A 72089-nucleotide genomic window follows, 5' to 3' on the forward strand; every position below is an offset into this window, starting at 1 on the left:
ACAACTTTATGAAGCTACTGCCAGGCTAAATAAAAATAATCAGCACATGGGCAAGTGAGTTAAAGTTCATTTTGTCTGGACAACAGCGCTTTACTTTTAAGAAACTGTAGTGTAAGTGATACCAATAAATCCTGATTTATTTCCCCTCCAGGCATAACAATATATGCATTTGCAAATTTATGAGGATATTAATGGTTTATTTGCATACTAAAATATTTAAAGTGTAGAGGGTTATTAAACTACACTTGCAGCAAACTTAACATTACCTAATCAAGTGTTCAGTTATTAAAACAGGATCTACTTGTGGAAAATACATTTCACAGTTTAAATGAAAAGGGAACAGACAAGTGTCTTGCTTCCTCCCTCTCCCCCAACAGTGATTTGTTGAAAATAATATTTCTCAAGATACTGATTCAATAAATATATATTTGATTTCAGAAGTGTTTGATGCCTGTCAGTTGGATCACTAAATGTGCCACCTGTTTGAAGAGTTTCTGCACTTTTATTTATTTTGTGGGTAGCCACAAGGGGGCATCATACTGTGAGTCTCCCCATTACGTACAGCAGACAATAAAACAGAGAAGCACAGCTTTTACTCTTATTTTGCATATTTTCAAATTGTCCCTCCATTATTTTAAATTCCTTGATTAAGAACTAAACTTTAAAAATTGAAAAATAAATGCTGGATTTCATTTTTATTATTTCAAGATATTTAAACGGAAAGTTTACATTGTTGCTTTTTAAATAATCCATTTTATGTTTAACCTTTTTTCCCTAAATTTGACAACTGCTACACCCTGATTTCCATATCACAGTTGAAAGATGAAGAGGTAGATATTGTACAAAACAGTGACAGTTGCTACTGTAACTGAAGTAGCAGATATGACTATTTTATAATAGTTCATTATTACTATTTTATTAAGATGGCATAGAGTGACTCTGCTATTTCACCCCATTTGGGATTATTATTTTTTTAAATTGTCTTTCTCTCCAACAGCACCAGTGTCTATTTTAGTGTTTCTCACAGTAGCACAATGAAGTTAATCTGCTGACTCTTACCTATTTTCTACAGCAAAATACAGGACTATGTAGCACTTTAAAGACTAACAAGATGGTTTATTAGATGATGAGCTTTCGTGGGCCACTTCCTCAGATCAAGTAGTGGAAGAAAATAGTCACAACCATATATACCAAAGGATACAATTTTAAAAAAATGAACACATATGAAAAGGACAAATCAAATTTCAGAACAGAAGGGGGTGGGAGGGGGGAAGGTGAATGTCTGTGGGCTAATCATTAGCCCACAGACATTCATCTCCCCCCCCATCCCTCTTCTGTTCTGAAATTTGATTTGTCCTTTTCATATGTGTTCATTTTTTTAAAATTGTATCCTTTGGTATATATGGTTGTGACTATTTTCTTCCACTACTTGATCTGAGGAAGTGGGTCTGGCCCACGAAAGCTCATCATCTAATAAACAATCTTGTTAGTCTTTAAAGTGCTACATAGTTCTGTATTTTGCTTCAGCTACACCAGACTAACACGGCTACATTTCTATTACTATTTTCTACAGGTTCTGAACAGCAGCAGAGCACACTAACATGCTTCTGATCAGTTTTCCTTTTGCTGAAACTAGGAAAACGTTATGAGTAAGCACTAATAATGGCAATGAAGTCATCTACTTACAGACACAAGGTGACATCACCGTACCTGTTACACTCAATTCACACTTCAATGGATATGTTCTAAACTATAAAAGTTGGAAATTAATTTTTTCAAATGAAAGTTTAATCTCTGCAGAAGGTGATATCTAGGAAATATTCCTGTTTGTTACAGGCAAGTGGGTGAGTGGATTTTCAAACCCTGTACATGTACACTTGCATGGGCAAATACTAACCCATGTACACATTATCCTAGTACCGTGCAAGGGACTAACTGGCAAAGCATCTAATCAAATGTTTGATTTGTATATGCACACAAAGAGTGAGTCACATACTAATTAGACTGGCACAACATAGATATGTTTAATAAAATTTAGTACTCTGAGATTAAGCATGACATACAATTAGGAGCCAAGAACTCAAGAGATATAATCCAGTCTCTGACACTGAATGCTTTCATTTGGCCTTGAGTAAATCATCTCAGTCTAAATTTCTTCATCTGTAAAATGGGGATAAATAATACTAATGTACCTACCTCACCAGAGTATTATGCTGATTAATTAGCTAATGACTGAAAAGCACTTTGAAAATGTAAAGCACTATATAAGAGGTAAGTAGCATTATTTACCACTTGAAAAGTAATCAGAATGTGATCAGATATGTAAGCAATTTGTGTACATGCTGTAATAAAATAATTTGTGACAGTTTAATCTTAAATTAGTTTGACTTGAAACATTTTCTTTCAATCATGTTATAAGGAAAACTGAGAGTATAGGACTCTTTTTGTGAAAGTGAAGGAAAGTAATGAGGTGTTAGTTGCAGTCTAATAAACCTAAAACCAATATTTTACCTTTAAGAAACTGGCCATTTGGGATTTTGCAAAGAACTCTGTCTTGACCTTGGTTCTGTGGTTCAGGTCCTCCCATGAGCAGATTACCATAATCTAGTTGTATAATGTTCTTTGCAACACAACTCAATGTAGAGTAGGGTCCAAGATACAAATCAAACTCATTTTTAATACTGATATACTTAGGATTATTCAGAGTTTAAATTGTTTGACTCTGTGTATGTGTATGTGAACATGGAAGTTAAATAAACTACATGCATGATAATTTTCAAGATCAAGACCCATTGGGCCAAGTAGATCATATGTGATTTTTTTGCCACACCACATAACAAAAAGACATAGCAAAACTGAATTAACTGATGAAATTGTAACAATTCAAAATATGACTAATAAATATTAAATATAATAAAACAGCTGGATGTCCAAATATTGAAGTAATTTCTTGGTAAAAATCAAGCAACAACAAGTCACAAGCAACATAAACATGTAAAATGAAATTTTAATTTTTCCTTAGGAAGCTATAATTTCTAATCTAAAATATAGCACGGGTGGAGAATGATATAAAGATTTCCCCTTGAGTCCATTTTCAATCATGTTTACCTTTTCAAAAATATTTCCAATTTTGATATTTCCAAAAACAAAATGGCACAACAAGAAATAAAATTATTAAAGCTCTTTACTCAGTGGTAAATGTTTTCATTTAATTGAAAGGCAAAAAGCACTGTTGAAATTTAATGTTCATTGCTTAAATCAAGTTATTGATTACAATACTGTATTTCAAAATTATTAATATAGTCTCAGTCCAAAGGTGTTTTTCTTGGCTCTGAGTTAAATGAGATGGGGCATAGCAGAGGAGAGATAATTGGAGGAAATTATGATTTTGGCAAGCATAAAAAACTCTAATAATAATTCTTAATTATGTCCAAAGCAAAAAAGTGAAAAACTAAACTTTCACATGTCAACTGTCCTGAAAGAATACAGGATTGGTTAAGTATCAGAAAATGCATTCAAAATTATTAATTACCAGGTAGATGAATGATTTCAGCAATTTCTAAATTTTTAGCAGAACCAATAAAAAGTCATGGAAGAGAAGGAATTATCTAGGGAGCAGGAGAAATCTCATACTCTCTGCTCAGTCTGACAGATATGAGGGGCTCCTTATTCTGAATTTTCTGGGCCAATTAATGTGAGTGAAAATATAACAATTTTTTAAAACTTAAAAAAACGTGACAAGTACCTTGTGCATGTGTATATGACCCGTGGTGCAGTCTGGATTTACACGGGGCTCAACACATGGCCCATAGGTGGGATCCTTTGAACATGGTTTCCACTGGGAACATGATCCACAATGGCAAGGCATTTCCCTGGCGGGGTGAGCACTGAAAGATGCAAGCAGATGGGCTGACTGGAACTGAGGGGTATAGAGTGTCAGTGTTTCTAGCCCCCAGGGAGAAGGTGCCAGGAGCACCAGGGCATTATGGGAAGTGCTGGCTGCTTAGCCTTGTGGGCAGAGCCTGAGAGGTGCTGACTGGCTTACACTGGCCACATTTGGGTCCGGCACCATGGGTTAAGGATTAATCTTTGTATTCATGCCCATCAATGTGAAAGAAGCTAGTTGCATATATTAGTATATGTATTTGCATGTACATGCAACCACACTTAAGCTGCAGCCATCGGCATGTGCTGGGAGTATCACTGTGGTTCCTGGGGCTTCCAAAGTTGAATAGCCCTGCTTTAACGAGAGTTCAACTAGTACTTTATTTTGGTTCGGGGCCGCCGACCTACAGAAAAATCAGTCGAGAAGCAAAGAACCCAAACAAATTCTCATTGATGTGGCCCCCAACTGAGAAGCGGAAAGACACACCAATATTCCCCTCGCACACCAGAGCCTAGGGGGACCCATGTTAGTAGATTTTGTGTGCACAAGCCCTGTGGGAGGGCTGAAGCACCAGCATGGGCTCTCCAGTGCTGAGGGGAGCCCTGAGGCTCGGGGGCCAGATCCAGGCAAGTCAGGGGCTGCATCTAGCCCCTAGGCCTTAGGTTCCCCAGCCCTGTCCTATAGGGCTAGGCTACCAAGACAATGGGAGAGTATTCCATGGAGGAGGCCTGAGATCCTCCATGGAGATACAGTGCCCAAAGAGTCGTCTGTCTGAATGGCTGATATTATGTAAGGAAAGGAAGGTCTGGGTTCATTAGTGGACTGGATGGACTACTTTTAAGAAACAGACCCTATACAGGCTCCCCCAATAAATAGCAGATAAAACAGCGGTATAATCTCTTTCCATCTGTGGCATGACACTCAGAAAGTACTGACTGCACACCTACAAGGTCCTGTGAGTGTGAGTCACTCTATGAACTGTTATCCAGATTTTCAGGGGGAATAACAACAGATGCTATGTTAATGGGGTCTTCAAAATCACATCGATACGAAATTTTATGTAACCTGAACAAATGTAACCTTTTCAACATATTAAAATAACATTAGCTTTATTGATAAAAAGTATGATACTATAACTCAGCAGAAGCAAACACTTAAATTACTGAAAGATCAGAAGTTACTACAGTGAAATTGGTAAGATTTTGATGAATGGCTCTGGCCATTCCATCTGTTGACATACTCTGAAAGTGAACCAAGTGCAATGATATTATGAGTCCTGTGGAAGCTTGAGTTTTTCCTACACTTCTAAAATTAAAGTGAAGCTGCTGTAATGCTTCAAAGTGCTCTATGTAAACCACCTCCACCAGGGGAGTAGCTAACATTAGTGGGAGCATGGCTCCCACCACTGGAAACTAGTTTAACTGGCCCTTTACAGCACTGCAACTAGTTGCAGGAGAGGGGGACATCATATTCTTGAGCCAGAGTTGCAGAACAGTAAATGGCAGTGTAGCCTTAATCTATCTACCATGGTGAACTGGTACACTGAAATACATAGGCAGAATACAGTCACAACCAGGATAAAGAAAAGCTGTTCACAAAACAGTTCAATTAGTTAACAGTTAATTAACAGTTTAATCAGTTACACAATTTAACCTGTGTTAAATTTACTTGTTTTCACAACTCTTTGATAGCACACTGCTAGCTTTCTGGAAACCCGTTTAGATGTGCTATATAGCACACAAAATTATGGGACATGTAGCAATCCCTTCTAACAGGTGCAGCTTTGGGCTGAAAGATTCCTTTCTCCATAGTATATTTTGCTATACATTTTTAAATGTTCACTTTCTCAAATAAGAGTGAGTATTAGTTAATCTTTTTAAACATCTGCTAGAATCAGAGCTAATATCTGATGCTATAAAATCAGCAGACGTTTAATTCCAGGATAAGGGAATACATTTCCCTGGGAATGTGAGAAAATCTCATGATTCATTCCAGTTATCAATTATTGATCAAAAGAAGATAAGACAGGTAACCAGTTGATCTAGAAGATCAAGAAAGCTTTGTACCTGATAGCCTCAGTCTTTTAGACAACTAGTGAATGTGGCCTTTTCTTCACAAACAGCACTTCAGAAAGCAAGAAGAGAATCACTATATACAGAAAAAGCGTCTGACAGGGTGCCTAGAGATTGAAGTGGTATTTGGACATATATATATTTTAAAAAAAGGATTCAATCACGTAATTCGTTGGAAGCTAAGCTAACCATAAAGGACATTCCTGAGAAAGTGATGCAGCAAAACAGATGCCAACAAAATTGGTCTGTCACTACTCAGCTTCATCTAGATACAAGTACCATTGGACAACAGGACTGAGAGTCCAGCATACTTAAAGATAATGCATTGTTCTTCCCACTGAGTAAATCTAATTGCTACAAAGATAATAAGCATATATATATTTAGACAATCAGTAAACACCTTCTCCCCTGAATTTATCAATATTCTGATTATGTAGATAGTTACTACCATTTAATGGGGCAACAAGGGAAGTGCCTCCCCTCTTTCAATGAAGCACAATAATGTACTTTCTAAGTACTTTACAATGGTAGTAGCTATTATTTTGGCATACTCTTTGTCATATATATTTTGGCTAATAAATATATATTTATGTATGTCATTACTTCCTAATATGAAAGTAGATATTTGTCATCAAAGCTTGTAAAATCTACATGCCCCTTATAAGAAAGAATCTTGCCCTCAACCGCAACAGGATCTAAAATCTGCTGAAATTGCTGATAGCCGTCTTCATTTTTAAAAAATATATTTCTAGAACTCATGGCTATAAAGATAAGCTTCCAACCATGAACTATGTATAAAGCAATACAGAGTCATTTTCTTGAATCTGCAGGCAGCTAGAGTGCCTCCACTGTATCAAAGGGCTAGTCTACACTAAAGCTAAAAACTGACCTAAGTTACTTAGCTGCACTTACAGCAGTTCTACACTGTGCTATGTCAACAAGAGACGTCGCTGAATTACCTCATGAGGAGGTGGAGTACAGAGCTTGCCTTCACCAGAATGACAGGAGTGCTGATTTAGCCTGAAGTACCAATAAGCTCAGAGTGAAAGGCAAAAGATTCTGATCATTATTATTGTTCCTGCAGTTCTGAAGAGTTCTGAAGCCATTACTAATTTTACAAATTTTGTACTGAGGATGTTGCCTGAAAAAAAACTGAAACAACAGAAGAGACAAAAACTGGAGTTACGCATAAAGGTAAAGGACAAACCAAAGGCAGAGGCTTCATCTTAGGCTATGTCTATACTGCAAGCCTCTTTCAAAAGAGGCTTTTTTGAAAGATACTTTTGAGAAAGAGAGTCTAGACTACAACCAGTACTTTCGAAAAAGCAAGCCGTTTCTTCAAAAGAGAGCACGCAGGCAGTCTTTTGAAAAAGCACTGTTTGCATTCAATAACGCCTTTTTTCAAAACAGCACTTTCGAAAAAAGGCCTTCTTCCTTGTAAAATGAGGTTTACCACAGTCGAAAGAACGTGGTGGCAGTCTAGATGCAGAGGAAGTTTTTTCGAAAAAAGGCCACATTTCTACTGTTTTCCTCAACTGTTGAAAAACTGTAAATGCATCTAAGGCCATTACTCATACCATTTGAAGTTAAAGATAACATCATCTCTTATCAATTAAATGCAGAAGAGTAATCTGTCAGAGACATGTAACGTACATTGACCAGTAAGTTACATTAACAGGTGCCATAAAACCTCATGATATTTAGATGTTATGGTGAGTTGCAGAAGAGTCATTTTCCACCTCTTCCTGAAACGTGAATATCTTAAAAATCTATTCTTACTAAAACCAATAGGTCCAGACCCTCAATGGAATTTGCTAGATTACCCAAGATTGCATTTGTGCTCAACATGTCCCTTGTGCATCTAATTGGTTCTGTAAACATCTCCTATTTTGTAACAAATACATTGTGCATTCTGTATGGCAAGTGCTTAAGAACTGAACAAATCAGTCCATTGCAAATTAACTGTCTGCAAAATTATGACAAACAGTACAGAACACTCATCTACCTCTTCTCTCTTAGTAATCCACAATCAGTCATTGGGAATCACATTTATATATAAACTGTTAAATTTAAAATCAGGCTATAGAGCATGAGATTTTGCCTCTTTAAATATCTGCACAGTACTTCCTACAAGCAGTGGGTTTAACATAATATTTCTAACCAACAGGTACTAGGAATGTTAAGAGGCAGATAACTAATCAAGTAGTTGATAGGAATTTTTATCAACTACTCAATTAGTCGATAGGCAGAATGGCTCACGTCAGGTATAGGACCAGGTGTGGGGGAATGCAAGTAGTCAAGTCAACTACCCCCTTACATCTCTAACAGGTACTTTCAATCAAGCAATGATACATATAAGGGATGTAAGAGTGTAAACAAATGATCATTTAACCAATAAGCAGTTGTGTAGCAGTTAATGGTGTCCGTTACACTCAGCCTCCCAGGGAGATGGCTACCAGCTCTGCTCCTGGAGAGTTAGCTTCGCTGCCACATTTAGCAACCAGCTCCACTCCCTGTGCTATGGGCTCTGCAGTATAAAGCTGAGCTTTATACTGCAGAGTCTGAAGAAGTGGGCTGCGCCCACGAAAGTTCATGATACCAGCTACAAGTTTTGTTATTCTATAAAGTGCTACCAGACCATTTGGGTTTTTTTTTTTTCTGTAACGGACTAACTCGGCTACCCCTTGAAGCTTCTATGTAACAACTGAAAGTTTCAGCAGTTACAGAGTTACTCTATTACACTATTTTTAACATCCCTAATATATATGTGGGGGGGGGGGGTTAATAAAAGCATTCAAAACTTTAAACAGAAGTGATGCTTTCAGTGACAGTCTTTATTATGAAAATGACTAGATATTGTTCTATAATATATCCCCAAGATACATATTCTAAGATATGGTTTTCTTCAAGGTATCTTTAGTAGATGTTTCGGAAATTGCTTTTAATGGTTTGGCCTTAACACTACAAAGTGACAAGATGAAAAGTGTCCAACAAGCAGTTGGCTATTCTAACCAAAAATTAAAATCATTCTGCAACAGAGTTACTATACTGGGATGTTGTCACCACAAACAGGTAACAGTGGGACAGAAACATCCTGCTCTTTCTACATTGATAAACAGAAGAGAGGTCCTGGGTAGATGAAAAGGGATTCCTGTTATTGAAAAGATTGTGAGGTATTCGCTACACTTTAAAAGCCCAAAGTCATGCCTAAAAGAGTAAAAGAATGCAACATGTAACCACTTTACCGAGCAGTATGCATTCTGAAAATCAATCATGGTTCAAATAAAAATATTTTTGGTCTGGAGGTAATTAATATGGTATCTCATTATTTCCAAGCCTAGAGAGGAAAGCAACACAATATGGTATAAGGTTCAACCTAGTTCCTTGTTTCAAGTAGGGATGTAATAGTGTCGTCGATTAACCAATTAACGGATAAGTAAAGCTTATCTGTTAATGCTATAGACTAGGGATGTTATGTAACGGTTAATTGAATAGTCAATTAACCGCATTAATTCTTATCAGATAGTCAACTATTCTGTAGTCCCTGGGCAGCCCCTGTCTGGGGAGGGGAGGGGGGGGGTCTGAGCTCTAAGAACAAGCACAAGCCAGAACTGAGCCAGGCTGCCTGCTCGCCTAGCTCTTAATACACTTTAAATGCAGAGCCACGGGCGGGGGGGGGGGGGGGGGGGGGGGGAGAGGTCCAAGACCCAGTGCAATCCTGGACTGAGCTGGGCTGCTGGCCAGCCTGCTAAAAAAATCTACTGGCAAGAGTGGGGGGGGGGGGGGGGGGGGAGAAATGCATGTAGTCTATAGCATTAACCTCTAAGTTTTTGCTTATCGGTTAAGCGGTAATCGACTATACTATTACATTTCTACTATAGACTACACACATCCTTGCCTCCTCCCTTCCTCCCCACAGGTTCAGTACCTACCCCTGCTGTGGCTCTGCATTTAAAGCAGGGTTACTTAATACGGGTCCTGCAGCCCATTTGTTTGTGGCCCGGGTTTGGGTTTACGCAGGGCTCAACATTTGGCCCGTGGATGGGATCCTTTGAACATGACCTCTGCTGGGAATACGCTCCACAATGGCGAGGCATCTCCCAGGCAGGGTGAACACTGAAAGACGCAAGCGGACGGGCTGGCTGGAACAGACAGGTACAGGGTGTCAGTGTTTCTAGTCCCTAGGGAGGAGGTATTGGGAGCCACGGGGCATCTGGCTGCTTAGTATTGTGGGCGGAGCCTGAGAGGTGATGATTGGCTCACAACGGCCACATTTGGCTCCGGTGCCCTGGCCGGGCAGCCCTGCCTCCATCCAACACAGAATGACAGACTTCCGGATGGGGACGTCAGCCCTGTGAGAATCCAGAACGTGGTTCCCAGTCACTTGACCTTTTTTACCTCTCCTGTTCGGCCTGACTCGCCCAGTTCCCTGCCTGCCGCAGGTTGAAGCGCTCTGGCTTGGAAACTTTTCTTTTTACTGTAAAATCTCTCCAAGAAACGCACAAGCTGAAGCTTCAAGATAAACACCCCAAATACAGATATATAATTTTATTTTTAATAAGAAACATTAAAAATGGCAACAAAGATGATATGCTTGTTGGATGAACATAAGGTTTTCAACCCTGTTCGGGAAATGGAATTTGCTTTTGCAGGGATAAATAGAAGTAAGTGTGAAAGAATCTATTTGCACATACATGCAACCACACTTCATTTGTGCCGTCACCATGTGCTGCGAGTATCACTGTGGCCCTTGGGCTTTCAAAGTTGAGTAGCCCTGATTTAAAGTGTATTAGAAGCTAGGCAGGTAGGCAGTCCAGCTCAGTCCCAGTTTGTGCCCGGTCTAGGAGCTTAGACCCCCACACAGACATGGGCAGAGGCAGCAGCAAAAGGCAACAGGCAGCCAGTCTGCGAAGAGAGCTGGTTTTTAAACTGGTTCCCCTCACAGACCAGCTCCTGCTTGGCATCATAAAGAGGCAGCAGCACAGTGTGTCAGGGGGCTCCTCAGGACTGGGGCTGGAGCACACTGGCTGCCAGCCCCACCCTTGGGGACTATAGAATAGTCAAGTAACTGATAAGACTTTATCTGAAGTTACTCGTCTATTCAATTAACCGATATTTAACATCCCTATCTCAAAGTGGCCCACGGACTCTGAGAAAGCTGCTAGCAAGCCACTCCGGGTTGTTTACTTACCAGCTCCAGAACCACGGTGCCTCACAGAGTTACTTTAAAGATGGATATACAATTTTAACTTTATGAAGAGACCGAAAGGACAAACAAAAAGGAATACAGATTACTGGCATGAAATACTCATGCTGATGGCGTTCTACATGTAGCTCTGATCATACAATGAGTTTGGCTGCAAATGGCAAACCGCAGTCAATGGGAGCCACGAGGCTCTGTGGCTACAGAGCCAATAAGTAAACAAACCGGAACAGCTTGTTAGCAGCTTTCTCAGAGTGGACCCATGGACCACTTTGAGAAACACTGAACTAATGGGAGTGAAGTTAAATGATTTTTTTATTCAACGTAAGTTCAGTCCTAAAAAAGGCATACTGAAACTACAGGCAGTCCCCGGGTTACGTACAAGATAGGGACTGTAGGTTTATTCTTAAGTTGAATCTGTATGTAAGTCGGAACTGGCATCCAGATTCAGCCGCTGAATCTGGACACCAGTTCTGACTTACATACAGATTCAACTTAAGAACCCCAGGCGTCCCCAAGTCAGCTGCTGCTGAAACTGATCAGCAGCTGATTCCAGGAAGCCTGGGGCAGAGCAACTCTGCCTCCGGCTTCCTGTAGTCAGCCGCTGGTCAGTTTCAGCAGCGGCTGACTTGGGGACGCCTGGGGTAGAGCAGCTCGGGTGCTACTGGGTTGGTTCAGTAGCACGGCCGCTCCTCGGCGCTACTGGACCAACCCAGCAGCACCCAGCTGCTCTACCCCAGGCGTCCTGATTCAGCCACTGCTGAAACTGATCAGCTGCGGCTGAATCAGGACTCCTGGGGCTGAGCAGCTGGGGTGCTGCCGGGTTGGTCCAGTAGTGCCAAGGAGCGGTGCTGCGGGACCAACCGGCAGCGCCTCACCTGCTCCACCACAGGCCCCGGGGCTTTGCTCCACATCTCCCTGGTCTGCTGGGGGAGGGGGCACTAGCTGCGTCCCCCCCCAGCAGACCAGGGAGACGCTGAGCAAAGCGGCACAGGACCCGGGGCCGGACCCGCGGCCGCTTCCAGATCAGCTGGAGTATCAGCTGAAGCGGCCGCGGGTCCGGCCCCGGGTCCTGCGCGGCTTTGCTCAGCGTCTCCCTGGTCTGCAGACCAGGGAGACGCTGAGCAAAGCCGCGCAGGACCCGGCCCGACCCGCGGCGCTTCCAGCTGATCTGGAAGCGGCCGCGGGTCCGGCCCCGGGTCATGAGCCGCTTTGCTCCCCGTCTCCCTGGTCTGCTGGCTCCCGCAGCAGACCAGGGAGACGGGGAGCAGCTTTTCTCGCCCCAGAGGAGGCAGGCGGCGGGACCAGGCGTCCCGCCGCTCGAGTCCTCTGGGGCGAGAAAATCCCCGTTCGTAACTGCGGATCCGACATAAGTCGGATCCGCGTAACTCAGGGACTACCTATACATAAAGATTGGTGTGGGTGTACATTTGTGTAAATCCAACAGTCAGAGTTGAGTGACAATGAAAATATATTAAATAATTTTTAAAGTATGAAATTTTCAAGTTATTTGACAAACATTATTTGACCACTTCTAATGAGAATATATTAAAAAATGTCGTAGGGCATTAGAACACACGTTGTGAAACATATGTGACTACTAGACTAGTAAAAGCACTATGCAAAATTTTATAGCAATAATATCTACTTTTAAGCTCGTCTCCAAGTAGAGTTTGCTCCAGTTTATGAAAACCATGAATATCTGAAAAGGAGGGTCATGATATAAATGAAATGTTCTCATCAACCTTAAAATTCATAACCAAAACCACTATTGTACTAGGATTATGTACAGCTTCCAATTCTTTATTCTACAGAGGCAGATCCCACTATATCTTCATCCTTACATTCCATTGTAACTAAGATATTAGCAGCTCGTGATAATTTTCTACTGAAGCTGAAGAGTTCAAATTTTTTTAGCCAATCTACAGAAATTATTTAAAGTTTCCTTATAATAAAATACAATTTTGGTACAGCAGCCTGAAGCTTAATTAATGGCCTCTTGGGTCTCTTTACCACTGAAGCAAATCTGCTTGCGAACAGTCTTAAACTTGCTTACTGAAGGGCCTTACCATGAACTGGGAATAATTCTACATGCTCCTGACAGGCATGCACTTACGCTCCATAACCAATTGACACTAAAGCACCACAGAAGCGTAATTCTCCATCACAGTCAACTACCCAGGAAAGTAATTGGACTGCAGAGAGGGTGAACAGTTTACTTTCATCTAATGCTTGTATAAGAAGAGACCATTCAAAGTATCCCACCATATTATCCTAATTTTAGGCCATGTTAACACCATATCAATTTAGGTAGATCTGTAAATAATTATGTGGGTTTTTTCCTTCAAAGCCAGACATCTTGTTTATTGGCAATATTCCAGAAGACAATCAGGATCTATATCGTGTCTATATTACTTAGGCTCACTACCTTCAGTTAAAGTGATATTGGTGGAAGCACCATACAGTAAAGGAACTAAGAGTTGTCTTTTATACCTAAATAGTTACTTTAAAGATGGATATACAATTTTAACCTTATGAAGAGACCAAAAGGACAAACAAAAAGGAATACAGATTACTGGCATGAAATACTCATGCTGATGGTGTGCTACATGTACCTCTGATCATGCAATGAGTTTCATGTATGCAGCTACCTGTACCTAATTATCTAAAAAGTAGTCTCAGGACAGGGGGCTATCAACCCCAAAATCACATAAATCACCTAGTAACTGGATAAAACTAATCTAATCTTAAGAAGCAGAGATCTCCAAGTTTGTTACCAACCCATCTACAGCATGGAGTAAGGGCAGGCATTCCATATTCTAAGACAGTAAACTTTTTTTTAAAAGACATTTGATAGTTCGTATGTTTTAAACACAAGTCTAAAGTAATCAGTCTTTAAAATCAGGTTAATGACTGATTAGTCCCTAATGCCCTACCTATGCAAGTTAGTGCACAGAGGCAGAGACCTTATGGCACATATGAAGCTACACTGATTCCAGTGGGGCTCTGTGTGGACCAATGTGCAGACCTAAGGACATAATCATTTCTCCTATTAACAAAGAAAAAGCATCTGAGAGAATAATAATTTGAAAATCTAGTACTTCTATGCACCTACAATTACACCCGGACATAAAACCTTAAGGATGTTTGTGGGGGGGGGAGGGAGTGGCAAGAATTTACATAACAGATTACAATGACCCCAGAGGAGCCCACATGGTGCATCAGTTAAACATATGGGAATCTTCCAATCTTTCTTTAACGGTATTCTTTGGATTGAAAAGAAACACAAAAATGGCATTTGAGTAACATGGCTGCAACACGGGGCCAGAAGCCTGGAGGACGCTCTGCTTCAGGGCTGATAGTTCTTCTTTCACTTGGTCTACTGAAGAGCTGGGCCATTTGACGTTGGTTGATTTCAGCGCCACTCCACAAGCTAGGACGGGGTCCGGTTAGGAAGCAGACCTGCGTTAAGGCACCCACAGGCCTCTACCTCCCCCGGGACAAAACCGGTCCCCTGCCCCCCCCCCCCCCCCACCCTGCTGTTAGGCGGGGAGGCGATGAGGTCCATGGCACTACGGGGGGAGGTGCGCACCCAGGCTCCAGCGCTGCCTGGCTGCGCTCCGGCCAGAGCCGACTCCAGAGGGTCAGGGGGCGCCCCGGGCCCGCCGGAGAGAGGCGCTCCCCGCACACTCTCTCTTGCCGGGGCGGAGGAAGCGACAGCAACCGTTAGCGGGCCAAGGCTGCCATGGGCCCGCGACCTGGGCCTCCCCGGGCGCCTCCCCCCGCCGGGCCCCACGCTCCGGGCACCCCTCGCTGCTGCTCGGCCTTTACCTTTCCCTGCTCCTCTCGCAGGCGGCCCACCTGCGCGGCGCTGAGCGGCTGGGCCGGGCCGGGGGCCTGCATGGCCCGGGCGGGGCCGGGCTGGGCCGCTCTCCTCAGCAGGGCGAATGAGTCCTATAGAAATGTTTGTGCAGCGTGAAGCGCCGGCTCCGGAGCCGCATCCACGCGGGGGCCGCCGCCGCCTGGGCCCGGGGAGCCGCTGCCGGGGGAAGCATCTCACACTCGCATTCTGGGCCGCGCCGCCGCCTGCGCCCGGGACCCGCTGCGCCGAGGGGAGCACGAGCAGCCGGAGCCCCGCTGCCGCGCCGCCTCCTCCCGCCTGCTGCACTCTGGGTAGCCAGCCCCAGCGCCCGCGGGCGGCGAGCGAGCGGGAAGGTCCCCACCCCCTGCGCTGCGCCGCAGGCACCAACCCGAGCGCCGCTCCCGAAGCGCCCGGCCCCTGCTGGATCCAGTCGCCCTGGGATCGCGTAGCACAGGGCGCAATGGAATCCTTAGCCCCCAGATCGCACAGCACAGAGCCACTGGAGCCAAGTTCCCAAAGCCGCTGGAGCCCATCGTCATGGGATCCCAAAGCGCTGAGCCACTGGAGCCAGACTCCCAAAGCATGTAGCCTATGGATTCCATTGCCCTCAGATCACAAAAGAGATCAGTGGGATCCCACAGCCATCGGATCACAACTCACAGACATTAGATCGTATAGACATTCATTGACATTGAATCCAGTTGCCCTCAGGACACAGTGTCACAATTTCCAGATCTACTGGCTTCCATGACCCCCAAATCCCACAGCAGAGACTCACTGGGTTCCAAAACCATCAGATCACAAAATACAAATCAATTGGAATCAGTACTCATCATATTCAGAACTAGCACATTTACCCAGCATTAGTGGGGTCCTTAAGGAGGGGGATTCAGGGCAGGGGATTAGGGATTGGGAAGTTGGGGCAAGGAGGAGGGGGGGCAAACTTCATCCACCCAACCTGCTGCTTGCTGTTTCCCTTCCTGACCCTGTGAAGGAGCAAGAGCAAATTGCACTGTTCATATGCCCTATGTGCTCCCCAGCCAGAGTGAGGAATCAACAAACTTGTCTCTTTTTTCCTGATGAAGGGGAACAGCCAGCAAATGAATCACAAGGTGTTGGGGGGAGATAATTTTGCCCCCACCCTCCTTAAATGGTGCTTGGGGCTGGGGCAATATGGGATGGGGGGAGGGATGCACCCCCAACTAGCCTCTTTCAACTGCCTGGTGATTCTCTCTCTTTTCTGTATGATTTTCTAAGAAGCAATCCCATTACAGGTACATCCCATTTTCCTGGCACAACCAAACCCTTATGACAAGTTATGATAAGAGGATGCTGTATGCCAATTTGGTGGTCCTAACTCTTACCATTTAAAAGGAGGTCCTGAACAGACAAGCTCTCTCAAATATATTGTAGATGTCTCACTGGATTTCAGGCCCACTTATTTTCAGAACCATGAGACTCTCCTGCCTCAAGAGAGCCATCAAAGTCTCAGAACCCAAAGCACAAAGTCACTATATTTCTATATCTGCTGCATCCCAAATTACAGATTCATCAAATACCAGAACAAAAGGGCTTCCAACAGCCCAAATAATGACAATACTGGGTCCCAGGCCTACTGGGTTGTACATCTGAAGCTTGATGTGTGGAGGTAGAAACATGGGGCTTGCAAGGGCTTTAACAATCCCTGTCTTCACCAAACAATTCAAGGATTTCCGTAATAAAAGAAACACTGTGTTGTGAACAAGAAATGGTCTGGTAGTACTTAGATTAACAAAACATGTAGATGGTATAAGCTTTTCATGTGAATAACAGTTCATTTATCTCACTTCGTTAAAAATGAATGAATATTGTCATGGTACAAAACTATTCACTGGAGTGATAGTCAACAGCTATTACTGTATTATTTTTTAATCTGTCTACCCCCATACCTAAAAAAAATTATCTACATCACTGCACTAGATTTATAATAGTAAAACCAGCAATGAGTGCTGTGGAGGCAGTGCTTGTGAGCACATAGAGACACACTGTGTCCCTCCCCCAAAGGGGCACACAGATATGCCAGCAGCAGCAGGCTGCTTCCGGGAGCAGCTTCTGGTCACAATTGGCAGGCATCCTACTTGAGCACCCTGCTGTGCTGCAGGCCAGAAGCCAACTCTGATAAACACCTCCCAGCTAAAGCCTGCACCTCACACTCCCTCTCACATCCCAATCCCCTGCCCCAGGTCAGAATCCCCTCCTGAACTCAGAGCCCCCACATCCCGCACCCACTCCTGGACTAGGGTTGCCAGGTGTCCGGTATTGTACCAGACAGTGTGGTATTTGCGCTCTCTGTCCGGTAAAAATAAAATCAGAAAATACCGGACATGTGCAGGGAGTCCCAGATGGGAGGCGGAGCTGCGATTGCCGCCGGTAGCCCTCAATTGGTTGAATTAGAGGAGGAGGAGAAGCCTCCTCCTTGCTCGTGCATCGCCGGGAGCCTGCACGGGACAGGCAGCAGGTGCCCGGATCAGTCCTGCTCCTCGCCGACCAATTTGCTCCCCCCCCCTTCCCGGCCAGCCGGTTCTCCCCCACTTCCCCTCCTGATCTTCCCCGGCCAGCCCCCCTGCACCCTCCCCAGCTCTGCTTCCCGCTGGCCCGTTCCTCTTCCTTGTCTCCCCCAGCCAGTGCCGCTGCACTCCCTCCCCCCCGCCGCCCCACGCCAGCTCTGCTTCCTGCTCCCCCTTCCTTCCAGCCACCCTTGTGGCCCCCAATTCCCCCCAGCTGTGCTTCCCGACCCCCTTACTCCCAGCCAGGCCCGCCCCCTTCCAACCGGTCCCTCCTCCCCCGATATCCCGTGGCCTACCCCGTTCCACCCGATAACCCCCACAATCAGCCCTGCTTCCCATTGCCCCCCCCATCTCTCCTGGCCAGCCCCGTTGCCACCCTCCCCCCTTCCTGACTAGCACTGCTGCCTTCCTGGCCGGCCCCCCCACCAATGAAGCATGTTTGGAGGGCTTTTTTTTAAAAATAATCGCTAGTAGTGATCCAGGTTCTCTGAGTTTTTTGTTGTTTTTTTTTTGCTCAACAACTTCGGTGTCCCCCTCCCCCGCCTTTTTTTTTCTTCAAAATTTTTTCCCAGTGTTTTTTTTTTTTTGTGGGAGGTGGGTGTTCGATATTTTTCTTTCAGCGATCTGGCAACCCTATCCTTGACCCAAATCCCTCCTGCACCCAAATGCTTTCCCAGATCTCCATTAAAATAATAGAAATGTGTGGCCTTACCAAAATTTATGGAATGCCCCTCACCCCCAGGAAAATAACTCCCACCCCTAGTCTAAAGAGACTTGAGTGATTTTGATACAATAATACTATCTTCCATGTATATATTGTAATGATATTTTATCCTGTCTGTGCACAGTGTTTTACATCAGGTATATCATACTCAATAACAATAAACATCAGAATTCCTGCCCTAAACAATTTACAATTTCAAGGCAAAATACTGGCTCCATTCAGGTAGTTTTCCATTGACATGAATGGGACCCAAAGTTTGCCCTCAATACATTTAAAAAAATGTGGTATGGCTATTGAGGAACACAACACATTTTACAAATTCACTGGGGCATTTAGTCCACCACTGAAACAAAGTCACCTACTGCTAATAGAATGGGGCAGCAGTTCAGCAACTCACAATAGCACTATACACAAAAGTTGAAGAATAGCAAAACCAAGCATCTGAAATGGGATTTGGCCAAAACACTGAGATTAATACCCCTCCATTTCTGTCAAAATCTCAGATTCTATGTCAGGGGTGGGCAATAAGCAGCCCATGGGCTGGACACGGTTCACCAGGGTTAATGCTTTATTTAGCAGCGCCTCCACAGATACGACCACTCACAGGTCCCTTTTGGAATACAGTTTGCCGTTCCCTCCCTTCTTAGGGCTGTGGGAAGTGGTGAGGGCCAGGCTACCATTTCCTGCAGCTCCCATGTCCTACAATGTTTAATTTGTCATTTATTTTTAATTGGAGAATTATTATGCAAGATTTTTAAAAATAGACACAGTCCATACTAGACCATGAACTAAAAGCTACAGTTTCATATGCAAGGAAAAAATCACAAGGGTTATCCTAAATTTTGCTCAGGGAAAAGTGGGTAAAATGGAGTGATAATCATTATTTTACAAACAGACGACAAAGAGCTTTCATCATAATCTTTCCCCAGTTAGAGTCAGTGCCTGACTCCCCCTTTGCCATTTCTTTTTTGTAGTGAGTGTCAATTTGCTCTAGCTTCTTGACCAACTTCTAATTCTGAACCACAGCCAACTACTTCCATATCCTCCCCTTTTCCTTGCCTTAAGTTTCTTTTTTCCTCTCCTTTGGTTCCTCTCAGCTAATGTCAGACAGCAAGGAAGTTTGGATGCACCACAAGAACATCACAATGAGTTCAGCTAACTTTGTACAGCCCATTAAGCAACAATTTTTAGGAATGTATTCCATTACTATAAAAATGAGGAGTCCTGTGGCACCTTTCAGACTAACAGATTTATTTGGGCATAAGCTTTTATGAGTAAAACCCACTTCATCAGCAGTATGAGCTGACAAAGTGGTTTTTACCCACAAAAGCTTATACCCAAATAACTTTGTTAGTCTTTAAGGTGCCAGAGGACTCATTATTTTGGCAAACACAGGCTAACAGGGTTACCCATTACTGTATTTGGTTGGTCGGTTTGGTTTTTATTTTTAGTGTGTTTACAATGAGGTTTTTATTGTTTTATTTAGATTGCTGAAACCCAGCATGTGCTAGGCCTAGGTTCTTAACCTAAGACTTTTTATGGCTAGATGGAAGGGTGTATCCTAAACTGAGATGTAGAAAAGGTTAACAACCAATGTTCTAGGAACATTCCAAACACAGATGAAGACACAGTTCCTGCCCAAAGAATATACAATTTCAAAACAACGTATTCGCAAGAATATGGATCAATCTTTTCCTATATAGGCTGAACCTCCCTGTTCTGACACCTGCGGGACCTGACAGGTCCCAAATGAGGGAGTTTGCCAAACCAAGAGACATCAATTCTGCTCTTCTCTCCCCTCCCCCCGCCCTCGTCCCTGCCCCTGCTCAGCCCAGCTGCCAGCCCCTAGCTGCCCCCACTCCTGCTATCGGCCCGACTGGCTCCTGGCAGCAGCAGGACTGCTGGTCCCCCTGGTTTCAGACCCGCCAGGCTCCCGGCCCCAGCAGGGCTGCAAGCTGGCAGCCCCCCCCCCACACACACACACACCACCGCCACCACCACCACCACTACAACTAGTGCAGCCATGCTTCAGGCTCCAGCAGGGCTCCCAGCTGCTGGCCCCTCCTGCCGCGAGCCTAGCCAGGCTTCCAGCCCTAATAGGATTCCCTGCCACAGGGCCTCTGGCCTGGAAACCTGGATGTTGCCAGACCAGATAGTCCGGGTTTAGAGAGGTTCAACCTGTACAGGTACTAGCTATATAGAATTTTAAACAATTATTCAGGAGGAAAACCTCAATTTTTAGCCAACATGGCCTGCAGTATTCCAAATGTAATCAGATTATTAGACTTCTAAAAGGGCTGAGCTCACAACATTAAGGCCACTTGAAATTTAGATGGGGACCTACATGTATTTTGGCAGCTATAGATGTGGGGAGATTGCTTGAAGAACTTTGAATGACCATGATGCTTCAGAAAGCAGCTCACTAGCTAAAGGATCCGTCCTTTCTAGTTTTAAATACTTTATGTAAATCTTGTAGCCTTTCTAAATGCTCATATTAAGTAGCTTCCTTTTAATCTGCTTAGTACCTCTCTTGAACATTATTAGAAATATTCCAATTAAGTAATCAACATTCTCATCAGAGGCTCACTGATACACAACACACAAAAAAATGGGTATGAACAATTTTTAAATTCCTTAGAAAGATCCCTTTTTATTTCACAACTTGACCTTCAGGCAAACCAGAGCATTAAAACGTTTTTTAAATTTTACATTCTAATCTTTCTTCAGTCATAATAGAGAACAAAAGCAGCATGAAGTAAGCAGAGGAGCCACAGAATGGGAAGTGTATGTCACCAAACACCATTTTACATCTGTTAAATACAGTGAAAAAGCATGCAAACAGCTCCATGTGTGCCAATTATGCAGACTTTATACTAGTAGGTGTGCCATTAATCCATTGTTTAGAGTTCTCAAAATGTATTGCATTGAATGGTTTTGGCAACTGGGCCAATTAAAAGGGCATGTCATTTATCAGAGTAGTAACTACATAGATTCTGTTGTATTAACTAAAATGTGGGATGGTTTGCTGGACCCTTTTGCCTTTTGCATTTTATATGCCAAGGAAAAATGTTTTAATAGTGACAAACAGATGGTATACATCATTTGCCAAAGAGGAACAAGAAACATGTCTCAGGGCTAAACACTGTGTGGATTTATAAGCTGTACAAAATCACTATCATCAGTGGGACTGTTTGGGGTATAATATAAACACTCTAATTGCAGAATCTCTGTTACTGATGAGATGGGTCAAGTCTCCTTAGGATTCCTTTTACTGCATTGTTAGCTCAAGCTCATGTTTTGCTTCTACCCTAACTCCTATCCACACGTAAAAATGTCTAGCTCGAGTGAAGTGGTGCTTTTACTCAATGTAGCTCGTCCATTTATGGGTAGACTGAAGTCTGAATGCTACTGATGCTCAAGCCAGTAATGTAGTCAGAATATAACAAGTTGCAATACTCATCATCTGCTAAACCAATTGCTCTGTGCTGCTAATCCAGCCATTGTGCCACAACAAATTGAAATGAAGATGTCTGAACATGCTGCTGCAAGATCTCAAACACAACATCTTACATGCTCACAATGGCTATCAAATTAAGCAAGAGATTTCTATATGCCTCTCTTCATGGAGGCTGTGTCTAGACTGCTCCCCTTTTGCAGAAAAGGGATGCAGATTAGACACAGCACAATTGCAAATGAAGCGGGGATTTAAATATTCCCCGCTTCATTTGCATGAACATGGCTGCCGCTTTTTTCCGGCTTGGGGCTTTGCCAGCAAAAAGCACCAGTCTAGACAGGGATCTTTCAGAACATTAAAGTCTTTATATACCTCAGTCGTGATCTAGTTCGGGTTCCTTCTCCTTCCCGGTTCCAGATCCATGTTCGTTCCTTGTGTTCTGTGAGACGGTTCCTGGTATGCATGTTGTATGTTATCCTGTTAGTTTGTGAGTGATTGAGAGTGATTGAATAGTGTGTCCATCATGGGTGTAGATAGTAGTTGTTCTGCCTTTGTGGGGTAGCTACATGTGGAGAAGTACCATGTTAGTAGTGCAGTGTTAAGTACTAAGGGTGTAGCTTTTCCAACGCTATATCAGATTACTAGTGGAGAGCAGAAGGTTCTTCGACACAGTGTCCAGACCACTACACCTGCCAGGCCGGAGGATCCTGACAGACCAGAGTTGAAGAGCCTTGGGATACTGTCATGGGATCACCTCACCGTTCCTCTGCCGAGGCTTTATATTAGCCAACACGTTTGAGGTTGTGAGCACTGAGACCTGTCTATTCAATTCAGTGAATGTAATGTATACACCTTTTGTATTGGGGATATACTGTCTTCTTTCTCTTCGGGGTTAGGGTGGGACTTATACTCAAGGTTGATATTTTACATGTTATCATTTCAAATTATTCAATATATGGTTTGGCCCCATATCTCGACTCTGACTGTTTTATTTCAAAACTAACTACCAGTGATAGATACGGCTTCGGGCATTCCCTTCTTCTTGGACTTGGGACAGTTAACATCTCCAAAAGTCAGGGCGTGCCTAATTAGAACACTAAATTAATTTTTACTGCGTCCCAGGGTAACATTGCTGACTGCAGTATGTAGATCCTAACTTTGTACTGATTTCAAATAGAATGAAGAACCAGCACCTGAAGGGTTACAGTTGTCTCATCAGACTTACTCTAACCCAGCATCTTAATCGTATTCTGGTGTTAGCTCTTTTAATAAGGTCTCTTTTTGACCCCTTAAGGAGCTTCTCTTGATGGTTTTACTACATAAAAACAATCTTCCTAGTTGCTGTTGCATGGTAGAAAGGTTAGTGAACAACGGGTAAACTTTGTAAAAATAACTCTGCCTTAGCTTTGCTAACAGATTTGGGATTTCTCCCCATTCTCTCAGTTTCATTTTGAAAAAGGTTATTATTCTCTCTCCTTTCTGCCATTCTGAAAATCCTCAGGGGCACAACTGGGATGTGAGATCAGTCTTAAAGAGCTACCATCAAGTTTGTTAATTCTAAAAAATTGACCTACCTTGGGAATGGCCATATAGTGCATTTTCCAGGTATGTGCTTTCTTTATTCTAAAAACAACAAGTAGTCCTGTGGCTCTTAAGTAAAGTAAGTTGTCATGTGATAAGAGGGCAGGTCCTCTCATTGATTGATAACTGGTTAAAAGACAGGAAACAAAGAGTAGAAATAAATTATCAGTTTTCAGAATGGAGAGAGGTAACAACTAGTGTCCCTAAAGGGTCTGTACTGGGACTAATCTTATTCAACCTTTTTATAAATGATCTGGAGAAAGGGGTAAACAGTGAAGTAGGTAAAATTTGCAGATGATACTAAGCTGCTCAAGATCATTAAGACCAAAGCAGGCTGTCAAAAAAGCTTCAAAAGAATCTCACCAAACTAAGTGATTGGGCAACAAAATGGCAAACAAAATTTAATGTTACTAAATGTAACGTAATTCACATTGGAAAAAATAATCGCAACTATACATACAATATGATGGGGACTAATTAGCTATATCTTCTCAAGAGAGATCTTGGAGTCCTTGTGGATAGTTCTCTGAAAACATCCACTCAATGTGCAGCAGCAGTCATAAAAGCAAACAGAATGTTAGGAATAATTTTAAAAGGGATAGAGAATAAGACAGAGAATATTTTGTTGCGTCTATATAAAACCATGGTACTCCCTCATCTTGAATACTGCATACATATGTGGTCACCACATCTCAAAAAAATATGTTGGCATTGGAAAAGGTTCATCAAAGGGCAACAAAAATGATTAGGGGTTTGGTGTAGGTCCCATATGAAGAGAGATTAAAAAGAGGAGACTAAGGGGAGATATGATAGAGGTCTATAAAATCATGACAGGTATGGAGAAAGTGAATAAGGAAACGTTATTTACTTGTTCCCATAACATAAGAACTAAGGGTCACTAAATTAAATTAATTGGTAGCAAGTTTAAAACAATAAAAAGGAAGTTTTTCTTCATGTAGCACTCAATCAACCTGTGGAAAAATCAAGCTGTGGAACTCCTTGCTAGAGGATGTTGTGAAGACCAGGAATTTAACAGTCTTCAAAAAAGAACAGATAAATTCATGGTGGTTAGGTCCATCAATGGCTATTAGCCAGGATAGGTAGGAATGGTGTCTCTAGCCTCTGTCAGAAGCTGGAAATGATGACATGATGATTACCTGTTTTGTTCACTCCCTCTGGGGCATCTGGTATTGGTCACAGGGCTAGATGGATATATATATAACCCACTTCCTCACATGGATAGAACAAGAGGCAATGGGCTTAAACTGCAGCAAGGCAGGTTTAGGTTGGACATTAGGAAAAAGTTCCTAACTGTCAGGGTAGTCAAACATGGAATAAATTACCCATGGAGGTTGTGGAATCTCCATCTGTGGAGATATTTAAGAGTAGGTTAGATAAATGTCTATCAGGGATGGTCTAGACAGTATTTGGTCCTGTCATGAGGGCAGGGGACTGGACTCGATGACCTCTCGAGGTCCCCTCCAGTCCTAGTATTCTATGATTCTATGAGTAAAGTGGAGAGAAAAATGGGGGACCCTCACAATTTATACCAGAAAAAGAAAGGAAAGGGGGAAAACTCAATTGGAGTGCCAGTGCTAATGAGGCTAACTGAGGGTGCATCTACATTGCACCATAGGTCAAAATAAAATATGCAATTTGAGCTATACCAATTGTGCATCTTATTTCGATGTCATTTTGAAATAGCTTATTTTGAAATTTGATACTGTCTACACAGCACTTATTTTGAAATAAACCGCTATTCTGAAATGTTCCTTATTCCTTTTAGAATGAGGTTTATAGGGATGTCTGAATAGTGAGCCCTTTATATTTTGAAAGAATGGGTGTGCTCAAAAGACAAGGAATAGCTATTTCAGAATTCCTCCGGTATCCCGAAATAGTGCTGTAGATTAGACATAGCCTGATTGATCTGGAATAGGAATGTAGATGACTAGTCAACTAGTCACTTCCCCCCTGCTTGCTACCTCTATCAGAGACAGATAGGTGGGAAGCAGGAGCTGGAACTGGGGGGAGCTGGCTTAAAAGCTGATTCCCCCCAGAACCATCTCCGTAGGGTGCAGGGGAGGCATGGGGTAGCAGGGACCGGGTGCAAGCTGGGAATCAGCTGATTTCCAGCTTGTACCCAGTCCCAGAAGCTGCGCATCCGAGTTTTCATCTGCATGACTGGAAACTGGAGTAGCTTCTGTGATTAGTGATTCTACATTATGAAACACTGTTTACAGTCTTTGCATAGTTTAGAGGTTTTGAAAGTTGTAATTAATTCTGTTCCTGTAAAGTGATTTTGCTTAATCTGAGGGTGAGTTTAACCTTTAAATTAGATGTTTATCTCTGAATAGGAGATTTTCATATTCCTTTTTTTTCTTAAGTGTCTTCATATAACCATATAGGGCTCAGCTGTAAGCTATCTGTTTGTCCAGTTTTAGATTAACCTTTAAAGGCTTTTTGTGATGATAAACTTTTAATTCTAGTTGTTTAATAAACTCTATATCTAATCTGGTCATCACCCCATATTCATATTCATAATAATGCACCAGTTATTAGAGGAATTTAATAATGGGAACATGTTAGTAGATTAAATTTTAAGACTTTAAAGTAAGATTATAAGGGCTGTAGTAAATAACAGACCAAATGATGAAAATCATGCTTTTTCCACTTGCCTGCTGACAAAAATTCTTCCAAATGGAGAGCTCTACTCAAGAGACTGCTGGAACATGGAAAAGCAGGCTCTGTACTGTGTACCCTGTTTCATTTTTAACAGTAACACTTCAAATGCATCAGTACTCTCTGATCCATCCCGTTGGAACATTTGCAGAGTTTAGAGGAAGTTGAAAGACCAAATACCTGCACATGATACTTCACTATCACATAAAGATGACTATGTTACATGGAAATGAGCTAATAGAGCAGCACTAGCTGACAGTTCATATGAAAACTTACTCCTGTGTGAAATAAACACAGAAACTGATAACAGGATAAAAGTCCATGAGCACATGCTGAATGTCATTCTTTTTGTTTCTGATCAGGGATTGGCTTTGTTTGATTCCAGTCAATGTATCGGTGACCCTAAAAATGGAAATTTCTTGGTATACTTGAGCTTCTTAACAAGTATGACCCACTTTTATCAGGCCATCTTAAGTGTGTTCATGAATCACAGAGAGCAGAAAATGCATGTAAGACCATTATCTATCTACCAGAATACAAAAAGAGTTTATTGAGTTGTGTGGGACATTTGAGCAAACAACAATTCTTGAAGAGATTCGACATGCAAAGTACTTTGCAATTATTATTGATTCAACTCCAGACTGTTCTCATAAAGAACAGATAACCTTGGTAGTTTGGTATGTCAAAACTGCAGGAAGGTCAAAGGTTTCAATTGAAGAACAATTCAGTTTGTTCAGTAATTTCATGAAAAAAACTGGAAAAGAAATCACTGCTCATGTATTAGAAATTCTGGAAGGCTTCAAATTCAATTTTCAAGTCTGCATTGACCAAGCCTATGACAATGAATCCAATATGGCTGGGAAGTACAATGGAGTACAAGCAGTCCTTCTTGAGCAATATCCAAATTATATTTTCTCTAGTTGTGGCAACCCCACACTAAATCTTGGTGTTGATTGTACTGAATCATGCAAGGAAGCAATCACATACTTTGGAACAATCCAGGAATTGTACAACCTCTTCAGTAGCAGTCCTCGAAAGTGGGAAATAATGAAGCAGCATCTGCCTGTTTCCCTTCATGGCATTGCAAAAAATGAGGTGACCATCTCGAATTGATGACATTAAACCAGTTGCACAACATTTGGATTCTGTGAGAAAGGCTTTAAGTGAGCTTGAATCTCTTACTCTCACAGCACAGGCTCACACTGAGCTTAAGTCAATTCAGAAGTATACATCCAAATTTGAATGCATTTTAATGTCCATGTGGATGAAGCTGCTAAAAATGATCCACAAAACTATTCTTATAACTGAAGCACTCAATGCTACATTTGATGTCAAGAGGTATAACACTGAATGACTTCTTAAAGTTATTCAAAAGATTCATGATCACTATGACAGCACCCTTTCTGAGTCCAAATCAGCAGCACAGGGTATTGACATTTTATCTGAGTTTTCCACCAATTGCAGCCTAGCATCTCAATCTGATGCAGAAAGGCACTATCAAGTCTCTTTTTTTGTTATTATTGACTCTATCAAATCTGGTCTAACACATTGATTTGAGTCACTGCAACTAATCTGTACCCTTTTTGGATTCCTTTGGGAGTTCGGAAAACTAAGTAATTAAGGTCTATACCAGAGGTCAGCAATCTATGGCATTAGTGCCATAAGTGGCACACACAGTCCGTGTCAGGAGCTTAGCCTCCTCCCTACAGCCTATGCAGCCGCAAGGCTTGGAGCATTAGCTCCAGCTTCCAAGCTCATGGGAGGAGGGGAGGTGAAGAAAGCCCTGACTTGTGTCTGCCCCTGGTGTCTCTGAGAGCCACCCTGGCTTCTCACCCACCTCCACTGGGTGGCACAGAGATCCTGTGCACAGCCGGGACAGCCCCCCGCTACAGGATTGAGGCCCCACTCCTGCATGCGCACTGCTGCTGTTCCACCCACCCTGGCCCCACTGGCATGCGGGGCATCTGGGGCAGAAGGAAGTAATGGGGAGGAGGAGTCCACCCCTGCTACTCCTGAGAGCTGCCCTGCTCTCCACCTACTTCCACTGGGCAGCACAGGGACCTCACGCAGAGCCGCAGTATTGAGGTCCCATCCCCGTACATGCGCTGCTGCTGCTCCACCCACTCCAGCCCTACTGGCATGTGGGAACCTGCAGGTGGGGGTGGGTGGGAACAGGCTACCCTGCCCCCTGGGTTTGGCCAGGACCAACTCTAAGAAGCCACAATCACGCAAGATGGGTAGGGGAGTCTGAGGTGTCAAGGGGTGGGGGGGGGGGGCAATGAGTCAGTAGAGGGGCTGGGTTAGAAGGAAGCAGTGTGGCAGGGGAGTCCACCTCTCGAGAGCCGCCCTGGCTCCCTGCCCACTTCCAGTGGGTGGCACAGGGATCGTGCACAGAGCAGGGACCCTCCCCTGTGGGAGGGTGGGGGCCAGGGCGGAGGAAATGGGGGCCAGGATGAGGAGGCAATGAGGGAATTGGGGACTGGGGTGTGATGGGGTCAGGCTCAGAGGGCTGGGGGTTTTGGGAGTAGTTTTTTTGCTTCTTACTTGTGTGGTCCCCAACTGATAGTTCCCCAAGCCTGCTATAAATAAAGAAAACATTGAACCCTTTTGTTGTTGGACATAAATTATTATTTTACTTTATTTAAAATGAAGTTTGATAAACTAACATGAGAAAGTTAAAATGCTTTATCTGTTTAATAATTTAAATTAAACCATTCTCCCCAGTTGCAGCACTAGCAAAATTGCTGGGGTGTAATTATGTAATTAACGGTGAGTTTCCATAGGCAACTGGTGGTCCACGGAAAGGTTTGCATTGAGCCACATGATCCAAGGACCAAAAAGTCTGAGAACTACAGCGCTAGAGGGTGAGACCTGCCCAGGCTAGGGCTCTGGGGCTGGGTGGGGGTGGCTGAGGGGAGAGAAAAATGCATGATGGGTCTTTCTGCCCCAAAGCTGCATTGACCCTTGGGTGCATGGGTCACTGGCAGGAAGGAGAAAGCACCCTGGACTAGGACCCCATGGAACCCCGCCCCCCAGCAGGGCTGAACACCCCCAGCAGGACTGTGAATGAGAAATTAGATACATTGGGAGCCTGAGGCTGGGCTGGGCTGGGGCCTCTAAATTCAAAGTTGCCTGGGCCTCTGTCATTCTCTAAAAGACCTGTAACCTTCTAGGGCACAAGAATCAAATCATCACCTTAAAAAAGTTGATTTTATTAACAAACAAAACAAAAGATATACTTGATAAAGCATACTTGGTTCATAGGTGTAACAGAGCAACTGAGAAAAGAGCAGATTAAAACACAGAGAAAAATAGTCTCTCTGGCACAGCTTGGCTACGTGTACACTGGCATGATTTTCCGGAAATGTTTTTAATGGAAAAGTTTTCCGTTAAAAGTATTTTCGGAAAAATGCATCTAGATTGGCAGGACGCTTTTCCGGAAAAGCACTTTTTGCGGAAAAGCGTCCATTGCCAATCTAGACGCACTTTTCCGCAAAAAAGCCCCGATCGCCATTTTCGCGATCGGGGCTTTTTTTTCGGAAAACAGTACTGTGCTGTCTACACTGGCCCTTTTGCACAAAAGTCTTTTGGAAGTGTAGACAGCTGTGTAGACAGTGTAGACAGCTGGCAAGTTTTTCCGGAAAAGCGGCTTATTTTCCAGAAATACTTGTCAGTCTAGACACAGCCCTTAGGTATATTGAATGGGGGATGGGAGGCACATAGATTTCACACAGAGAAGTTTAACCAAACAGCAAAATAAAGAAAAATATCCTGATCGCGACTAAACATACATTTCTCTATTAACTTACGATCCATACTGATCCGTAGTTCAAGGCCAAATTCATTTCCATGCCCAATATTTCGTATAGTCATGGTAAATCCATTTGATTACTTCATCTTGCTTCCTTCAGCTCCTAACTTAGAACTCCCAAAAAAAAGCAGGCAGCAGGTATATATATTTACAATTTAAGTTTCAGCACTTTCTCCCATTGGTTCTTCTGGCTCCCTGCCAACATCCTTAGCTACCTGAGTTTAACCCTTTAATCACTGAGTGCTGGCCAGCATTCCTCCTATCCATCACAGCTTGAGAAATTCCTTTGTAGAATGTCTCTCTGGTGTTGAGAGCTCCTTCTTGATTTTCTTCTGTTTGTTGTAAAGGATGCTGATCAGGTGGTTCCTCTCTCTATACATATATTTTTGTTTGTCTCTAAGGTTCCACAGGACTACTCATTTTTAGTTACAGATTAAGGGTACGGCTAGACTGTGGGGAGGGAGGGGGGTTTCGGGATACCTCTGGTATCCTGAAAAAACTGCCATGGCCAGGGAATGTGTTTGCTCTTCCACTTTTTTTTTTTTTGCAGAAGAGCAAATGCGCTCTGTTAGAAGCCCCTGCATTCCTTGTTCCACGAGGAAAAAGGGAGCTCTCAAAAGAGGGTTTGTTCCAAAATTTGGCCAAGTCTAGATGGGCCAAATTTCAGAAAAGCCTCTTCCGACAAAAATATTGGAAAAAGATATGCCAAATGCAGAGAGCATTTTGCGTATCTTTTTCCGATAGAGCCTCGCAGTCTAGACATACCCTAACACAGGTAGCCCTCTGAGATTACCTCTCGTTCCACTGGGACTATTTTCCCATGCTTGAGTATTTTCAGGCTTGGAGCCTAGCTTTGTATCTCCTTCAACCTTTTCTTATTGCAGCTGTCAATATTTTTACCATGTTTGTGGGATGACAGGTAGAACAGTAGAACTATTCTGCAAACAGTCCATTGATCAGGAGTTCTCTAGGCCATAAATGATCAAGTGGTCATCATACAGAAGAAGAAAAGGGAACTGAAGAATCAGCACAAACTGCTGTCATTGGCATGTTCAGTGCTGTCCTTTAATGCCCTTTGTGCTCCTTCTGTCTCATTTTCCTGTCACTAGAGGCAACACCAAAATGCTGATACTTCTCCAATTTAAACACTATAATTACTATTAAGTGCTCAGTTATAGTGGGTGACAAGATATTTGCTCAGTGTTACCATATTTATCTGTGCCATGTTTATACTACCATGATATCTAAGCACCATCACAATGATCAATCCTTGGATTCAGTATGAACAATTGCTAAGGTAAATCATTTTTTATTTGTTTCTCTAAGGCGGGGGAAACAATGGGCCTGATTCTCACTTATACTATGGCTCCTTTTTCACAGCTCTGGCAATGTAAAAGGGCCCCAAAGTGGATGTAAGTGTAATTTGTAGCCCATGTGCACCACCAGAATGGTGTAGCTTGAATGTGACTAAGAATCAGGCTCCCGCTCAGGCTATGAAAGAAAATAGAGACATAATCCATTCATTTTTTCACCTACTATTTAAAAAGAACTCGATAGAGTTCATGCTTTTTTAGAGAACGGCATCTCTAAGATTTCTATATTCTTTTCCGACAAGCATCTATAGAGGACTATCTGAAAGTGAAGCCAGCCCACTGTGGATGTGTATTATATTTTAATACTATTAGAATAAATAATAATAATAAATATTTATTGAATAATAATTTATTGGATAATAAATAATAAAAATAATATACAAATCCATAACATATATTTCATGGCACCTGTATGCAATAATACTCTAAGGACCTCACAAAACAAAGTTGCTTATATCTTAGGTCTTACACTATGTATGCTATCCTGGTTGCCTTAGTACATGAAATGTGGATGGTTTATTCGTATGCTTTGTAGGTTCTTCTGCCACCTTTGGTTTGTATTACCTGGAAATTCCAGATTTTTTTCATGTAGTCACACCCAAGAGGAAAGCCTGATTCAAAAAAGATTAGTTTAACTTTGCTTTTTTCCTTATCTTTTCTCTGTAAAGAAGGAGCACTTTCTGATCATGTCAGTAGATTAGCAAAGATAGCCCGGATAGCTGAATATCTTAAGGGCCTGAATCACGTTTCACTTCTTCCAACTTTAATGTTGATATATATGGTGACCGTATTTCCCTTTGTTAAATATGGGACACCTGGTGTAATTACTTGTATTCAAGTTAGCTCTACGTCAATCAATCAAAACTATCAGAACAAACATTCAAAATAACATCAAGTTGACTAGGCCCCTGTTAAAAAGAAATACTGCATCATTAGAGTCTTTTATTTACTTTTTTTTACCTTTAATGTTCTAGGATTTACATGGGGATTTAATGCTGTAGGGTTTACACACACTCTCCCATACACCTCTCTCACACCCGGACCAACCTGACCCAGCCCTCCCTGCCTGGCACTCTTTGCCTCCATGCCTCACCAGGCCCTGGAATGAACTCCCCTCTCCAGGTAACCTGATGCTGTGTCTTCCCAAAGCAACACATGGGGTGGGAGTATGCAGGGTTACACACTGCCCTGGTTTCTGACAGGGCCCTCACCAGAATGTGGCCAGCAGCCTTTCGTCCCTGAACAGGAGGGAAGTGATGGAAGCTGCTTGCAACCATGAGGGGTTGGGGAGGGATGACCTGATCTGTGTCTTTGCAGGGCTCTTCTCTCCTCCCCTCGCTCCCCTATGGCTGGTAGCACCTTGTCCCTTCCTGCCAAAGGCATCTAACACCAGAGAGGTGGCTCAGTAGGGGAGGGTGCTTCAGGGATGGAGCAGCCCTGCACTGGCTTGGGGCAGGACCTAGGGGGATGATGCCCAGGGTGGGAGGAGGGCTATGGTGGAGCTTACAACATTGGGGCATGAACAGGCTGGAAATTGCTCCTTAACCCTCCCCCCCCACCACCACCAACACGCACACACACAACCACTCCAGAGCTTAGCTGAGAGGTGGAGAGGCTCTCCTGTGCCAGCGCTCAGTGGAGCTTTGGCAAATGCAGGGCTGGTCTCCTTATCAGTGCCCTGGACTGAATGGTCTTGGGATTCTGGGGTGCCAGCCCACCCAGAGGGAGTGGGGGAAGGAGCCTGCCAGCCAGACTGTCAGTGAGTTGAGCGCTCTGACCAGGATGAGGGGGGAATATGGAGGAGTAACAGAGCTAGGGAAGGTGAAGGTGCAAATCAGACAGAGGCTGGCAAGAGGGAGAGTATGTAAAGGACTGATGGGTGGACAGTAGAGGCAAAATGTAACTGGCTACTGCCTACATTCATCAGTCAATGGAAATAGGATAGGGTGTGGGGCCTACTGGCTGAGAGATAGCACACAACGGGGACTGTGCTGATGGACCAGCAGGGGGAGTGGCTGACCCTGCATGCTGCAGCTTTGCCCTGCCACCAACCTTTCACACCCATCCCCATCATTGCCCATAGATCACCCCTAGTCAACACTAGTGGGCAAGTGGCAAGACCCACCAGTACTGATGAGGGGAGAGGCAACACAAAACGCAGGACAATTTGTCCATTGTTAAGGAAAAATCAGGATACCCAGAAGAAGGCTTAAATATGGGACTGTCCCTATAAAAATGAGACATCTGGTCACCCTACTGCTATAACTTCATTGACTTCAGTGATGATTTATACCTGTGTGAGTGAGAGGGAATCAGACCCCAAGACTTTTACTAGGGATAATACTATGTTTGTACTGCTTTTTAGTATGACCAGGCCATATAGAGTTAGTTTCATTCAGGAGTGTAAGTACTGTATTTGAATGGTGCCAAAGTCATCACTCTAGTATGTTTCCATTAAAGTCAAGAAAGTTACATCAGGGCAGGGTGAATTTGGCCCACACTTCTACAGTATTCATTTGCTGTGGTTATTACAAGGGTGCCTGTGATAGTGTTAATGGTGAAATTAGACAGACACATGATGCTAGATTTTTTAAGAGTCCTCTAAAACTTCTCTTGCAATTTTGCAAAGGAACATTTTAACATTAGCACACACAAAGTGCTTGCAATCTTGCTGCCTAAATAGATATTTAACCATGTAATTTAATCTAAACACAAAGGCAGTTTCCATATACAAATCAAAGTACTGGTGTATGTAAAACTTATGTGAAAAACTGCATTTTGAATTTTACAAGCCTAGTTGAGGCACTTTGGGAGTTCGGGATCATGTAGTTAGGGTATTATATTTTGTAGCTGTTCTTCAGTGAAGTTGAATTTTTCATTTTGCTGATGATAGACTTATAGCCAGATGTGCCCTGAGGCCAGGTCTACACTATGCATTAAATTCAATTTCAGGTAGACAACTCCAGTCTCGAGAATTACGTCGCTGGAGTCGATCTACCTTAAATCTAATTTATCTGGTATCCCCACAGTGGGAAGACAATGGATCAATTCTCCCATTGACTTCTCTTAGGCCAGGTCTAACCTATACCTGAAAGGTCATATCTTAAGTCAAGCTTGACACCATCTCCACAGCAGGAGGTCGACAGGAGCAAACATTTCTGTTCACTTCCCTTACTCCTTGTGAATCAAAGAGTACTGGTGTCAACCAGAGGCACTCTCAGCATTTGATTTAGCAGGTCCCTACTAGACCTGCTAAATCAAAAGCCAGAAGATCGATCTCTGGTGCAGTAAGTATAGACATGGCCTTACTCCTCACATGACCATGGAGTGCGGGGGTTGATGGGAATGCCATCAGAGTTTGATTTAATGGGTCCTTTCTAGATCCCCTAAATCAAACCCCAGAAGATTGATCTCTGGAGTATCAATCTTCCCATAAGTATAAATTAGACCTGAGCTGAGAGTAGAATTTTTTACTTTTTACTTGGTAAAAGTTTCAGCTAATTATTGATCAAGTGTATTTTATGCTTTCTGATATTTTTTGCTTTCTTTTGTTTGTCAGGCTTGTTCAAATCTCTTCCCTTTGTTTTTCATTTTAAATGCTCCTTTGCTTAATGACCATTAAGGAGGCGTGCTCACTAATTTGTATTTTACATACTCTTGTTTCAAAATTATAAAAGTGACATGTTTTGTTTAAGTAGTATCATTTTCTTCATACGTTTTTCCCGAGGCTACGTCTAGACTGCATGCTTCTTTCTGAAGAAGCTTTACTGGAAGAGATGCTCAGAAAAACTTATTTCAGAAGAGAGCATCTACACAGCAAAAGCTCAACAATAAAAGATCTGCTTTTCTGAAAGATAGCATCCACATTGATTGGACACTATCTCAAATATAAGGCCACCCAGAACCAGTTCAGGCAGTGCATTAGGTCAGCAGTTCCTTCCCAGTGCTGTTGCCTATCTGAGTTGCATGCTCAAAAGGACCTGTGGCGGGGTGGCCCCGCCCCTCCCGGAAACCGCCGGGACGCCGCAATCGCGGGGGAAGGACTCACCCCCCGGAGGGGAGCAGAGCCCCGCTGGCCGTCCCCAAACGGGAGCGCCGGCACACCGGCCGGGTAACGAGCCGGGGCCGGCAGGCAGGGCAGGGACGGGGGTGCCGGCATACCGGCCGGGTGACGAGCCGGGGCCGGCCGGCAGCGCTGAAAGGGGGCGGAGCCGAGCAGGCGCAGGGGAGCCGTCAGGGGGAGGACGGCCCTGGGAGGGGCCGGAGTCTGACGAGGGGGGTGACGTCATCTGCCTGCGTCCGGCGGGCAGCTTAAAAAGCCGCAGTGTAGCAGCCATAGGGGGGGACGCCGAGGAGACGCACCCCCCCCCCCGTGAGCCAGCGAGTGGGCGGCAATATTGGAGGCCCTGGGTAGGGTCAGAGGAAGGGCCGAGGTGAGCCCGTGAGACCCGGGGGGGAAGAAGCAGCCCAGGGCGGGGACGCGGACCCTGAGAGCAGGGGAGTTTAGGGGTCTCGACCCCCCCTGCTAGGTGGGGGAGTCTTTTTCCCCGACCTTAGGGCCCTGGGCTGGGGTCCGGAGAGAGGGCGGGCCCGGACCCCCTTCCCCCAACCGCCTAACCAAACCAAGCAGAGTCGGGCGTGTTAAGGCGTCGACATTCAGAGAACCGAGGGGGGGGCGGACGTAAGCCCCTCCGCACAGGGGGGAGAACCCCTACACGTGGTGGAGAATGTGGGCATAGTGGACCCCGAAACGGGGGTTCGGATAAGAGAAAAGGATTAACAAAGTCTTGATTGTCAGGAGACAATGGAAGCCAACAAAATTCTGGAATGGTGGACCGAGACCCAGAAGGTACAACAGCAGCAACAGATGCAGGTGCTGCAACAGCTCCTCAACCAGCTCCAGGAGCGTCAGGAGCAGATGGCGCGAGGCGCACCAGTGACGGTACCGGGGACAGTAGCAGGGTCTGGAGGAGGAGAGGGGGTCGGCACCCAATTGCCCATACGGCTAACGAAACTAGGGCCGAAAGATGACCCCGAGGCATTCCTGGTTACGTTCGAGAGGGTGGCCGCCGCCGCGAAGTGGCCACCCGAGCATTGGGCCACCCTCCTCGCACCTTACCTATCAGGGCCGGCCCAGCTAGCATACCGAGGGATGTCCGCCAGCGATGCCTTATGTTACTATAAGGTTAAAGAGGCTATTCTGGACCAATTAGGGGTGACTCCCGAGACCCACCGCCGGCGGTTTAGAGAGGCCAGGTATGACTCCCGCGAGCGACCACGGGCGGTGGCACAACGGGTTAAGGAAGCGGGGATGAGATGGCTGGAACCAGAGACGAAGACGGGGGCTCAGGTGGCGGACCTCGTGATACTTGAACAATATGTCAGCATCCTCCCCGTGGAAGGGCAGCGGTGGGTACGGCGGCACCTTCCGGAGACCTTGGATGAAGCGGTGACCCTCATGGAACACTACTTAGCCGCAGAGGGGCCAGAGGGGAAAGGAACCGCTGGGGCACCGAGAGAACCCCGAAGGAGCGAGACGGGGATGGGTAAGCCCACGGGAGCCCAACGGGCCGCGGAAAGCGCCGGGGGTTCCCTGGGCCCCCTCCCGACGAGGAGATTGGCACCCCGGTGGAACCGGCCGACCGGTGAGGCCAGGGGAGACCGGGCGACCGAAATAGGGCCGGGCACCCCGCCACCCGAGGGAGCTCCGAAGGTGGTCTGCTACCAGTGCGGCCAAGAGGGCCATTATAAGCGGGACTGCACCCTGATGGACTGCACCTTCGGGCAGAGGCGTGCTGGGAGCACGGACGGGAAGGCGGCCGGCGCAGCGCAGGTAATTAAACGACTGTGGGTTAATGGGAACCCGGTGGAGGCCATCCTCGACTCGGGATGCGGGCAAACCATCGTCCGAAGGGACGTAATACTCCCAGGGTGGGCCCGGGGTGCCCCCATAGCCCTCCGGTGCGTCCACGGAGATATTCATTACTACCCTACGACCCGGGTACGGATAGGGGACGGGGAGTTGGAAGGAGACTGTGTAGTCGCCGTCGGCCCTAAGTTAGCGTACCCCCTCCTGCTGGGGCGGGATTGGCCCGGCCTGAAGCGACTCCTAGGACAGTGGGACAGAGGAACCCAGCCTAAAAGGGAGCCAGAAACAGGGCAGGGGACCTTGGTAGCCCAAGGAGAGCAAGATGAGGGGGGGGCCGAGCCAGCACGGACTCCGGACGCCGAGACACCGCCCACCGGCCGTCTTGACGTAGAAGAAGGGGACTTCCTCACTCAACAACGCGAGGACCCCACACTACGGGCGGCCTGGGAGCAGGTGTGCACTACAAGCGAGCCACAGGAGGGGGACCCGCCTAACCAGCCGGACGGGCCGCGATTCGAGGTAAAAGACAACCGCCTGTACCGGGTGGCCCCGGGGGAACTCCCTGGGGAAGAAAGGTGGCAGCTGTTGGTCCCAAGACCGTACCGGTGGAAGGTCCTGGAATTGGCCCACGAACACCCGTGGGCCGGGCACCTGGGCAGGGAAAAAACCCAACAGAAAATACTCCAGAGATTCTATTGGCCGGGGGTGTACCAGGAGGTTAAGAATTTCTGTAACTCCTGCCCCCAGTGTCAAAGAACAGCCGGGGGCCGGGTCCCGCCAGCTCCCCTGGTGCCCCTGCCGGTGGTAGGGACCCCCTTTGAGAGGGTAGCATTAGACCTGGTAGGTCCGCTCGAGAAATCTGGGCGTGGACATAATTACATCCTGGTCATCGTAGATTACGCCACCCGGTGCCCCGAGGCAGTGCCCCTGAAAAGAGCCACCGCCCCCGCCATAGCGGAGGCATTAGTTAAGCTATTCTCATGGGTCGGGCTGCCCAGGGAGTTATTGACAGACCAGGGGACGAATTTAACGTCGAAGGTTATGACGGAACTGTGTAAGGTCTTGCAGATCAGGAAGCTCCGGACGTCGGTATATCACCCCCAAACCGATGGGCTGGTGGAACGATTCAACCGCACATTGAAGGGGATGCTGCGGAAGTTCGCACAGGATGAACCCCGGGAATGGGATAAGCTGCTGCCTGCACTGATGTTCGCCGCCAGAGAGGTACCGCAGGCATCGCTCGGGTACTCCCCCTTCGAGCTGTTATACGGGCGGCGACCGCGGGGGATCCTGGACCTCGTAAAGGAGGGATGGGAAACGTCAGTGTCACCTGCCTTGGGGGCCGCCCAGTACGTACAGAAACTGAGGGGAACCCTCCACGACCTAGCGGGCCGGGCCCGAGTGAACCTAGAGAAGGCTCAAGAAGGGCAGAAGGCCTACTATGATAGAAAGGCGCAGGTGAGGGAGTTCGAACCAGGCGAACAGGTTCTACTATTGCTGCCCAGCGGGGAGTCTAAGCTCCTGGCCCACTGGCAGGGACCCTTCCGGGTAATCAGGAAACTTGGCCCGGTTGACTACGAGGTTCGGGTAGACGGGAACCGCCGGGCAACCCAAATTTATCATGTCAACCTCTTAAAGAAGTGGCATCCACGGGAGGCCCTCCTGATCGACCCTCGGGACACTGACATTGAACTGGGGCCGTGGGGGGAGCCGGAGGTGAGGATCGAGGGCATACGGGTCGGAGAAGAGCTCCCGGGCCCAAAGCGAGAACAGTTGCACCACCTTCTCGACCAGTTCAGGACGGTACTAACCAGCCGACCCGGACAGACCTCGTTGGTACAACACAAGATCGAGACTGAACCCGGCAGAGTGGTAAGAGACAATATGCGCCCCCTTCCCCGGAAGTTATGGGGCACGGTGAAGGAAAAACTCCAAGCCATGTTGGAGTGGGGGGTCATACAGGAATCGCGTAGTGAATGGCGAAGCCCCATTGTTTTGGTACCCAAAACAGATGGATCAACGAGGTTCTGCATTGACTTCCGCAAAGTCAACGCGATCTCGCGATTTGATGCATACCCCATGCCGCGGATAGATGAGCTACTGGGACGCCTGGGGAGGGCCGCCTATTTGTCGACCCTCGACTTAACGAAGGGGTATTGGCAGATCCCCCTCTCCCCCGAAGCCCAGGCGAAAACGGCGTTCGCCACCCCCTTTGGGTTGTACCAATTCAAAAACATGCCGTTCGGACTGCACGGGGCCGCGGCGACCTTTCAAAGACTCATGAACCAGGTCTTAAGGGACCATCAGGACTACGCCGCGGCTTACATTGATGATATCGTGATATTCAGTGAGTCCTGGGAGAAACACTTAGAGCACATTACGAGCGTATTAAGGGCACTGAGGGAAGCGGGACTCACGGCCAACCCAAAGAAATGTCAATTTGGGAGGGCCGAAGTTTCGTATCTGGGGTACACGGTAGGGAGAGGGAAGCTGAAGCCTCTAGTGGATAAGGTCCAGGCGGTACGGGAACACCCCACCCCAACGACAAAAAGGAAAGTACGGCAGTTCCTGGGATTGGCGGGTTATTATAGACGGTTTATCCCGAATTTTTCCTCCGTGGCCGCCCCACTGACAGACCTCACAAGGAAAGGACAACCCGAGAGGGTGAAGTGGACCGTGGCGTGCGACGACGCGTTTCAGGAGCTGAAAGACCGGTTGATCCGGGCCCCGGTGCTGGCCCAGCCCGACTTTAACAAACCTTTTACCTTGCAGACTGACGCGTCAGAAGTGGGGTTAGGGGCGGTACTGACGCAAGAGGAGGAGGGACAGGAGCACCCCATCCTCTATCTGAGTCGTAAACTGTTCCCTCGGGAGAAGGGATATGCGACGATCGAAAAGGAGGCATTGGCCCTCAAGTGGGCTGTCGATTCACTAAGATACTTTCTTCTAGGCGATGAATTTACCGTGGTGACGGACCACGCCCCGCTGCAATGGATGCAGCAGATGAAGGACACGAATCCACGGATCTTGAGATGGTACCTCAGCTTACAGCCATACAAATTCCGAGTCGTGCACCGCCCGGGGTCCGCCAACGGGAACGCGGACTGGCTGTCCCGGTCAGCGGGAAACACAGAGACCAGAACTGCGAGTATGGCACCAGACTTAAGGGGGAAGGTGTGTGGCGGGGTGGCCCCGCCCCTCCCGGAAACCGCCGGGACGCCGCAATCGCGGGGGAAGGACTCACCCCCCGGAGGGGAGCAGAGCCCCGCTGGCCGTCCCCAAACGGGAGCGCCGGCACACCGGCCGGGTAACGAGCCGGGGCCGGCAGGCAGGGCAGGGACGGGGGTGCCGGCATACCGGCCGGGTGACGAGCCGGGGCCGGCCGGCAGCGCTGAAAGGGGGCGGAGCCGAGCAGGCGCAGGGGAGCCGTCAGGGGGAGGACGGCCCTGGGAGGGGCCGGAGTCTGACGAGGGGGGTGACGTCATCTGCCTGCGTCCGGCGGGCAACTTAAAAAGCCGCAGTGTAGCAGCCATAGGGGGGGACGCCGAGGAGACGCACCCCCCCCCCGTGAGCCAGCGAGTGGGCGGCAATATTGGAGGCCCTGGGTAGGGTCAGAGGAAGGGCCGAGGTGAGCCCGTGAGACCCGGGGGGGAAGAAGCAGCCCAGGGCGGGGACGCGGACCCTGAGAGCAGGGGAGTTTAGGGGTCTCGACCCCCCCTGCTAGGTGGGGGAGTCTTTTTCCCCGACCTTAGGGCCCTGGGCTGGGGTCCGGAGAGAGGGCGGGCCCGGACCCCCTTCCCCCAACCGCCTAACCAAACCAAGCAGAGTCGGGCGCGTTAAGGCGTCGACATTCAGAGAACCGAGGGGGGGGCGGACGTAAGCCCCTCCGCACAGGGGGGAGAACCCCTACAGGACCCCTTTGGACAGATGTTTCTCAGCTACTGCTGCTTGCTTGCCTACCTCTCCAAGGGACAGAAAAGCTTTAGCAGTGCGTGCTCTGGTGGCCCAGCTTTTGGACGCCACAGCACACTCCTAGCCATGGAGCCAGAGCTGCCTCTGGGCATGCAATGGCCCCACACTAACATGCTGCAGCTTCTGCCGCACTTTGTGCAGACTGTCTTGATGGTCCTGCCCCAGCTTGACTCTGAGCTCATCAGAGAGTCTCTCTGCCTGGATGTGGGAGCAAGGCCCTTGGAACCACACCCCACAGTGGAGAGACATTTCTAGAGGCTGGACACCAGTTTTGACTGGTGGAACCGGTTGATCATGGAGCAGTGGGACAACCAGCAGTGGCTCCGAAACTTCTGCATGTGGAAGGCCAACTTCATGGAGCTGTGTGCCTGGCTCACCCCTGCCCTCTGATGATGCGACACACACCTGCGGCCCACCATCCCCCTGGAGAAGCGGGTCACAATCACTGTTTGGAAGCTCGCCACCCCAGACAGCTATTGGTTGGTGGGCAACCAGTTCAGCATGGGAAAGTCCACCGATGGGGCCCTCCTCATGGAGGCAAGGCACAGTCGGGCTTCAGTCCTGGAAAGGGGGACCCTAGAGACAGGGATGGTGGGGGTGTGGGGATAGGCTGGGGGCGTGGGGGAAGCCCTGTCCCTGGGAGGTTGTGCCATCCTGCCCTTACACAGTTCTGATGGGGGAGTGGCCTCATGGGTGGTGGCTCCTAGGGTGGTTGAGGAGAGGAGAGGAGGGTGGGCACCTTCCAAGGGCTCAAACACTTCCTCTTATTCTCTGTTTTCTGTATTTCTTCTTCTCTTTCTGTAGGTTGTGAGGGCCATCAACTCTGTCCTGGCTTACAGGGTCATCTGCCTAGGAGACCTGGACTCAATCGTCACAGGATTTGCCACCCTGGGGTTCCCCAACTATGGGGAAGCCATTGATGAAACCCACATCCCAATCCATGCACTGCATCATCAAGATGCCCAGTACATCAATCAAAAGGGCTATTTCTCCATGGTGCTGCAGGCCCTGGTTGACCACTGTGGACAGTTCACAGACATTTTCATCGGGTGGTCGGGCAGGGTGCACAATATCCGCATTTTCTGAAAATCCAGCCTCTGCCAGAGGCTGGAGGCTGGCACATTCTTCCCCCAGTGTGACTTGGCCTACCCTCCTACCTTCAGAGGATCCCTTGTCCTCTGTTGGCTATCTGGTTGCTCTCATGGTGGGCGGAGGAGGGGCAGGACTTGGGCTGCTGAGGGGGGGTAGATCTGGAACCCACCACCCTGTGCTCCCTAGGTGAATGCCCTAAGTCCCTCCAGAATCCACCCCACTACCCTGCCTTCAGGGTGTCCTTTATCCTGCCTTCCTAATGCAGGAGCCAGCTCCATCCCTGGGGCAGCAGGCATTAGCTGCCCAGATGCTGCCTGAGTGGGCAGGGGGATCAACCCCACTACCCCGCGCTCCAGAGGCTGATGCCCTATCTCAGAGTTCACTGGAGATTTCATCCCACCTCTGGGACATGGCCTACCACCTAATGCCATGGATCATGAAGCCCTACTTTGGCCACCCGGACACCAGCAGGGAACAATTCAATGCACACCTCAGCCAGGCCTGAATGCCTCATGACCCAGCTCGTTGTGGGGCAGCACAACATCCCTGAGGTGGTATCGGCCTGCTGTGTTCTCCATAACATCATGGAGAGGAAGGGGGAGGCCTTCCTACCGGGTGGGGGGTCAGAAGCCAGCCAGGAAAGAAGGGCCTTTGAGCAGCCATGGACAGCTGCAATCCACCAGGCCCATTAGGTGGGGGTGCACATCCGGGAGCCCCTGAGGGAGAGTTTCTCTCAAGGACCCCAGTAACTCTCTCCAGAGCCTCCCCACTAGGGGCCTGTGCCTTGCCCCCCTATGCTTTCCCAGCCTCCCTTCCCCCCTTCTCTGTACTCTCAATAAACACATCAGTTTTGGGTTGAAAAACAAAACCTTTGTATTTTTTTCTCAGAAAAGTAACTGGAGAAGGAGGAGGGGGGCTCAGGCATGTGGTGCGGCTGGAAGTGCCACCTCAGATCTGGAGACCTTGGCGACCTCAGTGGTGGGTGGGGCCTGGGACAACAGGGGTGGGTGGGGGGGTGGCTGAAGCAGGAGCAGGTATGCCAGGGGGTAGGTCATATTGGCGGGGTAAGCAGAGGGGGAATAGGCATAGAGGGGGGGTGGAGCACGGGGCACAGGAGCAGGGACAGGAGCCGGGTGTGCCATCATTTCCCGGATGGTGGCATACATGTTTTCGCCCTGCCACACAAGCTGGTCTGTGATGAGGTGGCGGCGAGATCCGCCACCTCACCTGCTTGTAACTCGATTCCGCTCAATACACTGCTCAGTTCCGAATCTCCCGGGTGGAGTGGGGGGTCCGGGCCCACCCTCACTCCAGACCCCGACCCAGGGCCCTAACACCAAGAGTGTGCCTCTCGGTGGTAGCAGGGGGGGCTAGTACCCCAAACACACCTGCTCCCGGGTTCCACTGCCCGCCCTGGGTCCTTCTCCACTCCGCCGGCCCTTGGCCGCGCCGGTCACCCGCTGACTCCCGCGGGCTGCCTGCCTCCTCCGCTTCCCCCTTGCTCGGGCCTCTCGGTCGCCTCCTCTCCCTCCTGACCTCCTGATTCCCCTGGCTCCGACCGCCCTTCCCCGGTCGCTGCCACTCCCTTTATGCTCCCCCTCTCCTCCGGGTTCCCCGGCGTCGCGCCCGTGACGTCATCACCGGTGCGCCCAGGCGCCGCGTGATGACGCGTCCCTCCCTCGCGCGGGCCGGCCGCGCTTGTTATCTCCCTCTCGGCTGCCCCAGTCGGCGTTAGCGAGTGACGGGGTTGCTCCACCCCGTCACATGGTCCCACATGCAGTTCTGCCACTTGGCATCATCCCAGACCTTCTGGGCAAGGGTTTGCTGCATGTCGTGCAGGATGGCCACATGCTCCCTCATGAGATCCTCATGGACCCTCTTCCACTTGTGGTCCTCCGGGTGCCTCCGATGGCGTGGATCATCCTTCAGCAATGGCTGGTCTGACTGTGGAGAACAAAGAGGGAGAGGTGCTCAGTCATCCATGCAGACACTGTCCCTGAGGACGTGTCCTCCTCTGTGAGCAGCGACCAACAGCCCTTGGGCCAGAGGGCAGGGAGATCCTGGGAACAAGTCCATGTGTAGCCTGCACAGTGGGCCCTACCTCACAAGGGCCCTGAAGTGCCCAGGAGACCATGCTTCCTGCTTCGCCCTAGCCAGGGGCAGCCCTTGCCTATAGGCAAACTCAGCAGCCGCCTAGGGCGCCAAGTTAAATGGGGAGCCAAATTCCCTGCCATTTCCCCTTCCCTTAATGCCTGGCGTTGGCCCTGGAAGAGGAGCGCGGCGGCTTCCCTGCGCCACAAGAGGCGTGAGTCAGCCCCAGAGGAGGTGGTGCGCGGGAGGAGGGGGTCAACCCTGGGAGATGCACGCACCGACTTCCCCACCGACTGCGGGAGGAGGGGTTGGCCCTGGGAGAGGTGCGTGCCGGCTTCCCTCGGGGGGGGGGGGGAATCCTGGGAGGAGGCGGGTGCAGGGGACTCTCTCCCCACACTGGCTCCCTGTTCCCTCTTCCCACTCCCCTCTCTCCAGCCACTGAACTTCATCCCCAGCCCCCCTCTCCCCAGCGATGTGGTGGTAATGGCAGTTAAAGCAGGATAGCATAACAGACTATTTTGGATTTGTAATAATAAAAATTATAATTAACATCTGTAATGCATTTTTATTTGAAACCGTACTGAAATATCATCTAGCTGTCGTGTACAAATCTATTCTGAAAATTTTGTGTCTCTATTTTAATCTGATCTGAGAAACATTGGTTGAACCGACGGACAAACTGAATAATTATGCCCGTTGAAATAAATATGCTTAAAAAACATTAAATGGAAAATAGGGGCAAAATGTTTCCCAGTTTACCAAAAACCTCAGCCTATATCTGCCCTTAGTGTTTGGGGGGGGCACCGATTGCATGGTTCGCTTAGGGCACCAGTTGCTGGCACCTAGTCTAGGGCCGCCCCTGACCCCAGCCATCCCACAGACAAGCAGGCAAGGGAAGTGTCTGGCCACACTGGAATCCCATGAGTGAGAGAGGCCTGGAGCAGCCTGGCCTTCCATGGGGCCGACACACAGATCTGTGTCTGGAAGCGCTGTTGGTGGGAGTGGGTGTGACCGTGCTGGCCTTGTCCTCCTCCTCCTGCAGCTGCTCCTCCTCCTCCTCCTCCTCCTCCTCCTCCTCTTTGGCAGAGAGCTCTGGGTGGGTGACGATGGGCATCTCTAGCCCCAAGTCCACCACCATGGTGGGGAAAGGGCTTCACCACCCCCCAGGATTTGGTGACACTCCTGGTAGTAGGGGCAGTAGTGGGGTCCTGCCACAGAGCGAGAGCTGCACTCCCTGGCCCTGAGCTCCTTGACCTTGCTCCTGACTTGGTCCAAGGTCTGGGGGTTGTGGCCTCACAGCCAGAGCCTCGACCATCCAGCAATAAATATTGGTGTTTTGTTGCCGGGAGCGGAGATCCTGCAGCGTCTCCTCTTCATCCCATAGGTCAAGGAGGGACAGGATCTCTGCCCCGGACCAAGACTGCACACACTGTTTGCTGCTCTTGGCTGGGTCCTGGGACCTCTGGTGGTGTTCCCTGTGAGGGCCATGGAGGCCTCCAGGGGAGTGTGGATGGACCATGGGTCCAAATCTGGGTGGCAGGGAGAGCCAAGCTCTCTGGGACATCTTCCTGCCACTAGGCGTGTCCAGGGTGCCTTCAGCTTTAAGAGCTGGCAGGAGACAGGAACTATAGAGTTCTGATTAGTCTGGACAGTGTGGTCACCAGGGCACCTGTGGTTTTTCCTGGAGGCCTCTTCTTTTGAAAGAACTCCCTCTTCTGCATCTACACACACCTTTTTCCAAAAAAGCTTTTTTGGAAAAAGGCTTCTACCTCGTAGAAAGAGGGTTACTGCCATTGGAAAAACCCCTCTGTGTTCAATGCCCCAAGATTGGTGGGCTTTTAGCAATTTAATATTAAATTCAAAAACTCTTCCTAGCCTTTTACTTACAGTTTTTCCATGTCTTCAAACACTTATGTGAATCTTTTGTATATACCTTTATTGTTTCACTTTAATACATTAATCTGAAAACTGCATTTTTTTTCCTGCTAAAATTTTTCACATTTCCCTACTATCTACCATTTCTTTTCGTTTATTCAACTTTCTTTGTTTCTTAGAACATAAGAACAGCCGTACTGGGTCAGACCAAAGGTCCATCTAGCCCAGTATCCTGTCTACCAACAGTGGCCAGCCCCAGGTGCCCCAGAGAGGGTGGACCAAAGACAATGATCAAGCGATTTGCCTCCTGCCATCCCTCTCCAGCCTCTGACAAAGAGAGGCCAAAGACACCATTTTATCCCCTGGCTAATAGCCTTTTATGGACCCAACCTCCATGAAATTATCTAGCTTCTCTTTAAACTTTATTATAGTCCTAGCCTTCACAGCCTCCTCTGGCAGAGTTCCACAGGTTGACTACACGCTGTGTGAAGAAGAACTTTCTTTTATTAGTTTTAAACCTGCTACCCTATCTTGCCATCTATTCTGCTCTAAACAGCTCTTGTCCAAGGCATTGTCTATTTACCAACTCCTTACCAGTTTTGTTTAATTCCTCTCAGTCAAATTTTAAACACTATGGAGTGTTACATTCGTTTTTACTAAAAGGAAAAAAACTGTGGTAAGGCTGTGAAACAAATTGAGAGAAGCCAAAAACTCTGTCTCTAAAGACAGTGTTAGGGCTCAGTCCTGCAATCCTTGCTCAAACAAGTCATCTGGTTTATGTGGAGTGTCCTACTGATTGATGTTAATGGAAGGATTAAGGATCTCTCATGCAAGTAAAGATTGCAAGCTGGGCCATTCCTACCAGTGCAGATTCCCTATACAGCCCAGCACTGATACCCCCCCAGGGGAGTGGCAGTGGGTGGAGACTGAAGTTGTGTACGAAAGGGGTCACTAACTCTCCCAAACCAGATGCCACGTACTGCAGTGATGTCCAGTCTGGGAGAGTTGGCAACCTGGAGCATGGCCAGGAAGGAAGTGCAGGCCAGGGGATTCCAGAGTAGCAGCAGGTGGCTACTCAGCTGGTCAGAGAAAAGCAGCACTTGCAAGGGGACAGCGCTTCTCTCCAGTCATCCACTGAAGGGCTGCCCCTTGCTCCGTCTGTGAGTCCTCCATTTTGCAAGGGCTGCTTGTCGCTGCTTGGTGAACAGGGGTTGGGCACTGAGCCGGGGCGGGGGGAGGAGGGGAAGGGAGTTGAATCAGCAGGATGGGGTGGGTGCTGATCCGTGGGTTAGGGTGGCCAGGGAATGAGGCAGGAGAGGGAGGCAGGGGGGACTGGAGTCCATACACAGCATGTGGCTGCCTCGGGCACCATGAAATTTGTATATTTTGCATATGGGCAAGGACAGTTCAAAATTTGGCTCTAGTTAAGAAGAGCATCTCTTGAGGATTTAGCTGACTCTCCAGTACTGCAATTTCTCACTAATATTAAATTCACCTAAACGTTTTAGAAAGAAAAATCAAATTCACAAAACAGAATATCATAACTTTATTTTTTGTGGCTGTGGTGGATTTGTGTTAAATCTTGTTACTATTTAAACAAAAAATGAATTTTATAAAAAGCAAATATTTTTCATGGAATGTTATAAAACATGTATAACTCAGCAAAGAGAACTGAAATGACTCAAGGCATTTAGCTAGACTTCCATCTGACCCAAGAGGCTCCAAATATGTTTTTTTTAATCCCATGGGCAAACATATAAAATAGATTTTTATTAAACAAACCAGGTCTGCTTATACGATTTCTATGCAGAGGGTATAAGAAAGTATTTTAACATGTTTTTAATATGTTAAGCATTACTGATTTAGTAGACTATTAGTTTTGGAGACATTATAATCATTCTTATCAATTGCATTAAGGAATGAATCAGTTTAAAAAATAGATCAATGGTGGGCCACCTCTGGCCCATGGGTTCTATGTGTGATCCACAAGACATTTTGTTTACCATTGTCCATACACAGGGTTGCCAGAGTCCACTGGTTTTTCTGTCCATGTAGTTTGATTGCTACTGATATTACTAAAGTGAGCCACACGTAAAACAAGAACATGTGAAGTTAAGGGGGCATTGCTGCTTGCACACAGCACTGGCTATGACAGCCGTGTGCTCCCTCTGCATCCACTCAAAATGCTGCTTTGGTTCACTCATCACACCCTGCACAATCTAGGTATGTAAGTGCATTTAATTCTAACCCAATGAGATGAAGGAGTGTCACTCATGTAGCCCATTCACTAGCCTAGATTGCCCATTGCTGGAATAGATCATTAAAGTGTAAACACAGAAATATGTACTGGCTTAGAGTGCAAAAATGGTTCTGCTTGATGACATAGTTAAGTAAACCACTTTCATTTTTACAGTAGTATGCAGGTCAAATTCCTAATTCCACAGCTGCTATCAGTGGAGGTGCTTGTACTGGAGTCCCCATGGCATAAAAACCTGCCTGCAGATTATTAACGAGGGACCTAAACTTTGATCCAAAATAGTCTGAAGTACTGACCATCAGGACAAGCCCATATATAAACCAATTCAAAAGAGACAGTAAGGAACCACTGTTTGTGGTTAAGGGGCTATTGATTAATATAATATAGGAATGACATTACTGTGGTTGGTTTATTTTCTGCTTTGGGGATGAAAAGCCAATGCTACTTTTTTATTTGATTATAATTTTTGGTAAGAACATCTTGAGTTTAGGAGACTGATAGATATGACAGAGTGAAGGTTTGAATAGCTTTGGTATTAAATATCTAACCATTTAAATCATAGGAGCACACACAAGAAATTATAAGGCGTGAAGGGTATCCTTCATTTTAAAACCCACAGATATCACACTTGCTGCTCATGGCACAATAATGGTAAGTTTCTGGGGCTAGAACCTGAACTGAATTCTACAGTGGCAGATGTCTTAAAAAGGGAACAATGTGTGTATATAGCAAACGCACCTCCAGACATGAATACCTGAAAATTTGTATTCGTGTTCTGAAACAGTCAAAAACATGAATGTTTGTTTCCACAGGACTGTAACTGTTAGTTTATCACAATCCCCAAGCTTGTACTTAACTGCACAAAACAGAAAAATGATCTCTGCCCAAAAGAGCTTGCATCTAATTTTGGATAAGACATGATGCTTGGGGGGCAAATAAATGGCAACAGTAACCGGGTGGCAAAGGCTTAGAGTTGCAGTAATAAGTTCTTGCGCTTAATACAGACTGGTGGACTTTGTGGTTAAATGTTACATTTTACCTCAATTCAAAGTTTTAAATTTAGAAATTTTCTTTTTGTGGCAATAATAATACCAGGACCAGAATCCTAAAGGCAGTGCCCCACAGACCACACTGAAGAGCCCCAATGAAATTCTGGCCACATAGAAGCCAATGGGAGTTTTGCTGTTGACTTCAGTGGAGCCAAGATTTCATGGTGAGTCTCTCTATGCCAACCTGTGTGCCCCAGAAAGAATAGACATGAATGTCTTTTCTTTGGACCCAGCTGTCATTTATACCTTTGCAACATGAGTGCAAACAGTCAGAATTCTCCATGCACATTGGCCAGGGGTAAATGACTACTCAGCATGCAAGGACCCCTGTTTTGCCAGTGATCTGTACTCTCTCTCCAATGCTTTCCCTCTGCTTAGTTTCTAGGAAGCTCAGTTAGCCATGCTAAAATTGATAAGTACAGCAAGGGATAGTGCTACAAAGAATAGCTTCTTCCTGTCTTCCCCATCCCAGAAATCTGTAACACTTTCTCCAAGCAGAACCCAAATAGAAGGGCATCCATCCCAAACCAACATATGGAAATGTTGCCCAAGGTTGCCACAAAGGTGACACTCTCCTTCCATGCAGAAAACAGAAAACTCTCTATGGGCAGAAAACTCTGCAGACAGCCCTCTTTTCCAAAAAACCAATGGGACGCAACGTAGATTGTTGTGCTCAGAACTCTCACAGACCCTCTTTCTCTCCAGAAAGAATTAATGCTTCTCAATAAAGAGAAGAAAGGTGTTTGAAAATGGTAGGGCAGTGGCTCTTTGTATTACTATTCAGATCTGAAACAGCAAAGTGCGGACTTTTGGGAAGTCAGGGTCTGATTCTTTTCTCTGGATAAGCTAGCAGTGAAATGAATCCTGGAGTGAAGGAGGATATGCAGCAGTCTTTTACAGAAGCACTGACTCTTCTCCAACCTGCTATGGCAACTCAGCACAGCATAGGGTATTTACAGCACTAATCCTCTAAACTTATTAAATTTAAGTTGTTAAATTTCTGCTTACAGTATCTACTTTAATCAACTTACATTGAATCTTACTGTATCTAGGTATCATGTATTCTGTCAGAAAATGCAGGAAGATTATTCCAATAGTTAAATATTGGTAGTGCTTGACAGATCATGTTCAAGTACATGGATGAGTCAGACTCCATAGTCCATCCAAAACCAGTCTCCAAAGAGATATTAGAACCCTTCTGCCTACCAAGATGGAAGATGTTAAATCTAGAAAAGGAGCATAATGGTGTATGTTTTAACTAAGGCTCTGATCCTGCATTGAACTTCAAGCCCTTTAGCCCACACAGAGCCCCATTGACTTCCCATGTAGAGCTTGGTGCATGATCTTGATCTAAGTTACCATATTTACATTGCTACCTCCATATTATTTCAATACAGATTTTATTCATATGTGTTTAATTGTTCATATTCTGCTGAAATCCTGTGATCACTTCAAATCCAGTATATGTATGCTTGCCACTGTAATTGAACCTGCTCCATAGAATTTAACCAGTGACACCCACATCAGCACTGCGTGGATTGTGTAGAATAGTACAGAAGCTCTTCATTTTCAACAAACTTACAGCAGACTCTGACCTAGTCTCTGCTAATAAACTTGTACTAGCTGATTATGTCCCATGTTATTTCCATTACAACCCTATAACAAATTTGGATTAAATGTGTTTTTTTCTCAAAGAGTTACTGTGTATGTAGGTTGTGATTTGTTCGCTGTTAGTGATGATCAGATTTTCAAAAAAATTAGGTATATAATAAATCTGAATGAAGCTATGAATTTAATTTGCTCCATACTCTTATTATGAATTGTAAAATGCAGTCAGATGCATTAAGTTCCTCTTGGAATGAGCTGGATGCTATGTGAAAAAGAAGCATAGACCAGCTTTCAAAGGCCACTAAACCTCCCCAGTCTCTTTTTGTGGGCACAATTAATATAATTTATTATTAATTACCTGATTATGTTTTGCACCTGCAGATCAAGTAGATGTCTCAATGTGATCACTTCTTTCCTCAGCTGATTGTAGGTGCATAATAACCTGAAATACAAAATCTAATGCTGAATTTATACTCTTATTATGCTTCAGGTACATTGAAATTAGTGCTAGTTTTTGACAGGGGGATTCTTCTTTCAAAGGTATTTTCATTTCCAAGAGCAAGATTATGCCTTGTCCTTATGTAGGGCTGAAAAGAACATTTGGAAAGTCCCTTGCCACTTGCAGATTGCAAATTAGAGCTTGTCACAGTCCTTATGCTCATGGGATCACAGATACTGCTTCCTCCTACTGCCCCCAAGAGTGCATGGACGATGCCCTTGAATGAGTTATCTGCGGTAGAGTCCCTATTTGACTACTCACTTCCTCCTCTCTTGCTGCCTCTGTATCAGCTGCCTCTGAATCAACTACACAATTAGTCAGTTACTCAATTCTTCACATCTTTAATTTGTGGGGACTGAACCTGGGAATCTTTGGATTTAAAAAAAAATTAGTCTTTCACTTGAGTTAGCAGAGCAGGTCCCTTTGATTATAGACAGAAGCAGACTCAAAGCTGTGGTCTATTTATCTCCTTCTAGCAGCTAGCCTCACTGAGGCAGCATGGACACACATTTGCTCTGGCTAGGGAAGCTTGTCCCAAGTGTTAGCAGTCCACAGCCCTGAACTGGCCACCAGCTGCAGTAACATTTCTGACATGTCTTCTGTGGGAACTGACTCTAAGATCTCTGAGCCTGAAAACATAAGCCTCTCCTGTTTGAGCTAAAGAACCAGCATAGTTAGGTTGGAGGCAGTAGTGACTAGACAGGTGCCTCTAGAGAGGGCCATTAAGGGAACATGCATAACACACACATAGGCTACGTCTACACTGGCCCCTTTTCCGGAAGGGGCATGTAAATTTCAGCAGTCGTCGTAGGGAAATCCGTGGGGGATTTAATTATCCCCCGTGGCATTTAAATAAAAATGTCCGCCGCTTTTTTCCGGCTTTTAAAAAAGCCGGAAAAGAGCGTCTAGACTGGCCCCGATCCTCCGGAAAAAGTGCCCTTTTCCGGAGGGTCTTATTCCTACTTCAAAGTAAGAATAAGAGCCTCCGGAAAAGGGCACTTTTTCCGGAGGATCGGGGCCAGTCTAGACGCTCTTTTCCGGCTTTTTTAAAAGCCGGAAAAAAGCGGCGGACATTTTTATTTAAATGCCGCGGGGGATATTTAAATCCCCCGCGGATTTCCCTATGACGACTGCTGAAATTTACATGCCCCTTCCGGAAAAGGGGCCAGTGTAGACGTAGCCATACATATTACCTCAAAAGGGAAGGAGGAAGAGGTAGTGCCGTGGCTTGCTTCCCCTTTGACCTACTCATTGTGGTGGCCTGGTACACAAGCTGCACTCATTAGAAGGGTTTAGCAGAGGGTGCTCTCACTCGTTGTGCCAGAAAGCATTCCACCTGTAACTCCCCCACCTGGAGAAGGGAAGTTTCACTTCCCCCTTACACAGGTCTGTGCATCAATGGCTTGACTGAAAGAATGAACTCACTTTTCTTAGAAAAATGCTGTGGGTTCTTTGACACACCAAACCATTTTTGCTGTCCCTGGAATTCCAAAGCCTGCACAGGTTTTTTAGTGTTAAAATCACACTTACGATGTATGGAAAACAAATTGTGCATTAGAGCAGTTTGAGTACATCTGAGCCTCACTTTAGAGGGACCAAAGTCAAAGCCCCACTGCTCCATGCAGCAGGGCCAAAGCTGAAGCCCAAGGGCTTCATCCCCAGGCAGGGCTGAAGTTCTCAGGCAATAGAACTTGCGATTCCACAACAGGCCCCAACAAGTAAGTCAGCCCTGATGACCCCATTAAAACAGGGCTGCTGCAACCCATTTTGTAATCCTGACCCACAGTTTGAGAACAGCTGAATTAGATAATCACTGAAAATATTCTTAGATCTGAAAGTACGAATAGAGGTTATAAATACTCTGTCGTTATGTATATAAACTAAATTATAGAACAACTAAATTGTGGCTGCAATTTCATTAATCTTTCAAAGCAAACAAAGGTCTCAGCATTAGTATCTGTGACCCCTTTAGTGTTGGGTTGGCTTTTTTTTAAAATAGAGCAGCTACATTTAAAATAAATACGCTTCTGCCATCCCAGAATTATCAAAGTAGGAGTCTATAGTAGCCTATTTAGTCAGTGGAAAACCACTCAATATCAATACATAATTGAACCTGTTTTGATTTCAAGAAGTTTCAGCTTAAAGTTAACCACATGCTTAAGTCTTTATAGGATCAGGGCCAATCTAAATTTTTATATGTGAAATACTCAGTTTTTGCATACAGTATTGATAATCACGTGCACAATTAGACATGCAATACTATGTTCATTTTTGCATTCCCATATTTGAAAACCAGGGCTTATCTACCTTTCTATTCTATTAATTATGTGCCCATCACCATAAAATCTGTGCACTGTTTATATGTTCAGATATCAGGAATGCCAATTCTAATACTATGGGACAAGTTCCTTTGTCTTCTAGCATAGCTCATTTTCTTTGAAATGACTTGTCTTAGATTTTTAGATTAAAAATAACAAGTATATAATTCATAAATACCCCATAAATTTTATATTAAAATTTTAAAAACCATACCTACAGTATTTTAGTACCTGACTTGTATATTTATGTGACTATTGTTAGAAGTGACTAATTGGGTTTGATTAGCTTCATCATTAATATTCTGTCCATAATTTAACATGCTTCAATAAAATACCCTAAAGCAGTATAATGATTAGATTTCAGGAATATGTGTTTTGCAATTAAGTTGCTCTTGATTTTGATATGCAGATTAAGAAATGGTGGTCTCATTTAAAAAAAAAGCTGCCCTTATTAACTCAGCAGTATACTCTGAAGATTAGGTAAGAAATCCAAGATTTTTTCTTTGTATATGCTAGTTAAAATGTATTTCAATCAAGCATATGTGGGCAAATCAGATTTGATTAGTTTAAGTTCACAGTCATTCTATCTAAATGAATAATGTGTCACCTAACATTGCAAAAATTTGATTAATAGTTTATCAGTTAATTAAAAATGGGGTTTAATTTTTCTTTTTTTAGGAAAATGCAAGGTAGATGTTCCTTGTGTTCATCATAAATGCAAATTATTTCAGCTTGAATCTATTGTTCCTTATTCACTTCTTAACCAACTGGCAAGAAAATAAAGCTTTTAGAATGATCTCTTTTAGAAAGAAGCAGTAAAACTTTGTTTGCTTACACATATGGCTGCCAGTTGTCTAACTTCACATGGGAGAGCTGAGGATTTTTATTTTCTGCATGCATTTCACAAAGCCTCTCGCCCTCCCCCGCCTTCAGTATATTGACTTCTTTGAAAAGGCCTCTAACCCTTAGTTCATTCCATTTCACACCTCTCTACAGAGATAACAACTCTGTGTGAACCAGAACACACCTTATTAGAAAAAAGCTAGAAATGAGTCTATGTATGGCCTGCAGGGAACTCCTGAGGTACATAGGAAGACACTATTTCCATAGATCACTGTTTCTCAAACTGTGCTGGGGCGCCGCAAGACATCTCCAGGGGCTCCGCGAGGATGACAAACTGGAAACATTGATAGGTACAACACATACAATCAGTGGACTGCTGGGGCTCTGCATAAATTTTTACACATGTAAAGGGCTCCGGAGCCCTAAAAATTTGAGAACTGCTGCCATAGATTAAACAAAACAGAGGACAGGAAAGGATTTGCCATCATGGCTAATCCTTTGTTTACCGAGTACACCAGCCATGTATGGTATTTGAAAACCCCAGTCTGATAGCTCAGGATTTAGCCAAGGTCCAAAGCATTCTAGTATTCTATTTGAAAGATTTCTCTCTCTCAATCCGTATTTTATAGGTTACATAGGTTGCAATACCTATAGTTAAGACTGCCAGGAAATTTCCATTAAGGGTACGTCTAAACTACATGCCTGTGTCGGCAGAGGCATGTAGATTTGTTTGTTCAGTAAAGGCAAATGAAGCCGCGATTTAAATGATCGCGGCTTCATTTACATTTACATGGCTGCCGCGCTGAGCCGACAAACAGCTGATCAGCTGTTTGTCGGCTCGTGCGCTAGTCTGGACGTTCCCCCTGTCGACATCAAAGCCCTTTGTCGGCAGCCCCGGTAAACCTCATCCCATGAGGAATAACGGGGCTGCCGACAAAGGGCTTTGATGTCGACAGGGGGAACGTCCAGACTAGCGCGCGAGCCGACAAACAGCTGATCAGCTGTTTGTCGGCTCAGCGCGGCAGCCATGTAAATGTAAATGAAGCCGCGATCATTTAAATCGCGGCTTCATTTGCCTTTGCCTATCTGTCTAATCTACATGCCTCTGCCGACAGAGGCATGTAGTCTAGACACAGCCTAAGAGACCCTATTTTCAGTTGCTTATAACTTTGCCAATTTTAACCATTTAGTCTAAAATTTTCCGTGGTGGATGTGGCTCAGGTTGACTTTTTTTTTAGTTTAGTAAAAATAGTTCAGCTTCTTGTTTTGCTCATGTTAATTTTTTAATTTTAAAAAACATTTTGTTGAGAAGCTCTAGAAGCCACATGCTTTGGAGCAGGAACTTGAAATTTGGCAAAGGGATAAGGCGCCTGGTGTTAAGGACATGTCTTTTGTGGTCCCAATGAAAAATCTGCCCAAATTTGGCCAAGATACAAGCTTCTGAAAATCTTAGTGTATACAAGTCCAGTAGTAGAGACTTGTTACATGTTGATATTCTTCAAGTATTCTATTTGTACTGAACCCACGGGCTATGTTTAGACTGGCATGATTTTCCACAAATGCTTTTAACGGAAAAGTTTTCCGTTAAGCATTTTCAGAATAGAGCATCTAGATTGGCACAGACGCTTTTCCGCAAAAGCACTTTTTGCAGAAAAGTGTCCGTGTCAATCTAGACATGCTTTTGCGCAAAAAAGCCCTGATCACCGTTTTTGCGATCGGGGCTTTTTTGCGCAAAACAAATCTGAGCTGTCTACACTGGCCCTTTTGCGCAAAATTTTGCCCAAAAGGGACTTTTGCCCGAACGGGAGCAGCATAGTATTTCTGCAAAAAGCACTGATTTCTTACAGTAGGAAGTCAGTGCTTTTGCGGAAATTCAAGCAGCCAGAGTAGACAGCTGGCAAGTTTTTCTGGAAAAGCAGCTGATTTTCCAGAAAAACTGGCCAGTCTAGACATAGCCAAGGAGTTTGAGAAGGACATTCCCTGCAATTGCTCCTCCTGGCAGCTACTGTCCATTGTGGTAACAGGTACCAGAGCTGACAGCAGGTAGACTGCCTGTCCTGTGCTCAAAATGCTTCCCACTTCTGGTGCCTGGGCAGCAAGGAGGAATAGGAAAGAGCCTAACTATCATGTAGAGGGTTGCAGAACTAAGCCTTGGGGCTGGTGAAGGGGGAGACTGTGATGGTGGGGTATAGGGATAAGACTCATATAGGAGGATTGGAACTGGGACTGGGATACAAAAAGAGGGCATGTTCCAGGTAAGTGATTGGGAAGTCAAGCAAAGGGGTGGGGACTAGAGCATAGAGCCAATGAGGGGTGGAAAGGACTCTAGTATGAGGAGCCAAGGGCGGATTAGGGAGGAAAGTGGGACAAAGACAGATTGGAGGAGTCAAAGGCAGAAAAAAAATCAGATGAGCAGAATTATCAGTAACTACAAGAGGACATGGCACTCAAAACCTGGACTAGAACTCAAGAATGAGTCTTGAGCATCAACTTTGCTCTGCTGTTCTCCGGTATTCCGAACCCCTCCTCCCCCACCTGCAGTCTAGCCGTACCCTCACAGACAGACAAACTCTCTCAAACATATGGTAGATAAATGCAGGCAGTTTAAGAATTGTGAAACTTAATGAAGGTGTCCTCTTTAAAGATACCTTAACCATCATTCAATCTTCAGGGTTATTTGACAACCTATTGGTGGTTTTATCATGGTATCTAGTGGATAGAAAATGCCCTCATATATAGTGCTCTTATGGCATTTTCAGAGTGTGCCAAATATTGAATGAGCATGGAAAGTGACCTATTCTCTTGCCCCTAGGTATGGTCTAGTCAGTGGACATATGAAGCTCATTAGTGGGATGATATGGTAGATGTTTCTATTGCCATAGCCCATGATGTTCTAGAGCTATTTAGACAACTTCTGTTTCCTTTTTCCAGACAATATCTCTGAGCTACTTTGTCTGTTTTGTACATGTTCATTTACATATTTTAAAAAACAATCCCACCTGCACAATGATCTATTCCTATTGCAATCTGTATAGTCTGCCAACAGTGATATGCTTATAATGGTTCCTCCTCTCCACTTTCCCCACCCTCTGTCATTGTAGACATCATCACCATTCCCCTTGGTGCTCAAGCCTGTAAGGTGGGCTCTTTATCCTTAAATGCATATCCAGGCTGTGTCCACATTTCTAAGAGCTGTCATTCCACGTGTCTACTCTGCAATAGACACGTGAGGCTGGGCCCTGCCAGCTGACTCAGGTTTGAGGGGCTCAGGCTAAGAGGCTGTTTAATTGCAGTGTCAACATTTGGGCCTAAGTAGCAGGCACCTCCCACCTTGCAGGGGCCAAAACCCTGAGCTCCAGACCTAGCCTGAACATCTACACTGCAATTAAACAACTGCTTAGCTCCAGTCCTGTGAGCCTGAAGCAGCTGGCATGGGCCAACTGCTGGTTTTTAACTGCAATGTAAACTTACCCATTTTCTCTCTGTGTCAGTTTCCTACACAAATCTCTCCACACTTTCTTCTGGGTTGTCCCTTATGCATGGATCACCCTCCCTGAACTGATCCAGAAGGCTGCTACCCCCCTGTGCATTCAAATTTTTCCTCAGAAAGACCTGCTGTTCCCAGGATGTCTGCCAGAAATCAGTTGGTGAATCACAGGCAGATAGGGATAGCTGGCACTTAACCTATTTATAGTAATCCATTTAAAAACTGCAAATATATAAAGGTCTGTAAAGACATCCATTTAGTGTACTCCTCTCTCCTCCCTTTTTTAATGTCATTATTCTTAGGGCCTGATTTTTCAGAAGTGCTGAGCCCACACAGCCATTTTAGTTTTGAAAGCCCTTTTTTGAAAGAACGCACAACCACCATTATGCAAATGAAGCGTGGGAAATTCAGATCCCGGCTTCATTTGCAATTTTGATCTAATTTACATCACTCTTTCGAAAGAGGGATGTAGTCTAGACATGCCCTTGGTATTTCTGAAAATTAAGCTGTAGGACAGTAAATTCTTCATGTGTTTGTACAAAACCTACCACTTACCTAATTCTAACATCAGCCTCTGGTCACAAAAGCTATAAATATATCGATCCAAATTCCATTTGTGGTCGATTTCAACGGGGCAATGGGCATATCACCAAGAGCACACTTTGCCCCATGCAATTTTATTTCTGTCCTAGTCTCCCATATTTTATAATAATCTGTGGGTAAGAGCAGAGGAAAGAGAGAAATAGACTATATTTGTATGTGAAAAGTGCTGCACATGACACATCTTGATTGCTGCATAAGACTACCACTTGCAAGAGATCTAGGTATACATATAAATATGACAGAGAAGCTGCAGAAGCTGGACATGCAGAGACACAGGGAATCCTGAAATACCATGCTTTCCTGATATCAATTATTCCTTTTAGCTTTATAGACCATCCTATGGTTAGTTGATTGGGGAACTGCAAAGAGAAATATAAGTATTATTTAATTATTCATTGGTTAAAAATAAAAAACAGCTAGTAATTAAACATAAAACATCCAAGTATGCAGTAGAAATATACAATTATAGTTACATGCTCAACGATTATATTAGAGAGCAAGCTAGGGGTTACCCTGAATAATGGATCCATCAAAAATACTATTGGCTTCAACTGGCAGTGAGAGTACTCAGACTTCTAACCATCAGACACTAATGACTAACACCTACCTAGTAGTATCTCTAAGATAGAAACTAATTGCTCATGGACAATAATGCACCATGCTTTCTCTCCAACATTAATACATAACTAAATTAGTATGTCATAGCATGGTACCGTGGTATGACTAAGAACTACAAACTTGCTTTGTTTAGTTGGTTTCTATGTAGTAGCAGACAAGGTGATTGTTACCGTCTCAAGATTTTTAAGGGAGCCTATTAATATAAAATATTCATTCTCTGACAAACTATACAAAAGCATGCCAATCTCTCACCTCAAGCAGGAACGTTCTATTTATATTACTGTGAATTATTGATATTTTTATCAGAATATTTCCTCAATAAAAATAGCTTTTTAACAATAATAAAATGCAAAGTCTTTGCAGAACATTTCATTTTGTTTGAAATTTTGTGTTTTTTTCATTGAAAACACAATTTTACTGGGAAATGTTTTGTTTTTAGTTAAAAATATAGGTTTTTTTGCTCAAAAGGTTAGATTTATGATTTTTGAGGACCAAACGTTTGTGTCGAAAACTAACATTTTTACCAAAACTTCATTTTCAAAAACTTGTAATTTCTGGGGGAATTTTACAATTGTTGCATTTGAAGCCATAGTAAAATTTCAGAATTATTCCAGGACTGATATTAATTCTGCCCTCAGACATGAGTATTGCCTATACTGTATATTAAAACAGTTGGAATGGAGGACTTTTGACTGATCATCAGATTAAGTTTTGCTTTATTAGAAATGGACCTTTCCTTCCAACATGGTGTATCTGAAGCTAATGTCATGACAAAATCAGTTACAGTATAGGCATGGAAAGAAAAGCTGACAGCGAAACATTACATGACAGATAATTGAGACAACTCCAAAATGGTTAATACCCTATATAATGTTGCTTCATCTCTAATCATTGTTATTGTTTTGGTAGCACTTAGTCTGAGACATTAGTTATTTTATCCAATGAAAATATCAAACCTCTTGCTAAAGCTGATATTGTGACCCAGAGATATCTTGATGCCAACTGGCAGAGGACACAAGGAATACTTAAGAGTTTTACAAGGATCCCTTATTTCAGCTATCTGCATGCTAATTCACTAAAGGGTGGCAAGCAAGGTCTCTGTGAAAGCCACTAGATCACTGGTCATCATAATCATAGCTAATATTAAGGACTTATGTGTCTATACTGAAAAATTATGTTCTTATGGCATATAACAGGGAGGTAACATGTCCAATGTTCCCTCTAATCTCTTCCATCCATGTGCAGATTTTTTCATCCATGTATGGAATATTTTTATGTGCACTGAGGCATGAGAAACAAGAAACCTAGTTGTGAGCACCTTGCTAATCAGCTGGGCAGCATTTGAATCTCTCCTGAGTGGTCACATAAGCGCACAGCTTACAGGGAACACTGAACATGAGTCAGACACGCTGCTTTCAATATGGAACATGCTCTCTCTCCTATATATACTAGGCAGTATATACTTCCCAAAAGATACCTGTTTATGTACTAAGCCATATGCTAATTGAGAGATTGTGAAATCTTCAAGTAAAGAAACTTACATCAGGAAATAAAATGAAGGAGATCCTGTTTGTCAATAAATAATAGATTACTGGGGGATATGTTGGGGGTTCAGAACACCCGGGTTCTTTTACTCAGGAGGCAAGCTGACAGCATGACTTTCTTCATAAATGGAAGATCACAGACAAGCCTGACAGTGTGACAAAGGTGAGGAATATTTTATATATGAGAGCATCTTGTGACTTAAGTCTAGGCTCTAGAATGTGTGTTATGATTTTATCTTACACGTAACTATTTAGTTGGCAACACAACTTCAGAGAAAGCCAGAAGTCCAGGTGACAAGAAGAGGGTTGGAATTTTGGACAACCTTCTTATCCCCTCTGCTCTTACCTTAGACCTTTGGAACTCAGAATGTCAGCAGAGCTAAGGTTGTGCCCCTTATCCATGCCTCAGCAAGCACCTCACATCTCCCTCAAGCTACTTAAAATCATAGAAATTCTGAGCAGATGTGATTTTCCTGAGTATCTTTAACTCTGCTTTGGGTTTTTCTGCCACAGGACATGTCTGGAATACCTTTACATTGCAGCATTATTCCACAGATAACAAACTAGCAAGCTGAAAACTCTAATGGCAACTAGTACATTTTAAAAGGTGAGGAAAATATTGCTGCTTTTAGGTCTTAAAAACAAAAATACAAAAATAAAAAGAAACAAAGTAAATAGCCACTTTTCTGCTGTGATTAGAAGAATTAATATCACCAAAAATAAGGCTCCAAAACATACAAACATGTCAGTATCAAACATATACTTATTATTGTGAGAATGATGTCAGCATTGGGCCAAATATAAATAACAGAAACTGCCATAAATAGACCAGATAACAAAAGAAGTTATAGCTCTGATGAAGTGGGTTTTACCCATGAAAGCTCATGATTCAATATAGGTGCATCTAGAGAGCAGCCTTAGCTCGAAATAAACTATGTAATTTGCGCTATGTAAATTGCGTAGCTTACTTCGATGCTATTTCAAAATAGCTTTTTTTGTAATTTGGCACTGTCTACACAGTGCCAAATTTCGAAATAACATGTTATGCTGAATTTCCCCTTTACCCTCGTGGAATGAGGGTTATTGGGATGCCAGAATAAGCCGACTGTTATTTCAAAATCTATTTCAAAATAATGGGATGCTTCAATAAATGCAGAATAGCTATTTTGGGATACTTCTGATATCCCAAAATAGCTCTGTAGAATAGACGTACCCATATTTTTGTTAGTCTCTAGGGGCATGTCTACACTAGGAAATTATTTCAAAACTAGCCAATTAGCCCATCATAAAACAGGATTGTCAGGTCTTCTCTCCTGAGCTCGCTCTCTCTGTCTTTCTCTCTTCCTGCTGCCTCCCCCCTGTCTCTCTCAGCTCTCCTCCGCTTCCTTCCTCTCCCTCCGTCTCTTTCTTTCTCTTCTCCCCCTCCTGCCTCTCACTCTCCCTTTCTCTTCTTCTCCTCCTCCTGCCTCTCTCTCCTCTCTGTCTCTCCCTGCCCCCCTTCCCCTTCCCCTTCCCCTCTGCCGTGGCGCTTGGCTGAGTGCTGCCTGCTCAGCTGGGCTGCCGCGAGGGAGGAGGACGGGGCGGTGATGTACACGGCTGGGGCCGGGGACATGTACATCACCGCCCTCCCTTCACCTTCCATCCCGGGAGAGAGTCCAAACAGCCCCTTGTGCTGCTGGCTCCCCCGGCAGCCCGGCTGAGGGGCGCAGCACTCGGCTGAGGGGTGCAGCATTCAGCTGAGTGCCACAGCGAAAGGGGAGGGGGGCGGTGAGATACACGGACCCACCCCCTGGCTGTCTACGTCACCGCCACCTCCCCACCCCATGGAAAGGGGGCAGTGATGTACATGGCCCCGCCCCCTGGCCATGTACATCACCGCCCCACCCCCCTTCCTGTCCTACCGGGCCCACCTGAGCAATGCTCAGCTAGGCCCCGGTGGGGGAGCAAGGGGTGGCAAGCGGCCCATGGCTGCACCCGCCCCCTCGCCAGGTCTGTTTCCCTCCCCCCTCCTCCCGTCCAGCCCCACAGCCCCCAATTCCCCCCCCCCAGCTCTGCTTCCCACCCTCCCTTCCGGCCAGCCCTGTCCCCTTCGCCTCCCTTCATGGTGCTTCGCCCCGCCCCCCTTTCCTCTCCTCCCCCTCCATGGTGCGCTGCGCTGCTCCCAGCTGAACGGCGCTCCCGGCAGGGGAGCAAGCGGCAGCAAGCGGCTCTTTGGGATCCGTGCTCCCCACACATGCCGCCACTTGCTTCCCTGCTGGGACCCAGCTGAGCAGTGCAGCACCGGCGCTGCTCAGCTGGCCCTCGGCGGGAGCGCCGCTCAGTGGGGCCCGGGGCAGCAAGCGGCCCTTTGGGGTTTGTGCTCCCCACGCGCAGCGCTCGGCCGAACCGCCAGGGAGGGAGGTGAAGGCGGGTGGGGCGCTGATGTACATGGCCAGGAGGCGTAGTCGTGTACGTCAGCATCAGCGTTACAGAGGCACAGACAGCGGGCTACTATGTATATGATAACATATTATTTCAAAATAACATATTTTGTAATAATAACCCCCAAAATAGCTTGTCCACACTATAGGGAAGCCTCAAAATTAGACTGAGGCAGGCTCCCTTAATGTGGATGCGCTTCCTCAACTTACAGCCCCAGGAAGCCCTGGGGAGTAGTTATTTTGCAATAGCAGCAGTGGTGCATCCACACTACCGCTATTTCAAAATAACTATTTCAAAGTAAGTGTTATTTCTTGTAGAAAGCAGGAGTTATTATTTCAAAATAATGGGTAGTGTGGATGCTCCACTTATTATTTCAAAATAAGGGGGGTTAAAATAACTCCTTTGTGTAGACCATGGCTAAGGTGCCCCCGCACTACTCATTGTTTTTAAAGAGTAGCTGTACACTAGAAAAATATAATTTCAAATCAAATTCATAGAAGCTTTATTCTAATGTTCTATAACCCAGAGCTTAGAACATTTTTCCCACTATAAGAATTTATACCAAAAAAAAAGGGGGAAAATATAGAAAAAGCCAAGAAATAATTACTTTTTAATCTTTGATGATATCTACTCAAAGGGTAACTATCTGTGAGGACTGCAAAACTTAACCTATCATTTTCATAGTGACAATAAAATGTATAGATTAAAGCTGTATAGATTTTAAACATTTGGAACGGAACCATCTGGCTCTGAGATAGTCAGTCCCAGTCTCACTGCTTCAATAGCTAGATCTTTTCTAAGTGAACAAAAGCCAAACCTCAAGTCATCAGTAGCATCTGGCTCCAATAAAGCCTTTATCCAACATACAGTATTCAGAATTATACTACTAAATAAGTGGGATGTGTCTGAGAAACAGAGCTACACACTGTAACCTGAAGTGTGCAGGAGGTCAGACTAGATGATCATAATGATGGTCCCTTCTGGCCTTATATGGATTATGAATCTGGGAGACTGTAGTGAGTTCTTGAACTATCTGGAAATAGTGTCTACCCAGCAGACACTATATTAGAACACACATGCCTCCCCTTCCAGCATTAGGAAGAGATCTTGCCTTGCTGCTTGTATAGGTGAGGAAGAGGCTTCAGACACATTCTTCTCCCCAGTAAACCAAAGTTGATGAGGGAAGTCTATGCTTCTATGGAGCACATTTCCTACACCCACCCACATGTCCTATGTGGGAATTCAAGACTCAGAAAAAGCAGTGGAACTACTGTGGTTCTGTTATGAGACGAAAGAGTAGGAGGATGAAGATGAAACACGCAACATCATGGAGGGAGAACTGGGGGGTGAAATACCAGGCAATCAACAGGAGCAGGAGCTATGAGGATCTGCTGGCCTCTGATTATGAGGCATGCATGGGTTGCCATTGATCGCTGAATCCCAAAGAAATTCCACTTATCTAGGTTTTGGAAGCAAGACCAGAATTTAGCCTTAAGAGTTTAACAAAATCAAGTCTAATTCTCCTAGCCCATCTTGCTGTGCCTCAGTAGCCTAGTAGTTTCAGAACAGTGGATGATCTTATATCTTATAAAAGCATAAGCATAGTGGGGTGAATTAAGGATGGAGCTGTAGTGTCAGTTCTGAATTCTCTTGTTTTTCTGAATTTTAGGCTTCATCGTTAGGGCTCAATCCTTCACCCAAATACAAAGTTGGCCATGTCCTTTGATCATGGTTCCAATGCACTGAAAGGCAGGCTATTTGGCTATTTTGTAATTGGTTCTGGTTTTCAGTTACAATGTAAAAATAGAACTCTTAAAACAATTTTTCCTAGCTATATTAGAACCACATTTATATCAGCGGTAGGCAGATACTGGTCCACAGGCTGGATCTGGTCCACCAGCGTTAGCTGCTGGCAGGCTGCTGCTGCTGTATTTACCTATACCCACACAAGTATAGGCAATTGCAGCTCCCATTGGTGGGGATCACCATTCCTGCTCTGTGTCCTGGTCCATGCCTCTTCCCTCAGCTTCCATTGGCTGGGAATGGTGATCTTTGGCCAATGGGAGCTGCAATCGCTGGACCTGAAGAGGCAAAGGTAAGTATAGTGGTGGCAGGGGCTAACCCTGGCAAACTGCTGATGTTTTATTGCCCACCTTTGAATTACACTGATAAGTGTAGGAGACACATGTATTGACATTGTAACAACTCCTTGAAGACAACACCATTTATAAAAAATAGAAGACTAAAAATAAATCTACCACAGATAGATTCTTTCATTGACATCTTAACAGCTCTTATTAAATTCTTTCATAAAGAACAGCTCATTAAAAAACAGCTCTTTCAGACCCAATATGGCAGCAGTGAGAACGCTGTGACTCATACATACTTCTGGTTATGCCAGACAGAAAAAAATGAAGGTTTCATGAAATAGCTAAAGTGATACGTTCATTCACATTAGTGTGCTAGTATGAAATGTAAGATTTCATGCACAGATTGTGTGAATTATGAGTCTAATTTGCTCACACAATCGCTATGACTGCATGTGCACATTAGAACCATTTCACATGTAAATGGTAATAAACATGACTATAACTAATTATGTCTAGAAACTGGGCACATGAATGCTTATCACTCTGAAAATCTATTCTTTGCTGTATCATGTTTAAGATTTTATCTACACAACAAAATTTTCTATTTTGAGAGTTATGGTAGATAAGCAAACAAACTTGAGCAGGATTAAATGAAATACATAACCGATAACATTAAGGGAGTTTAAGAAGAGCATCAAGCTAAGAAGTAGGAGAATATCAAGATGGTGGAATCAATGCATTTTACAAGTGTGTGTGTGAATAGGTAACTTTCCTACCCTGATGTGAACAAGAGCATACACACATCATATGAGGTCCAAACTAATCCCTTTTCTGGGTCCAAATTTGTTCCCTTCCAGAGATATTGGTCTATTTCATGAAAACACCACATTGTCCTCTGTGATTGGAAGTCTCAGTTCACGTGGGCCAGGACTATACTGACACAGTCCCAATGGATATACTGTATATTGTTGGAACTACATGAGAGCCTTCATAACAATTGTCTGTCCTATACCTGTAGCTCTAGCCATGGTTTTCATAAGCAGCTACTTCACATACAGTATTTTGGTTTTAAGGCATCTGATATTCAAACTTATGGACTTGAAGTACTTTGGAAAAATAAAAAAATAAAAGTATAATATTAATGGGAGAAAAACAGAGACCTATAGGCCTGAAACAACTAATAAAGTTTGTGTCAACCAAGTCATAAATTGGCACAGATTTGCTGGGCTTTAATAACTGAAGTAACAAGAGTTTCCTTATAACATGCTCTTAAGAAAACTCCAGAGTTCAGTGTATCTGAACTGCATGCCATAGGTTCAGTTTACTGAAGTCTTTTGTGCCATTTATGGACCATTTCTTCATGTAAAGCAGGGAATTAGTGAATTCAAAATGACTTATGCACCAAATTAGTCTGTTTTCATACTCACAAAATCCCAAAGCAGCTGTATTTAACTTTGACCCAAGCATTCACCTCAGGGGTGAATTACCTAGAGAAGCTGGAAAAGTACTCACAGATCTAGGAAGTAATTTTGCGTATTCACCAATAACTTTCCCCCCCCAAAAAAAAGTAAGTCCCATATGCCCTATGTCAGGAGCAAACCCTGAAACGCTACACTACTGCTCCACCTCAATACCTGATCTTTTTTTGTTCTTTCCATCACTGAGGTGTATCTTAGAAATTAATTCGAGCTAGTTCCTTCAGTTAAAAATTATGCTATTCTAAAAATATTTTGCTTTGTCCTCCTATCTGGCTCAATGCATTTCAATCAGGTTAAAGCAGTGAGTATAATTTTCCCCAAACCCATTCCTACTAATAACCTTTGCATGTCTGTATCTTTTTGCTTTTATCATATCTCAAACTTTGAGTGTTATCATCCAAGTTTAAAGGAAGGCCTTACCTTCATGACTTCCAGGTATAATGTGGGGGAAACCAAGTGGTAGAATCCACATTGAAGGTCCATGACATCAGAGGGTATCATAGTTCAGTGGAGTTCTGAAATCAACATGCTCCCCATAACATGTGTTCCCCTTGGGGCCTGCTGTTAACAAAGTTGAAGGCCTGACCAATTAGTCAAGTCAGTGACTAGGCCCCTTGGTGTCATGCAGCACCCTGACCATGTTATCCAGCCCCCCAGCATAGAATGAAGAACAAATTATTTTCCCTGGTATGATTTCTGAATCTCCAGGTATCATACATAGTTCAAAGTTATTCTGGAGACAGAGGATCCTGCATGAAGTTACACATGACTAGAGCAGGAGCTTGTGAGCCATGAACTGAAGCCAAATGTCAAAGCCAGTATCATGCACAAAGCATTAGCAAGAAGTTCAAGCTAGAGTCAGAATCAGGAATAAGGTGGTGGGGTTCCATGGGTCAATCAAGAGTCAAAATCAAAGTCAGAGGCAAGGTCAATATCAAGAAATGAGAAGAAGGAGAATCACAGTAGTTACCCAAGGCCTCGCATTGTTTCCTGGACAATTACTGGTATGTATCATGAGCTTAAATAGGATGAAGTAGACAATAAAGAATTGGTAAGACTATTCTCTGTCACATCTCTTGAGGAAGAACACTCTATGGCATGCAACTTTTTCAGCATGTAGGTCACAGTGAGCAGCCAGGTTACACCTGCTGCTGGGTGACAGTGTGGGGAATGTTGGTTACCTTGTGGGCTGGATTCATGCCCTGGGGAACCTTAAAACCACTAAAATAAGGTAGAATTATGTTGAAATCCTTACTCAAGACTAGGGGACCCCTTCATGTCAATTAATTGTACAGATATGCCTTGTTTACACGTTACGCTGACATACAACCATCGTTGTCATTAAACCACTGTTGTGCATTCACACTATGCTCCTTGTGTCAGTGTGTCCTTCACACTATGCTCCTTGTGTCAGTGGAGTTCACCCACAATAGCAGCTCTTGCATCAACACAGAGAGCACTGCACTGTGGAGCTATCCTTCTGTGCACACATGGTACTTTGGGAAGGGTTTGCAAAGCCTCACAGAGGAGGTACAGTGTCACATGATGCAAGTTTCTCATGGGCATCCTACTTGAATGCCAGCCACTTTTCACCTGCCCTAGTAACCTGGCACACAGCCATCTCTGTCAGAAAGCATGGATCCTACACCACTGTTCAGTACTGAGCTGTGTGTTATGAACACAAGATTATGAGAGGGGCCCACGGGAGGGGCTACTCAGCTGGGGGATGCCTTGAAGGAGTATATTAACACTGATCCACAGTAATGTGTGTTGTTGTAGTGTGCAGAGCCTGGTTCTGTTCATTTGCACTGTGTTCTGAATCTTGTAATATTGTGTGTGTCCAAAAAGTAACATATTTTACTTCACTTTTTAAAGTAGCGCTTGGTAATATGACCAAACTGACACTGCTGGACACTGACACTAAAGTGCGAGAGAGTGTTCCCTTGCATCAGAAGCTTTCAATGAGATAGAATGAGGCAATGCTTGTAGCCATAGATGAGGTCCACAAATATAGACTAATACTCCTAGGGCAGGCCTACTCTTAGGCTACGTCTAGACTGCAAGCCTCTTTTGAAAGAGGCTTTTTCGAAAGATACTTTTGAAAAAGCTTCTTTCGAAAAAGAGCATCTAGACTACAATCAGTACTTTTGAAAATGCAAGCTGCTTTTTCGAAAGAGAGCACCCAGGCAGTCTGGATGCTTTCTTTTGAAAATGCACATGTTGCAGTACATAGAGCCTTTTTTTGAAAGAGCACTTTTGAAAAAAGGTGTTATTCCTCGTGAAATGAGGAGTACCGCCGTCAAAAGAAAAGCTGCGTTCTTTCGATTTAATTTCGAAAGAACGCAGCTGTAGTCTAGACGCAGGTGACATTTTTTCGAAAAAAGGCTACTTTTTTCAATAAAATCCTGCAGTCTAGAGCCTTACAGTGTTGCATTGGTGCAACTGCACTGTTCTAGTGCTTAAATGAAGATGCTCTATGCTGAGAAGTGAGCTTTTCCCATTGGCATAGTTCATCCACCTCCCCAAGAGCCAGTAGCTATGTTGCTGGGAGAAGCCTTCCCATTGCTTAGGGGGTGAATTTTTTACATTCCTGAGTTATGTAGTTATATTGATATAGGTCTGTACTGTAGACCTAGCCTGAATCAGATCCTTATACCATCACACCAACAAGACAATTGAAGAATTGGAGAAAGAAGTGGAAGCCCACTCCCCACAATTTGGAGAATAAAGCTAATTTTGCTAATCCAAGAATTTTCCAACACCTTTAAAATTAGAACCTCTATAGCACAGTAAACCTTTAGACATAATAGAGAAAATGTGATCTAATTTTCTGTAAACAGGGCTCACAAGCAGTGCACATGCCTCATTGTGGGGCTGCCGTATTGTCATAATCCTTTACTGTTTTAATTATCTGAAACCTATAGAGAGAGTTGGATGAGAAACACCAGGAACAGAGGACAGAAGTCCCAATTCCTGACTACTAACATTTAATGCAAAGTGATAATGCAAACAGACCAGGCCAAATCCTGCTCTCTGTAATACTGAATGGGACTTCAGTTTTAACTTTACTTATTCGCATTGGGGAACAATGAAAGGCAGAAGATATTACTGAGCAGTCTGGTTCTTAAGAGATTATACTAAAAGGTGAATGTATGTACAATAGCATTTGCTTACATTTTAGCAGGTGTTGTAAGTCAGTGAGCAGATACTCGCAAGCCTGAATGTCAGAGACGGACCAAAACTGAGTTTTCATCTTGAGTCCCTTTGAATTTCTGGGTCATTTGGAAATGGATCCCTAGATCCAACCCAGCACTGAATAGGTCTTTCAGTCCAGTGGCCAAAACCTCAAGGCAAGAGCTTGCAAAAATTTCAGCACCATCAAATCCAAACCTCAAGTTCTATCCCCAGTTCTTCCTCAAAACTGAAACTAATCGAGTCAAATGCTCTTTTCCTCAGCCCGACTGTGCTTAGCATGAACAAAAATTATCAGTGTGGAGAGAATATTAACAATTCTCTTATTTCTCTGAGAAAACATTCACTTACTGATCTCTGCAAGGAGCTCTCAAAACCCTCCCATTTCTGCCACACAATGGATCATGTGCCCTCAGCATTAAAGGGGGTAAACACTCCTTAATATGCAGTGACATCCATCCTCCCCCATTGTCATCAACCAAGTAGTAAAACTCTCCCAGCTAAGTAAGAGATTGTTATTAATTATTTTATATGGTCATTCCCAGTTCAGTCTCTTCTGTGCAGCACTGAGGCTGGTTAAGTGCTAATGCCTGTTCAATACTTCACGCACAAAATCATGCATGTGCAACGTAGAGAAAGACAGACCAAGGGGTAGATTTATTTATGCCATGCAAAGCTGGATGCATTTTCCAATTGATAACTAAACCTAGCCAAGATCAGACAGCTGAGATTGAGGAGATATTGTAGCATGCAGCAAGTACTGAGGCTAATTCCAGACCAAAGGGGAAGCAGGATAAGAGGAAATTTATGAGTAAGCTCTTGAAATAATGAAACGAAAGTAATGTTGATTGGCCTCATTTACAGCAGTTCAAAAGCAGAGTGTCACTACTGCAATAATGAAGGATCAACTGACAATCATTTCTGCTATGAGAAACAGGAGTTACCTTAAACAGGTTGAGAGATAAGCAGGGCCATCCCTACTGATACGCAAACTATGTAGCTACTTAGAGTGTCAGGAAATTTGGGGCACCAAATTTTGTGGTGTCCCAGGCATGCTGCATGTTGTGTATTGGTGCCAGCTCTGGTGGACAGCCCCATCCCCTGGCCACCACTCATCAACAGTTTCCCTTTTTCCCCATAGAAGGGGAAACTGCTGCTTGTTGCTTGCACTGCTCAGCACTGCATGCCTGCTCCCCCATTGCCAAGTTAGCCTCCCTGCCCTGCTCTCCCCCTCCCCCCAGCACTGGGCCTGCCCTCCACAACTTCTTTCCTGTTGACCCACAGCCCTTGAGCGCACTCTCCTCCATCCTACGGAGTATCTGCCCCTCACTACAGAGCAGCTTCCGCCCTCCCCCTTCCCCCCCCCCCGCACATGGGAGGGTTAGGTGCTCAGGCTGTATAGGGACAGCCCTGGACATAACATCTTCTTAGGTCCTCTGGTGACAGCATGGCCTAGTGGTGTGAGTACATGACTAGTGGCATTTAGACACAGTTAGGGTGACCAGATGTCCTGATTTTATAGGGACAGTCCTGATATTCGGGGCTTTTACTTATATAGGTGTCTATTACCCTCTTCTGTCCCAATTTCTCACAGTGTCCGGCCACCCTAGTCCTGGCTCCATGACTGACTGTTCACGTGGCCCTAGGTAAGTCATTTAGCAGAGCTTAGCACACAGAGGCCAAAGTTATGGGTCCCTTGTGATGCTTAATAATAATAATGACAATAATAAGATCACTGCCTCACTTTCTCCCTTTGTGATCTGAGGAGAATAACAGCCACAGGAGTGGTGAGAGAAGTAGCTGGTTAGTACTCAGAGAGTTCATTTGAAGATGAAAAAGCACATTTTTCCTATACTGGAAAAAAATAGTTTATTTATTTAAGGTTTAAATTTTAAACCTCTATTTTCTGTTTAAAAAATGGAATTTTTAAATTAATCCTAATCTACTAATTATGACACAATTAGTTTATAATAATAGTATAGCCATGCTAAT

At 45.1% G+C, this 72089-nt stretch overlaps 2 protein-coding genes and 1 long non-coding RNA gene across 5 annotated transcripts in view; 1 reads left to right on the forward strand and 2 right to left on the reverse strand.

Annotated features, from left to right (window-relative positions):
* The window catches only part of URI1 (URI1 prefoldin like chaperone), a 62201-nt gene extending 46825 nt beyond the window's left edge, over positions 1-15376 (reverse strand). Inside the window, exon 1 of the mRNA XM_075940174.1 lies at positions 14993-15376. Within this exon, the coding sequence (XP_075796289.1) occupies positions 14993-15064 (72 nt within the window). The 5' untranslated portion in view covers positions 15065-15376. The remainder of the gene's footprint in view (positions 1-14992) is intronic.
* A 16086-nt stretch (positions 15377-31462) lies between these two features.
* On the reverse strand, positions 31463-51448 carry LOC142831075 (uncharacterized). Its single transcript, XR_012906706.1, has 3 exons — positions 51363-51448; positions 40976-44068; positions 31463-35171 (listed from the first exon to the last, which is right to left on the reverse strand). It is a non-coding gene; the product is annotated as an uncharacterized LOC142831075 (long non-coding RNA).
* LOC142831074 (uncharacterized) lies at positions 35030-41982 on the forward strand. Of its 3 annotated transcripts, XR_012906705.1 has the most exons (3): positions 35855-38932; positions 40011-40208; positions 41837-41982. XR_012906705.1 is itself a non-coding variant. In XM_075940175.1 (2 exons), exons 1-2 carry the CDS (start codon positions 35996-35998, stop codon positions 40029-40031), a joined length of 1050 nt encoding a protein of 349 aa, XP_075796290.1. In that variant the 5' UTR covers positions 35030-35995; the 3' UTR covers positions 40032-40958. The 3 variants fall into 3 exon arrangements, 1 of the variants encoding a protein (XP_075796290.1); XR_012906704.1 differs by lacking the exon at positions 41837-41982 and having other exon boundaries at positions 35030-38932; positions 40011-40964; XM_075940175.1 differs by lacking the exon at positions 41837-41982 and having other exon boundaries at positions 35030-37024; positions 40011-40958.
* Positions 51449-72089: the final 20641 nt, after the last annotated feature.

The sequence above is a fragment of the Pelodiscus sinensis genome, chromosome 12 (genome assembly GCF_049634645.1).
Source record: "Pelodiscus sinensis isolate JC-2024 chromosome 12, ASM4963464v1, whole genome shotgun sequence".
In the NCBI taxonomy this organism is placed as follows: Eukaryota; Metazoa; Chordata; order Testudines; family Trionychidae; genus Pelodiscus; species Pelodiscus sinensis.

What these genes read in the sequence shown, in the direction of transcription:
- LOC142831074 (XM_075940175.1), top strand. Translation starts at nt 35,996, where the DNA reads ATGGAAGCCAACAAAATTCTGGAATGGTGGACCGAGACCCAGAAGGTA. An exon ending in AGGCGGCCGGCGCAGCGCAG is followed by an intron (nt 37,025 to 40,010) that starts GTAATTAAACGA and finishes ACTTTCTTCTAG; the next exon opens with GCGATGAATTTACCGTGGTG.